Source organism: Muscardinus avellanarius, assembly GCF_963383645.1.
Source record: "Muscardinus avellanarius genome assembly, chromosome: 13".
In the NCBI taxonomy this organism is placed as follows: domain Eukaryota; kingdom Metazoa; phylum Chordata; class Mammalia; order Rodentia; family Gliridae; genus Muscardinus; species Muscardinus avellanarius.
The window spans coordinates 35930197-35998519 of record NC_137799.1 but is presented as its reverse complement, the minus strand read 5'-3'; the positions used below and the strand labels follow the sequence as shown (position 1 = coordinate 35998519).

At 46.6% G+C, this 68323-nt stretch overlaps 1 protein-coding gene across 1 annotated transcript; it reads left to right on the top strand.

Moving 5' to 3' along the window:
* Positions 1-12928: 12928 nt before the first annotated feature.
* Positions 12929-49886, top strand: GALNT12 (polypeptide N-acetylgalactosaminyltransferase 12; the record flags this gene model as incomplete). Its single annotated transcript, XM_080709555.1, has 10 exons — positions 12929-13293; positions 28370-28539; positions 32768-32957; positions 35408-35593; positions 36669-36786; positions 38057-38233; positions 41547-41678; positions 46073-46186; positions 47263-47409; positions 49746-49886. The coding sequence occupies 10 exons, from the start codon at positions 12929-12931 to the stop codon at positions 49884-49886; spliced, it is 1740 nt and encodes a 579-aa protein (XP_080565681.1).
* Between the last annotated feature and the right edge of the window lie 18437 nt (positions 49887-68323).

Genomic DNA, 68323 nt, shown 5'->3' with positions numbered 1-68323 from the left:
ATAACAGAGCAACACTTGACGAGGGCATAAGGACGGGATGAGTCCAGGCTTTGGCATGACATAGAAGATGAGATGGGATGCCATGAAGATCTGGGCTGGCAGGGCTGGGAGAAGAATCTTCTAGGCAAAGCATAGAGGTGAACAGAAGTCTTGAACCAACCGTGGGGTTTGTTCTGTGAACTGTAGGGAGCTGTGGGAAATGTTCTAGCAAGGAGTCACAGGGCCAGCACTGCCCGCCCAGGCTGAGCGCCAGGGCAGGTACAACACACCTCCACTCCTGGCCCCACTCAGCCCAGTGGTGCCAGGTCAGCTGCCTTTGGAAGGTCTAATGAAGCCAGCTGTTTTGAGGGAAATCCTCAAGTAAACTGCACCTCTGTCTTATTCTCTTTATTCAAACGTCTTTTTTATATTTTTACTAATTGTTTCACTTATAAAATATAAAAATAAGTCTGGTGTGGTGGCACACACCTGTAATCCCAGTACTTGGGAGGCTGAGTCAGGAAGATTGCAAGTTCGAGGCTACCCTCAGCAACTTAGCGAGACCCTGTTTCAAAAAATAAATATGGGCTGGGGGATCAGCTCAGAGGTAGAACTCTCCTCTCCCACATTCAACTCCCAGCATCAAGAAAGAAAGAAAGAAAGAAAGAAAGAAAGAAAGAAAGAAAGAAGAGTTCCAACAGTACAAAAGGGTATAAGACAAAAGTAAAATAAAACAGTTCTCTCCTCTTCTACTCTCCTAGTCCTACTCCCCATATATAATCAGGATTCACATTTATTTTATATTCTCAAAAATATTTCCTGCCTATATGACTATATATATATATGTGTGTGTGTGTATATATATATATGCATTAATCTGGCCTCCTGACTGCAAGCAGCAAAAGTCACCCCTCTGGATAATTTATGCATAAAAATTTTTTTTGTGTGGATCTGGGGATGGAACCCAGAGGCATTTGACCTCCGAGTTACACCCCTTGCCCTATTTTTTATTCTTTATTTTGAAATAGGGTCTCACTAAGTTGCAGAGGGCCTCACTAAGTAGCTGAGGCTGTCCAGGAACCACGATCTTCTGGTCTCAGCCTCCCGAATGCTGGGATTACAAGGGTGTACCATGACACCCGGCTACATAAAAATAATTTAATACAAGACTCTTTCATAGCTTACAGATCTCAGGAGGGGCCAAGTTTTGTAGGCCAGACCCACAAGCTATACCCTAATCATGTAACAGCAGGATACTATACAGGGATGGAGTAGGCTCTGACTCTCTTTGATGTCTCTGGCTTCAGATTCAGAGCCTGAAGTGGAAGTGTCTGGCCCAGCCTGGGTCACCCATTGGGCCTGACTGAAGAGGGGCTGGGAAAGCACGTTTCTGGCATTTTAGGCCTCTATAGTGAGAAGTGGGCTCTGCCCTAGAAGGTGGGGCACTCTCCACTGTAGAAAGGAGTTCAGATGCACAACAGCCAAAAATGATAACAGTGTCTACTGCAAAAGATTCCTTCTAGGACACTGTATCTCCTGTGGAGGCTTCCTCCCCAACAGTGGTTAGCACCTGCAAGCCCCTGCTGATTGGCCTCAGGGCAGGGTTTTTGCTGAAGGGACTGGGAAGAAAGCCTCTCTGCTGAGGTGGTCAGCTGTGAGGATGTCAAGATCTTATAAGCCAAACCTGCTATTGCTCTGCCCCTATTTGAACACAACCTGCTGGCCAGTGGGCCCACCCTAAAGGAAAGCAGACCCAAGAGACAGAAGCCACCGAGTCAGGAGTCCCTCACCCCCAGGCTGTCTGCTTAGGTTTATTTTGAGCAGTATTGTTGAAACTTGCAATCTAAGACTTAACAAATGCATGATTTGCTTTTTTTTAAATTAGTGGGTTCATATTTCCTTTTCCCATGAATAGGGGTGTGTGTGTGTGTGTGTGTGTGTGTGTGTGTGTGTGTGTTTGTGTGTGATCTTTTCCATTTAGCAAGTGTCCTGGACATCTTTCCAAGTAGTTGACTGTAGACTGACTATATTCTTTTCAGTGGTGGCATGTAACAGCAGCAAATGTGCCATCATTTATTTAATTATTTTCAAGAGATGCACAACTATTTTTTTTCCAGTTGAGAGAGAGAGAAAGTGTGTGTGTGTGTGTGTGTGTGTGTGTGTGTGTGTGTTTCATTGAACAGTGTTTGAGGCTGTCAGGATCCCAGCAGGAGACTGAGGGCCATTTACTGAAGTGTAAACAGGGTTTCTTGGGAGCCACAGGGATCATACACAGTCCAGGGCTGGCATCACTAAGGAACAGTCACCACCCTCAGGCCTGAAAGAGTAGAAGGGGAAAGTAGTTACTGGAATTCCACAAGAGAGAAAACTACAGAGCACCAACTGATCAGATCTAGGGCATTTGGTAAAGGGACACAGCCAACCCACAGCTACTCTGTAGGAGGTAATCCCCACAGGAGTAAAATCCCTGGCCTTCCTCTTCTCCTGCCCTCCAATCACCTTCCAGTGCTGCTCACTGGAAACCCAACCAGAAGCCAGAGGCTGGGAGTCTGCTGTGGTCCCCATAGCCAGCCTCCCAAGGCAAAGAATGGAGTGGGAGACACAGAAGGGGGAAATGGGAGATTGTCCAGCTCCTCACCGCTCACCCTGAGCTCTTGGACCAGCTACCACCCGGGAGCCTGAGAAGTACAGCCTCCTGGGCCCGCCCGGTCTTACCGCATCACAGTCTGCAGTTCAACACAACCCCAGGTGATTCAGGCACACGTACAAGTTTGTGAACCAGGAATGCAGAACAGATTGTACAGGCATCTCTTATGTAAAATAGTCTTAATATTAATGAACTCTCTTCCAACATGTTTTTTTCACTGATACCTGTATTGGTTTGGGTCCTCTGAAAATCAGATGCTTAGCTGCTTGTCTGTGCATTGGCTTGTTTTCTGGGAAAAATGCCTGCAAAGATTAAAGAGGGGAGGTGGAGGAGAAGGGAAGGGGACCTTCTTCTGGATGCAGGGCTCAGGCTGAGGAAGGAGAAGCAGAAGCAGGAGCTTCCTCTTGTGCATTTCTGGGAGAGCCTCCACCAGGCTGATGGGGAGGCCTCAAGCAAAGGCTGCCTGCCCAGGTGCCCTGCACCAGGCAGGAATAGCCACGTCCTGGTACGCCCTCCATGCTAGTCACTGACTGGGAGGAGTGAAGGGCCCGAAGGCACGGCAGCGGGAAGCGCTGTCACCGTGCCCCAGCCGGTGCTCTGGAAGGGCATTCTGGGCAGTTCACCTGTATCGCCAACACCATTGCCATTCAGTCCACATGTATGACTACTTTGTGCCTGCCAGGCATTATGTGTGTAGGATGCCAGGCACATAGACCATAGAACAGGCTGGTCTGTGAGCTTCCCTCACCAATGCAGAGGGAGGGGTCACAATCTGGGTAGATGCTGCTGATAGCTGCAAGCTAGAACTCAGCCTCAAGGAAGGCAGAAAGAATGGGTAGGGTCTAGGTTGTTGTGAGGAAAGAGAGAAAACAGATTGGATGGGTGAAGCAGACAGGGAGACCAGAGACTGGTGGAGGTCCAGGGGGCTCAGAATCAAAATAATCCCTAAAGAGTATCTACTTTTTGTGTGTGTGTGGTACTGGGGGTGGAACCTAGGGGTTTTTCTACCTCTGGGCTGTATTCCCAGACCTATTTTATACTTCATTTGGAAACAAGGGCTCACTAAGTTGCTGAGAGCCTAAGTAGCTGAGGTTGGCTTTGAACCTGTGCAATCCTCCTGTCTCAGCCTCCCAAGCGCTGGGATGACAAGTGTGCGCCACCACGCCCGCCTAGGAGTATCTACTTTTAAAATGTCTTCTTCCCTAATAAGGAAATGATGTTGTAAATAATTCAGATGTTGTAGAAATATAGAATGCAAGCTCCTTGTGATCAATGGCTTTGGGGGTTGTTACTACTACATCTCTAGAATCTAGCACTCTGTCTGCCAAATGATAGGTAGTTAATAAAAAATGGGTGAAAAAAATGAATAAACTCAATAAAAGTGAAAAGACTACAGAATCTCCCTCACCAGAAATAAATACAATACAGTAATGGTTTAGCGAATACTCCTTTATATTGTTTTCCTTTTGCATGTGAACATGTATGGATCATACTATCCATAAAGCTCAAATTCACTTTCCTTGACTTAACAATGCATCCTAAACAAGTTTAGGTGTAAACACCTAAAAGTAGCCAATTCATGTCTGTTAATGATACTGCGATGTAGTATGGTATGGTATAATGTGCACTCCTTCATTTTATAATCTCCTATTCATGGACATCTGGGTTTCCAACTGTTGGCTCGTTTTGGAGGGAGGGTATGGGGAATTAAACCCAGGGGTACTCCACCAGTGAGCTACATCTCTGTGCTTTTTTAGTTTTTATTTTCAGACAGGGTCTCACTAAGTTGCCCAGGTTGGCTTTGAACTTGTGATCTTTCTGCCTCAGCTTCCCAAGTATCTGGAATTTACAGGTATGTGCCATTGTACCTGGCTCCAGTTGTTGGCTTTTATTTACAATACCACAAGTTTCCCTGTAGGCATCTTTTAAACACTTGTGAGTCTATTTTTATTAGATACATTCCTTGATGTGGAGTTGCAGCATCAAAAGGATGTTAGCATTAACATTTCTCATAAATGTTGCCTAATTGCTTTTCTAAAAGATTGAACTGAAAGGTTGGAGCCGCCCCTGCCCCGCAGGGGGCAGGGCCGGAAGCTAGGAGGTGGAGCCCAGCGATTCTGAGAGGGAAGATGCGAGTTCAGAGAGGAGGCCGAGAGAGACAGAGGGACAGGCTCTCCCCCACCAGCCCCCTTGGGTACGCGGGGGCTGGCGGCCGACTTCCCATGAATAAAGGCATCCATATGATCTATAATGGATCTCCGCGTGTATCTGTGCGCAGAGGGACCCGCAATATCTTTCATGTACTAGTTTGCATTCCTACCTACAGTGTTTGAGGAGGTGTTTATTTGTGTTCCTGGCCAACAGTGGAATGAATTACCATTTTAATCTTTGCCAATCTGATAGATGAAACATTATTTCAGAGTAAGCTTAATGTGCATACATTTTAAGTAGAGAAGCTGAGAATATTTTCATTGTGTGTGTGTGTGACGAGAGATTGAACCAAGGGGCATTGTACCTCTGAACTACACCCCCAGATCTTTTATTTTTTATTAGGAAATAGAGTCCCCTAGGTTGCCGAGAGTCTCACTATGTTGCAAAAGTTGTCCATGAACCTGCAATCCTCCTGTCTTGGCTTCCCAAGTACTAGGATTATAGCGTGTGCCACCATGCCTGGTATTTTCAAACTTTTATAGACCATTTATATCCTTTTAGGGAGGAACTGTCTGTTTGAATCATTAACTTTTTATTTCTGTTTGCTTTCTTTATTTCCTATTGATCCTAATATGTGAATCAAATATATATTTGATATATTAGCAAATATATCACCAGCAAATATATTTTTCTGATTTTTCTTTTGACTTGGTATTATTTTAAGAAGCCTTGAAGAATTTTTAAAAAATTAATAGTCAAATTTATAAATCACCTCCATAATGAACTCTGGGGTTTTTTCATCCAATACTTTTATTGTTGGAGTTCTAGCCCTCTCTTTGTTTCTCTTGCTTTAACTTTTCTTTCATTTCACTTCTTGGAGCCTAAGTTTCCTCATCTGTGTACCTTTTTTTTTTTTTTTTTTTTGGTGGTCCTGGGGTTTCTGGAAGCCCTTCTACCTCCGGGCTACACTCCCAGACCTATTTTTACATTTTTATTTGGAAACAGGGTCTCTTAAGCCAGCGCACGCGGCTGGCTTCGAACCTGCTCGATCCTCCTGTCTCCGCCTCCCAAGCGCGGGGATTACAAGCGTGCGCCACCACGCCCGGCTCATCTGTGTACCTTGAAAGGTTGTCACGGAGGTGAGATAAGACAGTGTGGGAAAAATTCAGTTTAGCAGTTTACAGCATGTAGAGTGTGCTCAATCAACAACACCTTTTATCTGTTCCTTGGGAGTTAACCTGTGTCTTCTAATGCCTAATTCCATTGCTGTTTGCTCTGCAACTGAACCACATTGTGAAGAACTCCAATTTGGCAAACCAACCTAAGGCATTATGAATTGTAATCTTTGTCTGTCTTCTAATCTGACCACAGATCTTAAGTGTGTTTGGTGTCTGGACAGAGGCCCACAGCACCGCTCCCAGCCCTTCCTAACACACCTGCCTGGCAGGGCCACCCAGCAGACTAGTTCCTGAGCTCTGTGGGAGGAGCTGCTGCCCAGGAAGTTGTCTTGGTGGGAGCTGCTCTGCATGGTTTATCCCAAATCTCTGCCCCTCCTGGAGCCTGGGGAAGGCCCCGGTGAGGCCAATACCCAGGGTCTCCATGTGAGTCAGTGAGATGTTGAAGACCCCTCCCTGCAAAACAAGAGAATTAGACCAGATATGTACTACTTGAACTTTTTTAGCCTTGAATAAAAATATCTTTTGATATTTGATATATTAGCAAATATATCACCAGCAAATATCTTTTTCTGATTTTTCTTTTGACTTGGTACTATTTTAGGAGCCTTGCAGGATTTTTAAAAATTAATAGTCAAATTTATAAAATTTCCATAATGAACTCTGGGGTTTTTTATCCAATACTTTTATTGGCGTTCTAGCCCTCTCTTTGTTTCTCTTGCTTTAACTCTTCTTTAATTTCACTTCTCTGAGCCTACATTTTCTCATCTGTGTACCTTGAAAGGTTGTCATGGGGGTGAGAACTATTAATCCTTTGAGAATAATTAATAAAAAAAACATTGGACCTGTTTTCCTTGGTAAAAGAAATAAAAATAGAGCCTATAGCATCTTCCCACAGGAGACACCAGCAGAGGGAGTTCCAAACTAACCTAAGATAGTATTTCAGATCTTACACTGCTTAGCATTCAGGTTCCCTGTGAACATTACTTTCTCCCAGAAATTTCCCCAAACCCTGAAACTAGGTAAAGGTTTATAATTATAAACCCTATTAACACACTCTAACATTTACCACAATTCTAGCAAGTTATCTTCTTAATATCTCTCTGCTTTATTAGACTCTTAGCACCATAATGTCAGAAATGTCTTGTGACAAAGATTCTCGCCCTGACCTGACTCTAGCCAGTCTCTTCTGAGCTCCCTTCTCCACTAGGCCTTAACCACAGCCTATCAGCACAAACCATCCTCCTTCCCTAATGTTAAAAGACTTAAACCCTAGCTCATGGCTTCTATTAATTAGCAGAAGGCCACACCCTTAGAATCACCCTAGCCCTGTGAAGCATGAGCCTAACCGGATTAAACCCACGCACATTCTACTTCTGTGCATTACCCCCCCACACACCCTATTTTATTTTTATTTGAAACAGGGTCTCACTAAGTTGCTGAGACTGGCCAGGAACCTGTGATCCTCCTGTCTCTGCCTTCCTAGCACTGGGATTAGCAGTGTGCACCATCGTACCTGGCTTCTGGCTTCCCTTTCTCAGAGTATCATTTAAAAGGGGTTACAACTGTGAATCCTTCCTCTGTCCCTTTGGGGTGTACATGGGTCTCCTACAACTCAGGAGCGTCTTTCTCAAGGACCTGGAAGCCATTCATCTGAGGTATTGTGAGGGAGGACCAGGCCTCTGCCCCCCACCCCAGTCTCTGGGAGGATGGAATCTTAACCTTGATAATTGCTAGCTGGCAGACACAGCTGACTTAATGAGCATTCGCATGGACCAACTCTTTGTAGTTTTTTCACTTTCCTGACTACTGAGTCCCTGCCCACCTCCTCCCTACAGCTTCATCCTCCTTTAAAACACGGATCCATCTCTGTTCAAACTGAAGCTGAGTTTAGTTCTCACTGGCTCCTCTGCCCATACCTATTGACCAAATTGCCCACACCTATTGACCAAATTGCCCACACCTATTCACCAAATCTGTCCTTCCCATTTTAACTAGGGTCTAACTTTGTTTTTCTTAGAAGCTTGTTTCTTTTCTTTCTTTCTTTCTTTTGTCTGGTACTGGAGATAGAATCCAGAGGCATTCTACCACTGAGCTACACCCCCAGCCCTATTTTTTATTCTTTATTTTGAAACAGGGTCTCACTGAGTTGCAAAGGGCCTCACTAAGTAGCTGAGGCTGTTCTCGAACCGCGATCCTCCTGTCTCAGCCTCTCAAATGCTGGGATTACAAGTGTGCGCCACCATGCCCAGCTGGAAGCTTGTTTCTTACAGTGTGCCTGACCCCCACGGTAGATGTTCGGTAAGTATTTCCTGACATTTGGCTAAAATCCCTCATCGGCTCCAGTTCCCTCTTGCAAAATAACAAACAGTACCCCAACACCATGCAACCACCATTCTGTGATGTTTATGGACTCTGTGGGCCAGGAATCGGTAAAGGGCATTTTCTTCTCTGCTTTGTGCTATCTTGGGCCACAGCTGAGATGACCTGAAAACTCAAGAGGGGGAGTAGTTAAGGGGGAGCCATGTCTAAAATGGCACCTGGGTGGTTGGGCAGGCTGAAGGCAGGGCTCAGTTCCTCCATGGCACAGGGGAAGCTTCATGGCCTTTTCTGCCTAGCCTCGGGACTCACAGCACTTCGCTTTTACTGTCTTCTATTAATTAAATAGTTATAGGTCTGCCGGAGTCAAAGGGGGGGAGTATTGAAGAATTTGGAGCTTTGTTTTTAAACCACCACACTATCAGAACCAGATCTGGGAGGACTTCCCTTGCTATTAGTCCCTGTATCAGTTAGGACTAACTCTGGCTGTGCAGGAGACAGTCATGACCTGCCCAGCACCCACAGTGTTAGGGACCTGGCCTCCTTCTGCCTGGTCTCTCCATTCTCAGTGGACGACTTTTACCTAATGACCCAAAGTAGTTGTTTGAGCTCCACTCTTCACAGTCACTATCTGGCCAGCAGAAAGAAGGAACGGTAAAGAAGCTTCCTTTAAGGACACTGAAAGTTGAGTGTGTGGTGGTACATGCTTGTAATCCTAGTACTTGGGAGGCTAAGACAGGAGGATTGCAGGTTCAAGGCCAACCTCAGAAACTTAGTAAGACTCTGTTTAAGATATATATAAAAAAGGTAGGCCTGGAAGTATAGTTAAGAGATAGAATACCCATGGATTCAATCCCTAGTACCCCCCAATAAGAGAAAAGAAATAAAAGGATACTGCAGCCAGCACACTCAAAGTTCTCCAGTAAGTGGATGCCTGAAACTGTGGATAGTACTGAACATCATATAAATTATATCTTCCCTATACATTACCCATTATAGAGTTTAGTTTATAGATTAAATTTATAAATCTATTCAGCAATAAATAATAACTAGTAATATAAAAATCATGACAATATACTATAATAAAAGTTATGTAAATGTTATGCAAATGTGGGCTTTCTCAAAATATTGTACTGTGGATCTTAGCAACCTCAGCATACAATTATTTTCCCTTCCCTGATTCAGTTGAGAACTTGCAACTTTTTGCTTAAAAGAAATGCTATGTAGCATCTCTTTGACACAATGCAAGTACCAGTATTACTACTCTTGCACTTTGGGGCCATTATTAAGTAAAATAAGGGTTACTTGAACGTGATCATTCAACAGTTGCTCTGATAACCAAGACAGCTACTAAGTCGCTCCTAAAAGGCTAAGGGACTGGCAGTGTATACAGTGTGGACATTCTGGTCATAGATGATTCATGGTCCAGGCAGGACAGAGTGGGGGTAGTATTTCATCATACTATTCAGAAGAGCATACAAAGTGAAATTTGAGTTATTTCTGAAATTTTACAGTAAGTATTTTCAGACTGTGGTTGACCACAGAAAGCAAAGCTGAGGATCAGGAGACTACTATACTCAGGAATTCTAAATGATACCACCACTTATAGCCAGTTGGTGGCGCACTAGTCACATGGTTATGCCTAGCTGCAAGGGAAGCTGGAAAACCTAGTCTTTTTTCTACCCAGAGAAACAAACAAACAAACAAAAATTACAGGTTCTAAGCTGGGTACAGTGGTGTATGTCTATAGTCTCAGCTTTTTGGGAGGCTGAGGCAGAACTATTACTTGAGCCACAGAATTTGAGGCCAATCTGAGTAACATAGTGAAAACTTGTCAGAAGAAGAAGAAGGAGAAGGAGGAGGAGGAGGAGGAGGAGGAGGAGGAGGAGGAGGAGGAGGAGGAGGAGAAGAAGAAGAAGAAGAAGAAGAAGAAGAAGAAGAAGAAGAAGAAGAAGAAGAGGAGGAGGAGTTGTTGTAGTAGTAATAGTAGAAGGAGGAGGAGGAGGAGGAGGAGGAGGAGGAGGAGGAGGAGGAGGAGGAGGAGGAAGTGGAGGAGGAGGAAGAGGAATGCCAGCAGATACCCAGTCATTCCTCTATACCTTCCTGCTTGTTTCTTTATTTGGCGGGGAGGGAGGTACAGAGGATTGAACTCAGGGGCATTCTGCTTTTGAATCGTCTTTCCTTCTTTGTTTTGGAAACGCTGAGGGTCTCACTATGTTGCTGAAGTTGGCCTAAAACTTGCACTCCTCCTCTCTCAGCTTCCCAAGTACTAGGATCACAGACGTGTGCCACCATGCCTGGGCCTTCCTGTTCCACTCTATTTCCTGTCCTGCCATTCACACAAGCTGTGGCTCTGGACAGCACACTCACTCTTTTGGCCTATTACCAGTTCCTAGGGAGGAGGGAAACTCAACCTATTAGATACACGTCAACGCTCCAGTTTCAGAGAGAGAGGGACTGCAGCCCTACCCTGTCAGTCTTTATTTTTCTGCATGATCCTCTGGGGTTCTTGGGTGATTCTGAAAACACTCAGATTAGATTCCATAGAAGATCCTCTGGGAACAAGACCCTAGAAACTCATGTTTGTGTTGGAGACCTGTTCCTGCACTTAGGCAGGCTGTGCCCTCCCTCATACCTCCCAGGGAGCTCAAACACACACCCAAGGAAGTGCAGGGCTGGATGGGAGGCGGCCGCTAACTTATCAGGGTGCTTACTATGTTTGATTCAGTGCCCAGCACTGGGATCTTACGTGGCCACAGCTAATACCTTAAGTTCCTTTATTATTTTTGTTACAAGGATAGACTGTGAATTAAACACAGTGACATGACAAAGTGTGATGGTGATAAGGACTGAATTGTCCCCATCACCAAATGATAAAGTCCTAATCCTTGTTACCTGTGAATGTGACCTTATTTGGAATTAGGGTCCTTACAGATATATCAGGTTAAATGAGCTCATTAGAGTGGACTTTAATATGCTTCTTAGAAGAGCAGAAAAGACACCAAGAGAGACACACCCCAGGAGAAGGCTGGGTTATACACCATGGAGGTACAGACTAGGGCCCTGTATCCACAAGCCAAGAAATGCCAAGGCTGCTGTCTGCACTAGAAACTAAGAGAAAGAAATGCCACCATTCCCCTCTGGCGCCTTCGAGGGAGCTTGGCCCTGTTAACACTGAGCTCAGGCGTCCAGCCTCCAAAACTGTGGGAGAAGAGATTTCTGTTGTTTTAAGGAACTGTTTGTGTATGTTGTTATGACAGCTGTGGGAAGCAAACAGGTGTTTGATGTAGGCTTACTATTCAAACACAAATCTTGGTGTGAATGTGAAGGTATCTTGTGGATGTGATTAGCACATATAACCAGTTGGCTTTATTTTTAACTAGTTAATCATTGCTATTATTATTTATTTTGGGTAGTACTGGGGATTATACCCAGGGATGCTCTACCACCAAGCTACATTCCCTGCTCTTTTGTTTATATTTTGAGAAAGGGTCTCACTAAGTTGCTATGGCTGGTCTTGAACTCTCCACCTTCCTGCCTCCAAAGTAGCTGGGATTACAGTTGTGTGCCACCCTGCCTGACCTAGTCTGTTTTAAGTAAAGGAGAAGTGGGCCTGACTCAGTCTGTGGAAAGGCTGTAGAGAAGATCTGAGGCTGGCCTGAAAAATTAAAAAATTCTGCTTGTGGCCTGCAGTTTTAACTGATGCCCAGGAGATCCAGTTTGCCCTTCCCCATGGATTTCAGATTCGACGAACACACAATTGTGCAATTCCTTGTAATACGTCTTTTATCTACCACAAGTTCTGTTTTTTTCGGAGGGACCCTGACAATCTTGGAATATATTTGCCTAAACAGCTGTGGAGGAGGCTAGGGGTTTGTAGGTAGGGAAGGGCATTTTGAGCCGAGGACTCTGCTCAGCTGTGAGAGTGATGAGACCTGTCTTTCTCCTACAGCGGGCTGGAGGGAAATGCTGCAAAAGTGATGATGACGCTTTTGTTGCCATTCCCTTATATTTTGCCCCTAGGAGAAAGCCTTTCATCCCTTATTGTCTTGGCCCTGTTAAGTATATCCAGCACCCTAGCAGCTCCCTTTTCTCACCCTCCCCCCAAAAGAATCCCTCTAACCAAGGTCTAAGGTGCCTGCGGTCTATATTATGTTTTTCTGAAGGGCCAGCCTGCTCCTTTGGTCAGTTTCTTGGAGGTGTCCTTGAATTGAGGGATAAGCATTGCAGGTCTAGACAAACAAGGGAGCCAGTGAGTTTTTGCTGTCCTCGGGCGCCAAGTCTCGCTGGGCCTCCATCTTCTGGTCTGTAAAATGGAGCTGATAATCCCAGTGACTGGACAGTGCAAGGATCAGAGAAGTTCAGGACAGTAAAACTTGTAGGCACCTCCAGGGTGCACTCGGCCACCAGGCGCGGGGCGTCACGGAACAGGCCGAGGGTCTCACTCAGAGCTGGGGAGGCGAGCGCACCCCCGGGGGGCCGCGGGACCCTCAGGTGGGGACGCCGGCGCCGGGGGCGGGGCGGGGCGTCTCTCCGGTGGGCGGGTCACGGGCGGGGCGGTGCACAGGTGGGCGGGCCCGGGGCGGGGCGGGCGGCGCGGGTTCCGGGATCCGGGTCCGGCGCCGCTGACCGACCGCTGGCCGCAGCTGGCGGGCGCATGTGGGGGCGCGCGGCGTGGCGGTGCTGCCCGCGGGGGCTGCGGCGCGGCCGGGCGGCGCTGCTGGCGCTGCTGGCGCTGCTGGCGCTGGCCGGGCTGGGCGCGGTGCTGCGGGCGCGGCGCGGGGCCGGGGCCGCGGAGCCGGGACCCCCGCGCACCCCGCGCCGGGGGCGGCGGGAGCCGGTGCTGGCGCGGCCGCCGGTGCCCGAGGACGCGCTGGGCGTGCGGGGCGAGGCGGTGCGGCTGCAGCTGCAGGGCGAGGAGCTGCGGCTGCAGGAGGAGAGCGTGCGGCGGCACCAGATCAACATCTACCTCAGCGACCGCATCTCGCTGCACCGCCGCCTGCCGGAGCGCTGGAACCCGCTGTGAGTCGGGGGCCGCCTGTGGCGCCCTGCCCAGCCCTCCTCCCGGGACCGGGGCGAGGAGGCGGAAATTAAAAAAAAAAACAAAAAACAAAAAAAAACTGACCATAAGAAAGTCTCAGAAACCTATGCTTCTGTTAACCAGGCGATCCTTTAGTTCTTCCGCCTTGAAAAAGCGGTCGTTCTGCTTTGAAAAGGGTGAAGGTCAGGGCCGAGCAGACAGGTGCAAGGTGAGACCTTCCTTTGAGCTTCTCGCAGCCTCGAAGTGGCCACAGTACAGCCCGGCGCTGCCCGATGGCTGCCCTGGCCGCAGGTAGGGACTCTTGGGCAGAGCGGGCTCTGTCCATACACACCTGTGAGTGCCAACCAAGGGAGGAAGCAGCGGAGAGGGAGCCGGCTGGGGGGGCGGTGAAAGAGGGGTCAGGTCCCAGGGGAAAGCCTCCTTCCTGCTCCCTACACTTTGGGTGGAGGAGGGTGAAAGAGGGCCCCAGTGGGAAGGGCACCTTTGGTCCCCATCCAGCCCAGCTCACTCCTGTGGGTGGTGCGGGACTGCCGCCAGTGCAGAGGCTTAGTTCCTGTTGGAGCTGCTGGCTGAACTGGTTGCTCCCCTGCCCGGGTGAGGGACAGCAGGAAACAGTGCTGCCACCTCTGTCCTTGGACCACCAGGCCTCCGCCCTGCACCTTGAGTTGTCAGGGATCTTCAGCTCCTGCTGAGCTCTGTCTTTGGAGTCCTGGAGGAAAAGAGGGGCAAGGAAGCGGCTCCTGCTGGGGGCCATCTGCTGAGTGCTGCAGATACCTGCTGCCCTCCATGCCGTGTCTGCTTAACAGGTATGGAAACAGGTTCAGAGGCCTAGGCGACTCACCTGCCTGGGAGGTAGTGAAATAGCCTTGGGGAACTTTGCTCCCGGGCCTCCTCAGCGCATGCTGATGAGTTTAGAGTGGCTGAATTTCATGTCCTCCCTGGTTTCCAGGATGTACACATGCCTAGCCATGTGTTTCTGCCCAAGGCGTCTTTCACTGTTAATCTTTTTGAGTACAACTTTCTTGGCATTGATAGCAGTTTTCCACTTTTTTTTTTTCTGTGCTGAAGATCGAACTCAGAGGCATTCTACCTCCTAGCTACACCCCCAGCCCTATTTTATTTTTCATTTTGAAACAGGGTCTCACTAAGTAGCTGAGACTGGCCTTGAACCTGTAATCCTCCTATCTATGCCTCCCAAGTACTGGGGTTATACGCACCACTCCTGGCTAGCAGTTCCCACTTTGGCTGAGCCAGGTCTAGGGGAGGCTTTCAGATCAGTTGTAGAGTTGAAGCCTGATCCTGTAAGATAAAAATCTTGGCTCTTTTGATGATCAGCTTTGTGATGTCAGGTAAGTGATTTGGCCTCTTTCAGCCTCAGTTTCCCCATCTGCAAAATAGTGAACTCATAACAGTCTCCACACACTCTATATAAAAGTGGGTAGAAATAACACAGTTTAGGAATTAATAAGACACTAACACCTGGAAAAACAGTGTATTTGTCCTTTTTTTTTTTTTTTTTTTCTTTTCCTGTTCAAGAGTATACTCAGGAGGTTGCTTTTGAGAGTTATCCAGGGATTGATCATACAGTTTTTCTTTTCCGGACTCAACTTCCTTTATTGTCCAAGGTTGTGAATATCTCTTTGAAATGCTATGGATAACCTGTGGGGGCTTATGGTCTCTCGTCTCCATGGTGATGTAGCAGCCCTGTGTCCTATCAGGATTTGCGAATAGATCCTGCTGCTGCATTGACCCTGGGAAATTAATCCAAACCCAGTATAAAGGGCATGTGAATATCCCTGCCTTTAATTCCCACAGCAGGGCCTGATGCCTTATTCTTTCCCAGCCTTGGAGAAGGGTGGGCTTGAGCTGTTTGAGCCTCAGCAGGGCCAGGTATTGAGACATAGTTTCTGAGTGGTCAGTAGAACCTTTAACAGAGTTTCGCTGTGTGTGTGTGTGTGTGTGTGTGTGTGTGTGTGTGTGTGTGTGGTACTGGGTGTGGAACCCAGAGGCTTCCTACCTCCAGGCTATACTCCCAGACCTATTTCATATTTAATTTGGAAACAGGGTCTCACTAAGTTGCTGAGAGCCTCACTAAGTAGCTGAGGCTGGCTTCAAACCTGTGCCATCCTCCCGTCTCAGCCTCCCAAGCATGGGGATTATAAGCGTGCGCCACCACGCCCGGCTAGAATTTCACTTTTTTTTTTTAATATAATAGTATTTTCTTATCCTTAGGAGATAAGTTCTTAGATCCAGTAAATGCCAGAAACCCAGGATAGTATTAAGCTCTATATACTAAGTAAACACTACCATACCATGACAATCAATCTGATAACCAAGGTAGCTGCTAAGCAAATAGCTGGTGGGTAGTGTATACAGAGTGTATACACTGGACAGAGGAACTACTCAAGACCCAGGTGGAATGATATTTCATCATGGTATTCAGAAGGGCATACAATTTGAAATTTACAAATTGTTTATGTCTGGAATTTTCCATTTAATATGTTTGGATTGTGGTTGGCTGGGTAACTGGAACTATAGAAAGTAAAACCTCAGGAAAGAGTGGACTACAGTTCACACAGGGGTGAGCTAATCACTAGTATTTAGCCTGAACTAATATTTAGCCTGAGAAACTAAAATGGCAGATTATCAGGTGAAATGGTGATCTGATAATCTGCCATTTTAGTTTCTGGGGGTCCCCCAGGAGCCTAATTAATAAGCAGAGGGGTATTCAGGGACCTTGATTGTCTAGGAGGAAGCACCTTGAGGGGACATCAAGTCAAACCAGAGGAAAAACCACCCCCCCACCCCCCACCCCTGGTCACACTGCCGATCTGGGACAGAGCTGGCCTACAATCCATTTAAAAAAAAATCTTTTTTTTTAATTTGGTGACAATTATTTATCTAGTGTAATTATAAAACCTGTATGTATTTGTTCTAGAAATTTTAGCAAATGCAGAGAAGCAAACAAGATACAAACATCATAAAAGAACTTAGTACTTGGGAAGAACGATGGTTAACAGTCTGCTGTGTATCCTTCTTCCAAGTATAGAAATAGGTTTTGAAAAATGTACAAATAGGTGTGTGGGTGAGAACAGGCTCGGACATGTGCATGCTCATAGTCCTGCACACTTTTTCTTTTTGTGGTACTGGGGATTGAATGCAGGGACACTTTACCTCTGCACTACACTTTTAGTCGTGTTTTACTTTTTATTTTGAAATGGTTTCACCAAGTTGTTGAGGCTGGCTTTAAACCTGTGATCCTCCTGTCTCAGCCTCCCAAGTACTGGGATTACAGGCGTGTGCCACCACACCCTGCTGCCGCACACATTTTTTTTTTTTTTTTTTTTTTTTTTTTGCGGGTCTGGGGATGGAACCCAGGGGCATTCGACCTCCAAGCTATACCCCCAGCCCTATTTTTTATTCTTTATTTTGAAACTGGGTCTCACTGAGTTGCAAAGGCCCTCACTACGTAGCTGAGGCTGTCTGCGAACCGCGATCCTCTGGTCTCAGCCTCCCAAATGCTGGGATTTCAAGTGTGCGACATCACGCCTGGCTCCCTCGCACATTTTTTTAATGAAAGTCTTTGCACTACCAAACATAAACCTGTCATGAGAGGCGAGGTGTTGTGCTCAGCCCAGGACCATTGTTTGGCTCTTCCTCGTATCTGCAAGGCTTGGCACTGTGTTCGCCCCTTTGGACAGGGCTAGGCCCATAAAGAGACATTTGAAGTGTTGGCTCTACTTCTGTGAGATCCCTCATAGAATCTAATAATTTGCATGCCATGGAATTAGAGCACAGCTTTATTTCTATGAATCACAGTACTGACTGGAGAAGGGGGATAATTATGATGAGGAATCCTTGAATGGTAGTATAGTAAGCATAGGGTTCACAGTACTTGCACAAATACCCTCTCATTTGATACTAGCAAAGAAGGGGAACTTTTTTTTTTTTTTGGTGGTACTGGGGTTTCTGGAAGCCCTTCTACCTCCGGGCTACACTCCCAGACCCATTTTTTTAAATACTTTTTAAAATTTGGAAACAGGGTCTCCCGCTGGCTTCGAACCTGCGTGATCCTCCTGTCTCCACCTCCCAAGCGTGGGGATTACAAGCGTGCGCCACCACGCCTGGCAGAAGGGGAACTTTTACTCCAAGATGGTAGCAAGCCACAGTGGGTACCAGATAGCTGGGTTTGCAGCTCTGGGGAACTTTTAAAATATATTGACTGCCAGAACAATTAGATCAGAATTTCTGCTGGTGAGGCCTAGGCTGAGTCTAATGTGCAGCCATGGTTGAAAGCTGCTGACCTGGTGCCTATGGATTTTCTGGCTCAGAAGATTCCAGGATAGATGCTTTTGAGAATGTGGGAAAAGTTTAAAGTTGGAGGAGTGGGGATTAATAATAGGTCAAGTGCAGCTGAAATCAGTTGGGAGGTCTGTCACAAATGGTTGCTAATAATGTGCCAAAATTATGAGAAAAAAATTCAGTTCTCATAGAACATAGGGTCATTGAGATGATCACTATAATAGCATTATTGCCTTTTACATTCTGACTTGGTAGCAAGAGAAAAGAAAGTGGAGCGACAGTGCCCTCCAGGGCTGTGCATTTCCCCGGGCACAACTGTGGGGTGCTGTGCTTGAGGACACCAGTCTTCTCTACTGTGCACCGCTGACCAGGAACGCGTGTGATTAATACACAGGTGTTTGTGTTTCTTGACTGCCTGCTTTGGTTTTCGCCTTGTTAGTGCTACAACTACAGATGTGTGTTTGAGTTTGGGAGTCAGGATTTGGGATGGCAAAGAGTCTCAAAGTAGGGCCACATAAGTAATTCGAGAAAACTAAATGTGTCTTGCTGGCGTTGTCAGAAGGGAGTTGGTCTGAATTTCTGTTTTTGCAGAGATAGCCTACTTGTCTTGTCTCATAGCAAAGTTATCTTTGTAAAACATCACACATGAGGTAGACATTAGGCTGATGTTTTTTTTTTTCTTCTCTGATAACGTTGTAAACTGCAGGATATTTTACGAATTCTTATTAGACCCATGCAGTATTGCCGCGCCTTCTTCCCTAGTCTAAAACTGAGCAAGGCTCGTTTTAGCAGGAATGATGCACGGCAGACATTCCCTGGAACGGGCACATGGCATCTCCTTCTGGGGAATAGTATTAGGCATGGGGATTTGGGGGTATTTTGGAATTGGCCTTGTTACCAAAAAGATACTTGAGACTTGTTATTAATGGTCCCAAATTGTTTAAAACAATTCAAGATTTGCTCCCTGAAGCTGTAACATTTATGTATGAGTTGCACCTAAATTTCCAAATGACCGATCTAACAAGAATTCTATAAAGACTCAGACAATAACAAGCAGAACAAGCCTTAAAGGCAACCAATCCTCCCTAGGTTTTTCCCAAGCAAATATTAACAATACACCCAAAACAGAGCCAAGACAAATTGTTCCCACCATCATGAATTCTAAAGAGCCAGCATATGTTATCAGAGGTAGGCTGTGGTAGAGTGCCTACTGACCCCCAGTAACCCTACCCCTTTTGGTTGTACAGTGGGTACATGGACAGCAGCAGAATAGATGGGTACCAGGCACAGCCTTGGGACATGGGAAAGTATGAAACGTTCCTCTCCTTAGTAGTGCCTATTGATTAAAAAACAATGTGTATCAATCAGAGAGTATAATGCTAAGTATAGGATATGATTTTGATATTATATTAGTAGTTAATAATAAACTTCTGATCTTTTCTGTGGTTGCACTCTTCATTTTTGTCAGTGTCTTCATGTTACCTTTCCCTTCTTTTTTCTTTCATTCATTCATTGTCTACTCATATTTTTAGACGTGTTTTTGAATAACAGATTGCTCCATTTTGTGTTGTCTTAATGACAACACACAAATTTCTGACTGGTAGCCTTTGACTTTTAACTATATATTTATAACCATTTACATTTATTATGTTTACTGATATCTTTGGATTTGATTGTGCCATTTTATTTTCTGCTTTCTATTTGCTATGTTCTCCCACCCCCCCATTTGGTGGGACTGGGGATTGAACCCAGGGTTATTATACTGCTGAGTTACACCTCCAGCCCTTTATATATATATATATATATGTGTGTGTGTGTGTGTGTGTGTGTGTGTGTGTGTGTATTTATTTTTTTATTTTTTTATTTTTTTTACTTTGAAACAGGATCTCATTAAGTTGCTCTGTGCTGGCCTTGAACCTGCTGTTGTCCTATCCTAGCCTCCCAAGTACTGGGATTACAGACATTTGCTACCATACCTGGCTCGTTATCCTCTTTTTTTTTTTTTTGCGAATCTGGGGGTGGAACCCAGGGGCATTTGACCTCTGAGCTACACCTCCTGCCCTATTTTTTTATTCTTTATTTTGAAACAGGGTCTCACTGAGTTGCAGAGGGCCTCACTAAGTAGCTGAGGCTGTCTGCGAACTGTGATCCTCTGGTCTCAGCCTCCCGAATGCTGGGATTACAAGTGTGCGCCACCATGCCCAGCTCCTCTTTTTTTTTTTTTTTTTTTTTTTTTTGGTGGTACTGGGTGTGGAACCCAGAGGCTTTCTATCTCCGGGCTATGCTCCCAGACCTATTTTTTTAATATTTTATTTGGAAACAGGGTCTCACTAAGTTGCTTGAGAGTCTCACTCAGTAGATGAGGCTGGCTTCGAACCTGTGCGATCCTCCTGTCTCAGCCTCCCAAGCACGGGGATTAAAGCGTGCGTCACCACGCCCGGCCTGGCTCCTCTTCTTAATGTAACTTTCCCTGCTGGTTTTTTTTTTTGTTTTTTTGTTTTTTTTTGTTAACAGTCCCGTCCCCCATCTTATTCCATTTTTCTCCCAACTAATTTAGCATTTATATTATCTGTTTTTGATCTTTTGCCAGAAGTCCTGTGTTCACTTTTAGAAATATTTAGACTCTATATTAGTCAGGATTCTTTTTGGTCGACAGTAGCTAAAAACCCAATGTAGACTGATTTAAGTATAAAGAAAATATAATAGCTTCTAGCCCAGAGAAGTCTGGGATTCAAAGTTTAGGTCATGCTGTACCCTGGATTTAGGGATGCAGATGTCAGCTAGGAAATATTGACTGGGCAGGCTGGAGGCATGTAACCCTAAAAGAGGCAGAGGTGCATGTGTCTGTGTGTGTATGTCTGTGTTTGTGCCTGTCCAGCCCTGCAGAAACCACATAGACTGAATCAGGGAGGCATGATTCCTAAAAGGAAATCAAGGTGAGGTGTCATAAAGAAAGGAGAAAGGGTTTTGAGCTGGTAAAACACACACCTGCACCTTATATCTCCCTGGCCTGTTCTACAGAGGATGTGAGTTTTTGTTATTTTTCTAAGAGACACTTATGCGATAACCTTAATATAAAGATTAAGCGATCAGGAGCAATTTCCCATATGCATTCATTCATATCCATCTGATACGCAGGCTTGTATTACACTAGTGGAGATTATTGTAGCTCCTATTTAGTTATGAAGATGAAGTGAAATAAAGCCCAAGAAACGTTTAGCACACTGCCTGTCGTGTAACTTGATAAACATGATTGAATTTCCAGCCACAGTACGAGGCATGCTGAAGTAGACAAACTCAGCTGGCCCTCGCCCGCACAAAGCCCATGGAATCTGCTGGAAACTTAGTGATATGCTGGCTTACTGTGATTTGGCATTAACTCTGAGGTTCCTTTTGTTCCTCAAGGCAGAAGTGGAACCCCATAGTGATACAGAACCGTTCTTGCCAGTCTTTTAATCCATAAGGAAAAAAAAGTGCTTTTTCTGGAAACTAACTTATAGACATTTGGTAGGATGTGTTGCACTTCATAAAGGGATGGGATTTTTTTTTTTTGGTGATACTGGGGTTCCTGGAAGCCCCTTCTACCTCCGGGCTACACTCCCAGACCTATTTTATATATTTTTTATTTGGAAGCAGGGTCTCTTAAGCCAGCGAGGCTGGCTCCAAACCAGCGCGATCCTCCTGTCTCTGCCTCCCAAGCGCAGAATTACAAGTGTGCGCCACAACGCCTGGCTTAAGGGATGTTTTAAAGAAAGACTCAGAAACTGTGCCAGGCCCAGGAAAAAGAAGAGGGCAGAATATTAAATTACTGCTCCATAAAGGTATTTGAAGAAAAATGACTCAGCTTTTAAAAAATAATCTTTTTTATTGTTATAAAAATTGTGCACATTCATTATAGAACAAAGTTAGAATGTAGAAAAATATAAAGCATTGCATAAGAATCAGCGACAACCCTACCACTTTTCAGAAATCACCATTTATAACATTTTTGGCATAGTTCTTTCTATTGTTTATTGTTGATATGTGAGCATACACACACGCACACACACACACACACACATTGTTTATAGAGTGGGATATTTACAAATTTGTACCCTGCTGTTTGACCATTCTCTATTATTAGATATTCTCTGAAAATGTCATTTGATGGCCATGTAGCATTTCTTCTTGTAGCTTTTCTATACTTTAACTTTCGCTTCCTTGTTGAACACTGAAACTGCGTATAGCTTTTGCTATTACAATCATATGTTACAAAGAAAAAAATTATAATAAGCCTTGGCCAGGGTACCAGATTATTTCCTTAAGCAAAAAAAACTCTTAGAGTGATATGAGATCAAGGAGAAAAAGAATATTTTAAAGCTCTGGATAAGTTTTGCCAGGTTGTCACCCCGCTTGGTGACACAAAGTTCCTACCTAGACAACTATAGGATGGTGACTTTGCGCCTCTTATTTTTCAGAGAGCAGTGAAAACACATATACAAACAAAGTTGAAGAGGGGCTAATGTATGTTCCAACTCTATTTGTCCAGGCAGAGAAGAAATAAATTTAATCCCAAGGAATAAGGATGTGATTTCAGATTAAAGGACAGTTCTCTCTCTCTCTTTTTCTTTTCTTTTTTTTTTTTTTTTTGTGCTACTGGAGTGGAACCCAGGGGCATTCTACCTCCAAGCGACACCCCAGCCCTATTTTTTCTTCTTTATTTTGAAACAGGGTTTCACTGAGTAGCCAAGGCTGGCTGCGAACCGCAATCCTCCTATCTCAGCCTCCCAAATGCTGGGCTTACAAGCATGCGCCACCATGCCTGGCTTAAAGGACAGTTCTTTATGTTGAATAAACTTTAAGAATTCCACTTCTGGCCAGATGTGGTGGCGCACGCTTGTAATCCCAGCATTTGGGAGGCTGAGACAGGAGTGTCACAATTTGTGGATAGCCTTAGCTATTTAGTGAGGCCCTTTGCAACTCAGGAAGACCCTGTTTCAAAATAAAGAATAGCCAGGCGTGGTGGCGCATGCTTGTAATCCCCACACTTGGGAGGCGGAGACAGGAGGATCGTGCAGATTCAAAGCCAGCTGTGCGCGCTGGCTTAGGAGACCCTGTTTCTAACTAAATATATAAAATAGGTCTGGGAGTGTAGCCTGGAGGTAGAAGGGCTTCCAGGAACCCCAGTACCACCAAAAAACAAACAAACAAACAAACAAACAAAACAGGGCTAGGGGTGTATCTCAGAGGTAGAATGCCCCTGGGTTCCAACCCCAGTACTGCAAAATCATCATCTTCATCTTCATCATCATCAAAAAATTGGGCTAGAGGCCAGTGTGGTGATACATGTTTGTAATCCCAGAACTTGGGAGGCTGAGACAGGAAGATTGCAGGTTTAAGGTCAGCCTCAGCTACTCAACTACTTAGTGACGCCCTCTGTAACTTAGTGAGATCCTCTTTCAAAATGAATAATAATAAAGAAAGGGTGGGGGTGTAGCTCAGAGGTAGAATGTCCCTGGATTCCATTTCCAGTACTGAAAAAAAAATCCCACTTCACCATTCTTCTTTGTACTCATTTGCCTTTGAGCCTAGTTATGTTCAAAACTTAAGTTTTAGCTGTATATTTTTTTAAGGTTAAAAACCAACCACCATATTTTTAGTTTTCACAGAACACTTTTTTTTTTGGTGGTACTGGGGTTCCTGGAAACCCTTCTCCGGGCTATACTCCCAGACCCATTTTATATTTTTATTTGGAAACAGGGCCTCTTAAGCCAGTGAGGCTGGCTTCGAACCTATGCGATCCTCCTGTCTCCACCTCCCAAGCATGGGGATTACAAGTGTGCGCCACCACCCCTGGCCACAGAACACTTTTTGTGTGTGTAATGTGTTAGTTAGCTTTCTATTACTGTAATGAAGTTGAGAGAAGTCAACTTATAAAGAGAATAGATTCATTTCAGTTCACAGGTTTGGAGGTTTCAGCCCGTGACCTAGGCTCTGCTCCTTTAGGCTGGCAACGGCATATCATGGCGGAAGCACATGATAGAGCATTCCTCGCACTTCATAGCTGGGAATGAAAGCTAGAGGAAGAGGCAAGGTCCCATAGCCTCTTTTGAAGGTATGTCCCCTATGACCTAAACCTCCTACTAGGTCCCAGCTCAAAGGCTTCACCATCTCCCATTAGTGCCAAGCTGAGGATCAAGCCTTGAGCACATGGGCCTTTGGGGACATCTAGAGGTAACCTGTAGCAGTAAGCAGTTAATCCTTTCTGAGGCTCTTAGTGGGCTACAGCTCAGCACTGTATAGCTTTTCCGTGTATCTTGTCTAGTACATGGGAGCTTAATAATACACGGGTGCTTGTTAGTATGTTTATGATATACACATGTGTTTTCTATTTGCTACCACATGTATTTGGAGGAAGGGGGCTGTTTTGGTAGAAGAGGGAACTAATGAGATTGAGGACATTTGTAGAGGACACTAAGATTGAACCACATATTTATAGATCAGAATTGGCTTGTTGTTTGGGTATACCCTTTGCAATGTTAAAACCCTTTTTTGGTATTCAACTTTTAATTTTGGAAAATTCAAACCTAGAGAAAATTTGCAAGAGTAGCACAATGAAGTCTTCATCTAGAGCTATGACTTATTAGTTTGCGCCAATCTCCTTGATTTTCCTCTTTCTAGATGTCCACTAACATACACATTTGAAAGTGAGCTGCCGAGATGATAACCTTCATCTGTCATTTCTCCGTCTTTTTCAGGAACAAGGGAAATCTCTCATGATACTTTGGCATAGCTGTCAAAGTCAGGAAAGTTATATGATATCAGATATCTCCAGAGGTTCCAACTTTTTTTTTTGGGGGGGGCAGCTTGTGGACTGAATCCATGTTCTCCTTTATGCTAGGCAAGCATTCTTCCACTAAGCTATACCCTTAGTCCTTTTAACTCTTTATTTTGAGACAGGCTCTTGCTAAGTTCCTAAGGCTTGCCTCAAACCCATGATATTTCTGCCTCAGCTTCTTAAGCAGCTAGGATTACCAGCTTGTGCTACCATCTGTGGTCCAGAGGCGCCAACTTTTCCTATGTGTGTGGTATTGGGGAGGGAACCCAGGGGCATTCTACCTCCGAGCAACACCCCCAGCCCTATTTTTCATTCTTTATTTTGAAACAGGGTCTCACTGAATTGCAAAGGGCCTCACTAAATAACTGAGGCTGTCCTCAAACCACGATCTTCCTGTCTCCGCCTCCTAAATGCTGGGATCATAAGCATGCGCCACCATACCTGGCTTGGCTCCAACTATTACAGCATTGCTTTTCCAAGCAAGTGTTAGGTGTGGCACTGATATGTTCTGTTTCTTTAGTCTCCTTCGTCCTTCTTAACTTTTCATTGGATCTAATAGTCTAATTGTGATTTACTTCAAGATAGGTATGACCATAAAACTTAATGGCTTAAAGCATCAGTAAGCAGTTATTACCGTACATAGTCTCTGTGCTCTGAGAATTGGCTGGGTTGGTCTGGCTTATACTCTCTCAGGGAGTCACTGCCAGAATGGTGCCTGGATGGTGCTCTTCTCATCTGAAGGCTTGACTGGCCCCGGGGTTCTGCTCACATCTAGAGCTGGCATGTGTATACTGTCTGTCGGCAGGAAGTTTCAGTTTCTCATCAGTAGACTCCTCTGCTGGGCTGCTTGAGCAGCCTCACAACATGGCAGCTGGCTTACTGCAGAATGAGTGGTACATTCCACTGAGAAATATCTGTCAAATGACCTCACCTTGGAAGTCATACGACTCTTCTGCTCTTAAAATATGTCTATAAATGCCTGGATCTTCTCTCCTTGAGTGTGATCAGATTCTCCAGTGCAGACGGAAGGCTTTTCTCTGGGTCAGTGCTAAGTAATTATTTCCATCAATGAAAACCCATGGCATCCGAGGAGACAACTGCCGGCTGTCTAGGTGCCGGCAGGGGAGCTCTGGAGTTTTCATGCATCCAGCTTGGCTTGACTTCTCCTTGAGTGCGGGATATAGCCAGAACGCAAACATAGATGGCTAGAGGAGCCAGCTCCTATCAGAGACTAAGACAATAAGTCTGTGGTTATGAAGGGGTCACCTGGTGATAGCAGAGCCAGGTTGCTGCTCGGGGGTCTTGGAACTTACCTTGGAAGCTATCCTGGCATTTAGGCAAAGAGTCTTGGGATTTGTTAGATGAACCTGAGAGAGTAGAGAAGAGAAATTGTCCATCTCTTAGAGATGCTGGATGGGGAAGTGTAGTCCAGAAGCCTTTATCTTTAGATTCAGGGGGATCTGCCCCCATTTGGTGGAAGGAACAAGTGAGACCTTGTAGCAAGATCCTGGGACTCCGATATTTCAGCCCAGTATACACAGAGCCCCCTGCTCAGTGAGCTGATCAAGTGACTCCAGCTCTCTGAGCTTCGTCTTTAAAATGAGAGCAAGAAATGCTAACACAGGAAGTGGTTTTGAAGGTTAAAAAAGTGCATTTCATTGATTCCAAGGAACATTTTTTTTTCTTTTTGGTACTGAGGATGAACCCAGGGCCATTCTAACTCTGAAACTCTGAGCTACATCCCCCACCCTATTTTTTCATTATTCTTTATTTTTATTTATTTATTTATTTTGTTTTTGTTTTTGATTTTTTTTTTTTTTTGGTGATACTGGGGGAAGAACCCAGGGGCTTTCTACCTCTGGGATATACTCCCAGACCTTTTTTATATTTTATTTGAAAACAGGGTCTCACTAAGTTGCTGAGAGCCTCACTAAGTAGCTGAGGTTGGCTTTGAACCCGTGTGATCCTCCTGTCTCAGCCTCCCAAGCGTGGGGATTACAAGCATGCGCCACCACGCCTGGCTCCAAGGAACATTTTTTGTCTCCATTTCAGCATTTCCGAAATTAGTATTGCCTTAAAAATATATGTGTATTATACCCTTATGATTGGCCCCATTTCCACTTCTTATTGGTTCATTAGAAAATGTATCTTCCAATGTGCTTAGCTTTGATTAAACACTGGAGCTATAATAGGACTAAAGAACTGCATATTTTTCTAAGGTATGGCAAAGGTAATATGTTTCTTATAAGAAAAAGTCCTTGCCTTTTAGATATACATATTGAAATAGTTACGGCTGCTACAATATGCTGGATTTTCTTTAAAAATGGCCTGAGGCAGGGCAGTGGGTAATGACATAGATTAATTGAGATTGACCACGTGTTGACAATTGTTGCCGCTGAGCAAAGGGTCCCCCAGGAAGCTCTTGTTTACTTTTAATAGGGTTGAAAATTTTCATAGTAAAACAAAGGGAGGGGGACAGTTGTGCATGCAAAGGACCCTTCTTGACTTTTCATGGGTCAGTCCCTCCTCCTTCGGGCCTCACCCTAAATGCTACCTTCCCTGAGGGGCCTCCCAGCTCACCCACTCTGCAGTTGCCCCCCTCTGTCACCTTCTTGTACTTCCTTCTCCTGCTGTCACTGATTTGCTTTCTTGGTCGCTATCCTCCTGAGTGTAGGCTCCACGGGAGCCTGGACCTTGCCAATTTGACACACAGTCAGTGATAGAGAAGCATTTGGTGACTGGCTGATAAAGGGTCTCCTGGTACCATGCTGAGCGTGTGGCAGACAGTCCATGGATGTTGGTTTCACCCCGGTCCTTTTAGTTCTGCGTCTCCTCTCCTGTTCGATCCATCTCTCAGCCTGCCCAGTAAGGCCTTGCCTTCACTGCCCAAGTAACCTGGCTCAGCATTTATATTTATCTCTTTCTTTAATATCTAGCTGTTCCCTTGGTCAGCCCCCAGCATTGTAGAACTCTGGTCCTTCTGGTGTCCCTGAAGTGTTGCCCCCATCTTGCTATCAGCCGCTTCCTGCTGATAATTCCCAGCACTGCTCCTAGGTCGGTCCTGTGACACTGGGAGATTATTATCAGTCATTTTGAGGATAGATTTTTCTATGTGGACCAGGAAACCTTCAGTGCAAAGTGACAGCAAAGTCTCCTCAACAAAGAAGGAGCTTATTGGTTCCCATGAGGACCGTTCAGCGCCTATCCTGACCTCACCCCCCCCCACACGCGGCTCCGCAGGGGGGTTCGGTACTGGGGGGAGGGAAGGTGGCGCCCTTTGCAGAGCCCTTCCCAGGATGCTCCTGTGTCCCAGCCTTGATTCTGATTCTGATTGAGGCATCAGCACACTGCTGTGTGAAACATAGTCACTGCCGGGTATGGGGAGAAGTAGGGAGGAGCACAGCATGTGAGTAATAGGAATACTCATGGCACACGCTGAGTGCAGGTCCAGGGGTTCCTGTAGGAGCAGGCTGAGCTGCTCTTGGAGGGAGTTTGCTGAGTAGAGAAGACAGCATCCTAGGCCCAGGGAACATTCTGAGCAAGGGCCTGACAACAGGGTTGTAGTGGACAGGTAGGAGAGCTGCGAGGTGGGAGGGAAGTGACAGGCTCCTTCCCTTCTGATTCTGCCTAGTTTGTATGTTGCTCAAATCTGCAAACAATATCCCACGGCCAAAGGTCAGGGTGTCATGAGAACCTTTCTTAGAGACTGTAGCTCCTTGCGGCACATGGAGTGTGTGTATGTGTGTGTGTGTGTATGTGTGTGTGTGTGTATGTGTGTGTGTGTGTGTGTGGGGGGTCCTGTGGGAGATCCTTGGCAGATTATCTCTTCTTCTCCAGGAGCTAGTCCCGAGATCGTGACCTAGGCCCCCTTCCTCACTGCATCCTCAGCACCAACCTGGGCTAGGTTCTAGATTCCTAACATTGTGCTGTATTTGCAGGTGCAAAGAGAAGAAATACGATTATGATAATTTGCCCAAGACATCTGTTGTCATAGCGTTTTATAATGAAGCCTGGTCAACGCTCCTTCGGACAGTTTACAGTGTCCTTGAGACATCCCCAGACATCCTGCTGGAAGAAGTTATTCTGGTGGATGACTACAGTGATAGAGGTAAGCCCCTGCCTGGGCTCCGGGAGGGTCCTGGCCTCGGATGGCTGTGGCAGAAGGTGAGAAAGTGACTAAGGAGGGTAGAATATACATTATTTTTTTTTTTTGGCGGGTCTAGGAATGGAACCCAGGGGCATTTGACATCCGAGCTATAACCCTTGCCCTATTTTTTATTCTTTATTTTGAAACTGGGTCTCACTGAGTTGCAGAGGGCCTCACTAAGTAGCTGAGGCTGTCCGCGAACTGCGATCCTCCGGTCTCAGCCTCCCGAATGCTGGGATTACAAGTGTGCGCCACCACGCCTGGCTAGAATATGTATTCTGTATCCCCTATGCCTAATAGAGACCACGGAGAGAGCTGGCCAGCCCAGAAGCAGCAAGCACAGGCTCTGGAATGGGCATAGGAAGATGAGGGTGCAGGGTGGGCAGGGCCAGGTCAGGGAGGGCCTTAGAGGCCGCTATGACATATTGATGCCTAACAGTGACTCCAGTGGGGAACCACTAGTGGGCTTTAGAGGGTCAGTCTGTAGAACCCACTGATCAATTGGAGAATGGCCAATGGCAGGGCTTGGGGCCAGATGATGATGGCCATCAGGAGGTTGTAGGGGCTTCTTGGGAGCCCACACACAGCGACAGCCTTCGCTTAGCCAGGATTAGCAGTATCCATGGTGTGACCTTGGCCAGTGACACTTAGGTGACTATTTGAAGCAAAGGTAGCAGGGTATAACTGAGGGAAAATATCACAGCTGTACTAAAGGTAGAGCTGTGGGCTGGGCTGCTAGAGCCTTTTTCCAACCAAACCACCATCCTGGGCCACCCAGGAGGTAGCAGCTCTTGCTGGTTGGGCAAATGCTCTGGCAGGTGTCTGACTTCAGAGCTGGCGTACGTGTGTTCTAATTGGCATGTGCATTGGGCTGTTCATGCTGAGACTCAAAAATAACAGTGATTCACACAAACTAGAAATAGCTGTCTCTCACATTTCAGATCTAGTGATTGATAGTCTATGATGGTGTTGGGCTTTGTTCTGGCTCAGCTGCAACCTTGCTTATTCTGCTTGGTTAGGCTGGCTCTTCTCCCACTCACTCTACTCAGCCACAGGCTCTAAGGGGAAGGGGGGGGAAGGGGAGGGCATGGCCTTTCTCTCTTGAGTGTGCTATCTGGAAGTTCCCCCTCATCCCATGGAGCAGACTTGGCCTGGCTACACATAGCTGCAAGAGAGGCTGGGAAATATAGCCTGGTCATAGGCTAAGCTAAAAATCATGGGAGAGTGGGTATCGGGGGCAAGCGTCAGCATCCATGACGAGCAGCAGTGTCCATGACAGCCAGGCTGGGGTTTGATGCCAAGTAAAGCCCAGTAGGCACTGAGCTCTGGGCTCGGGTCTCCTGGGACGGAAGCGAGCTTTGCAGGATTTGGTTGTGGCTCCTTGGGGGAGTCACTTTTCTCCTCTGAGCCTCAGCCTTACCTGTAAATAGGTTAATCCACATCTGACAGAGTTGTAGTGAGGAATAAATGGAGTCATGTACAGGACAGAACCTCATGTGGCAGCCAGCACATGGTAGGTGCTAAGGTGGCAGCCTGCACTTAGTAGGTGCTCATCTGTGTTTCCTTTTTATCTTTCTCTGGGATTGTTTTAAATCTATCTGTGTACATAGCAATTCCAAGATACACTACTTGGGCTTGAATCTCCACTCCAACACCTAGTGACTATGCTTTTTTTTTGTACTGGGGATTGAATCCAGGGGCATTCTACCTCTGGGCTGTCCCCCATCCATTTTTTACTTTTATGTCAAAATAGAATCTTGTTAAGTTGCTGAAGCTGATCTTGAACCTGTGATCCTCTTGCCTCAGCTTCTCAAGTACAGGCTTGTGCCACCGCACCCCGTATGACCATACTACAAATTTGAGCAATGATCTTAACCAGTTGCCACATTGACTTCAGCCCCTAGAAAATGGGAATATGACTACTTCCTACCCTGTAGAATCATTGTGAGGATTATATGAGGTAAGATATTGGGTTAGTGCCTGGCAGATGTTTAGCTCTATCTAACTATCAAGTACTATAAAAAAACCATAAAGTATAAAAAGTTACCATTTCACCAATATATTGATCTAATAGCAAATATTAGAGTGTTTATTTTTTCTTTATGGGCTTGAACAGCTCCTTGGCGCAGGAGAACTGTGTGGTGTGCACTCTTTCGTATAGCTCAGTTCTCCTGCGTGTGGAGAGCAGTGTGGCTCAGCCTTCTCTCCTCCTGCAGCCACGGTGACCTGCAGAGCATGGAGGGGCTGCTGACCTGGAGCAGGTGCATCAGCAGTGCTGCTTCTGCAGGATCAGGATGAGCCGGATGAAGTCGCAGAGCCTCTGGATGCAGGAAATGCTCAGGGCTGACGGGAAGTCAGTGCCGATGGCTGATCAGCTTTGCTTTCTCCTTGCCCTCAACTTATTTTCAGTTGTATTGAGGATCTAACAAGAAAATCAGCCAATGAATCAGTGTCAAGGATATTTAGAAAAACATTTTCATGAACTATGAAGCAACTGGAATACTTGATACAGTTTTCCCCTTTGCCGATGGTAGAGGACTTTGAGCCCACACTGATAGGACTCTCATTTTTGTCTGGTCTGAGTGGGTTCCCGCCTGCCTCCACTTGACCCACTGGGGGGTGTGACTTATCATCCAGTCTCACAGTCCTGTCCATGGGGGTCAAGAGACTTGGGGGTCAGTGCTAAATGGGGATATGTCCTCTCCGCTCATTGCTTTTTTGTAGATTGCCTTCTGGCAAGTTTTTTATTTGTTTTATTCTTGTGTTGTAGTGGTGGTGGAGGTACTGAGGATTGAACCCAGGGCCATTCTACCTCTGAACTACACCCTAGCCCTATTTTATTTTTATTTTGAAGTTTTGCCAGGTTGATGAGTGTCTCACTACTTGCTGTCCTGGAACCTGTTGTTCTCCTGTTTCAGCCTCCCAAGTGTTGGGATTACAGGCATGCACCACCATGCCTGGCTTGATTTGTTTAATAAGGACGAAAAATTACAGAAGAAAAAACTCTGTAAATCAGTGTTAAGTCTGTGACCTGTGGAACCAGACTGCCAGGGTTCAAATCATGGCTCCTAATCTTCCTTGCTCTGTGACTTTGTGCACGTCACTTGGTGACTGTGGCCCCAGTTCTCTGTGGAATGGGAATAGTACTAGTACTTACCCCAGACTCGTTAGGGGGATCCGATGGGTTATTGATAAATTACTTAGACAGTATTTAGCACAGCAGACAGACTTTAATGTTTGCTGTATTATTACTGCTGCTACTATATACACTGTAAAGTTAGTAGAGAAAATTTATACTAACGTAATTAGTTTTAATAAAAAGTATTAGTGTTTAGTCACTATAACAAACTATTTGATACAGGCACAGGTTGGGAGGTTCAAGGGCATGGGGCAGCATCCATTTTGCTTTGTCACATCATGGTAGATGGCAGTAGAAGGACCATATTCAGGGACATGTGGTTGTATCTACAGCTGGGAGCAGAGAGAATGGGGTCCCACAGTCCCCTGTGAGGGCACACCCCAATGACTTAGGGACCTCCCGTTAGGCACCACCTCCCAAACGCAGTGCCCTGGGGACCAGGCTTTAATCACAGTGCACCCTTGGGGGATACAGACCATATTCAAACCACAGCATTGTGGTTGGAGGGTTTTGTGTTTTTTTTTTTATTTTTATGTTTTGGTACTGGGGATTAAACTCAGGAACATTCTACCTCTGAACCATACCCCAACCATTTTTTTATTTTTATTTTGAAACAGGGTCTTGTTAAGTTGCTGGGAGTCTTCCTTAGTTGCTGCGGCTAGCCTCAAACCTGGGCTCTTCCTGTCTCAGCCTCCCAATTGCTGTAATTATAAGCATGTGCTACTGTGCCCGGCTTTACTTTTTAATGTTCACAAATCAAGCTCTGAAGTCATTTTTTTGGTAATGACTTTATTGAGATATATTCAGGTACCATATCATCCACCCCTTTAAAATATAGGTTCAATATGCATGTGTTTTGTCAGGAGCAAATGGTGGCTCTGGAATTCCACCACCCAGGCGAGGTAAAGGCATCCTAGGTGGCAAAGTAAAGTGGGCTCATGTCTAGTTCTTCTTTCTTTGGGGAGAGGAAGACTTCAAGGACCCAGCTTGGTTGGGGCACCCTACCAGGAGCATGCCACAGCTACCTTGTTGCTCTGCTTGCTTCCCCAGAGCACCTGAAGGAGCGCTTGGTCACCGAGCTGTCAGGCTTGCCCAAGGTACGCCTGATCCGTGCCACCAAGAGGGAGGGCCTGGTGCGGGCCCGGCTGCTGGGGGCATCTGTGGCCAGGGGCGATGTGCTTACCTTCCTGGACTGCCACTGTGAGTGCCACGAGGGGTGGCTGGAGCCGCTGTTACAGAGGTGCGTGAGCTGCCCATTGGGGGAGGGGGGTGGCACTGTTGAATGATGAGAACACACCAGCCCGTATCAGGAGGCCCTGTACCAGTTTGCTCTTACTGTTACTTTTTAATCTAAGCTTGCGGTAGAAGACCTAGGAAGCACCACCAGAAATTTTAAAACATTGTCATCATATAGAATCACATTTCTACAGAATATATGTGTCAGTGATTTATCTCAGGCAAAGCTCACTTATCCATTACCCGCAGGAAGCTCAATGCCTGGACCCTTGAGACTCAGAGGAACCCACAAAAACTTTCTTTCTTTGTTTTTTTTGGTGGTACTGGGGTTCCTGGAAGCCCTTCTACCTCTGGGCTACACTCCCAAACCTATTTTATATTTTTATTTGGAAACAGGGTCTTTTAAGCCAGCGCGGCTGGCTTTGAACCTGCCTGATCCTCCTGTCTCTGCCTCCCAAGCGCGGGGATTACAAGCATGTGCCACCACGCCCGGCCCCACAAAAGCTTTCTGACTAATTTTTGCAGTGCTAGGGGTGGAACAGGGCCTTTCATATTCTAGGCAAGCACTCTACCACTGAGCTGTGGTCTCAGCCCTGTCCGTGGGGCTAGTTGGTAATAAAACTAACACATTTTATGTTAGTTTTATTAAAAATCAGAAGGAAATAATGAATATCATAACATTTTATATATATGAGTGTATAATAATGAATCTAGCCTGGATTTTATCTGTCTTTATGCCAGTATTGTCACAAAATACACAATTTTTTTTTTTTTTGAGGCAGTCTCACTTAGTTGCTCAGGCTGTCCTTGAGCCCATGATCCTCCTACCTCAACCTCCCAAGTAGCTGGGATTACAGGCATATGCTACTGTGCCAGGCTCTAAAGTGTGTGTGTGTGTGTGTGTGTGTGTGTGTGTGTGTGTGTGTGTTAGTGGAGGAAGAGGCCCATGCAAACCATCATGTGGCTATCTAAGGCCATATCCCCTGCTGCCCCATAGCCCCTGACTGTACCTTTTCTAACCAGAGGCCCTGCTTCATTTTCCTCTGTTGGCCCCTCCTCTCCCAGCCTCCAGTCTCTCTCTTCCCCTTCTCCTGATTCTGCATTAATGCAAGGCAGGAGCCCTTGGAAGGAGAAGCAGGTGTAGGTGGTCTCTGGCCTTCCTTCTGTGGAGCCGGAAAGCCCTGCAGTTGGGGAACTGTTTCCCCATGGCCTCTGACACTTGGTTGCCAGCATCTGTCTGGAAGAGCTGTGTAACACTTAACCTCCCTTGCTGGGTGAGACCGAGCTGCCCCTGCTCTGCTGCTTCCTGCTGTCCCTGCTCCATGTCCCCCATGGGCATCATCGCTGCCTCTCTCCTCCTCACCTCGCCGGTGAAAACTCAGGACTTCCCAGGACTGTGATGGAAGGTTATTCAGAATGTAATGATGTCTGGAACCTGGACCAGTGGGTTCTTCCTGCACTCCTCCCCACACAGTGCGCATAGATGGCCAGTAAGGTCTGAAGAGGTCCCTCTTCCTCTTAGCTGATGTGCATTTAGAATCCTACTGCAGCTCCCCCTCATTGTAACCAAGACCTTGCTCTACACCTGCAGATGGAGAGGAGGGTGAAGAATCCTGGCTATCCACTGGAAATATCTGGAGAACTTTTTAAACACACTGCCACCTGGGCCTGCAGTTGACCATTTGAGCTGACTCTTAGAAGCAGGGCCCATGTTTCTGGGTATTTCCGTAGTTCCTCTAGGACTGGTGTGCAGTAGGGCTGAGGCATATTGGGACTGCGTCCCAGGCAGTTCTGGCCAGGTATAGTGCCCTTCTCTCCAGGGGCTTTGGGAAATGTCAGAAGGGTTCTAGTTGTTAGGACTTGGTTAATGTCACACAGCAAATAGGAGTAGGATTTGTATGTAATCTAATTGTAAAGCTGACCCTTTGATCTGAGTGCATCTCTGGTCTTAGAGAAATAATTATTTCTTGACATTGAGATGTTTCATTTTGATGAAACCTCTTATACTCCTGAGAAATGGAAAATTGCTTTCTGTTTTAAAAATCACCTTTGAGCATTTAAAAAAAAAAAAGATACCTGGAGGCAAGATCCACAAGTGAAATAAAACTAGACAAATGAGATAACAGAAAAAAAATCACCTTTGATCTTTATCATCTTGAGTTTCATTAGAGGGAGTCAAGTTTAATCAAAGTGTCTATTGAGAGCATCAGAGAATATTGAGGTGGTGGGACTTTTACTATTAAAGCCTCCACCCGGCCTCCCCAGTGCCCCCCGAGGTGGTCCCCTGCCACGACTGCTGCAGGGCTGCAGACTCCTGAATAAGGGAAGCCAGCCCGCCTCACACAGGTGTTCCTCCTTCCTCCTGGATGGATGGTGAGGGTTCATTCACACATCCTAGTTGTCCCCCAGCCACTTATCCGCTGAGGAGAGATGGGATGTCTTGGGTGTTTGCAGGATCCACGAAAAGGAGTCAGCAGTGGTGTGTCCGGTGATTGACGTGATCGACTGGAACACCTTTGAGTACCTGGGCAACGCCGGGGAGCCCCAGATTGGCGGCTTCGACTGGCGGCTGGTGTTCACGTGGCATGTGGTTCCTGAGAGGGAGAGGATGCGGATGCGGTCCCCGATTGATGTCATCAGGTCAGGGGGCGCCTGCTGGGGAACTTGGTTTTTGAGTGTGCCTCGTAGCACTTGGCTAACATGCCAGTCCCGGCCCTCAGGAGGGGGTTAGCTGTCTGTTTCCCTCCTGCCCCCACTTAGTTCTAGAGCAGGCGTTTATTTTTTATTAAATATTTTTGCTATATAATTAGATTTTATATTGGCATATTTTAATTAATTTAAATTTTACATTGGGGATAAAATATGTATACATTAAATTTTACCCTTTTTTTTTTCTAGTGCTGGCAACTGAACCCAGGGCTTTATATATCTAAGCAAGCACTTCTTTCTCAGCGCTTGTTCTTTATAATTCTATATTTTTTTTGTAGTATTGGGGATTGAACCCATGAGCATTCTATCTGTGAAGCACACCCCCAGCTCTATATTTTTTAATTCTTTATTTTGAAATGGGGTCTCACTAAGTTGCAGAGGGCCTCATTAAGTAGCTGAGGCTGGCCGTAAACCCGATCCTCCTGTCTCAGCCTCCTGAGTACTGGGGTTACAAGCGTGCACCACCATGCCCGGCTTGTTCTTTATGATTCTAAGAGCACAAGAGGGCCAGGGGTGTGGCTCAGTGATAGAGTGCTTGCCTAGCCTGTGTGAGGCCCTGGGTCTGATCCCCAGCACCACATTTAAATAAAGTTCAATAAATAAAGGCACAGGTTTTTCTTTTGCTATTGGGCCTTTGCCTGTGCTGGGTGCCATTCATCCCTCTTTGTTCCCAGACCTCACCTCCCCCAGGAAACTTGGCCCTCCCCTCCAAGCCCCCTTCCCTCTTCTGTGTTTCTATGGGGCCCTGGCTGACCTTAGCTAACACAGGTGTCACACACGAAGGGCTTGGCTGTTGAGATGTCTGTTAGGTTCCTGGAGGCAGGGCCCATGGGAACGTCTGTGCCTCTCGGCACAGCTTGGTGCAGGGCACAGAGCACAGAGCACAGAGCATGAACTCAGGTTCTACTTAGAGATGGATGAAAGGACTTGAGGCGTAAAGGTAGTTCAGGCAGCTGTGATGGTGTCCTGCCGCTTACACTGAAATATGGATATCATTCTTTTCTAGGTCTCCAACAATGGCTGGGGGGCTGTTTGCTGTGAGTAAGAAATATTTTGAATATCTGGGGTCTTATGATACTGGAATGGAAGTCTGGGGAGGAGAAAACCTGGAATTCTCCTTTAGGGTAAGTATTCCAGTCTTTTCCCATTCTTAACCTGGTCTCCCCATCCTCTGCCCTGGGGATGATGAGTGTTCTAGGAGAGCCTGGTGGACTTTTCCTCCACGTTGTCCCTTTATCAGTGATCTGGAACACTGATAGTGATGTGTTCATGGTGTAAATACGCCTACCTTCCTTTCAACTTTTAAAAATGTGCTTTTAGAGGTCTGAGGCTGGAAAGGGCTTTGCAAATCATCTGGTTCTTTTCCTTCTCTCTGCAGAGGGGAGGACCAAGGAGAGGGTAGATGACTTGCTCAGGTTCCTTCCGAATTATACTAAAACACAGATTCCTTGCCTCCCGGTCCTATCTCCTGGAGCTTTTGACTCACCACTTAGGAAATAGCCTGTTTATTTAGAACAGTGGCTTTCAAATGTGGACATGCGTGAGAACTGCTGGCAAGTTGGGTTAAGAAGGCAGATTTACAGGCACGGTCTATGGAAAGTCAGACTTGATAGATGTGGCTGGGACCAGAATCTGTTTTCTGTAACAAGCTTACCTACTGAATCTGTTGGACGTGCCACATACGAACCCTTTGAAAAACCCTTAGCATCACAGTGGATTTTCCAGTTAACAGAGTCTATGTTTTTAAGTGTTAAAAAGTAGTATTTTTATTGTATTTTATCTGGTGACCTGGCCTCATAAAAAGAGTTAATAAAGAATTTGGTCTCATTGAGGCCATGCCCGAGGACTCATGCCTTCATTATAAATACCAAATGCTATGCTGTGTGTGTACTCTACTTGGGAAAATGAGGTGTCCTGGCTCCAGAGGACTCTTCCATTGAGTTTGGGGTAGGCTTTTAATGGTCTTTCTGCCTCTTCCCCAGGTGTCGGGCTGCTCTGCCTGCTTCTAGAAGTTCTTCCCTCTCCCTTCCGCACCTCTCTTCTTTCCTATCTTCTGGCTAGGCGATCAGGTAACCCAGCCTTGCTTTACATAATGAGTAAAAGGGGATGCTCGTGCCCCCCTCCCATGAGCTGAGGCTGCGAGGTATCAGTGCATGGATTTCAGGGTCTTGGTTCCCGTGGCTTGTGTGTCTTTTGGGGTGCCTTCTTGCTCTTTGCCTGCATTCGGTGTCAGTGAGCATGCTAGCTAGACAAGTGGCCTCCTGCCTAGGAAGCTGAGCAGCTTGGCATTGTCCATCAAGATTCTGTGTGCCCAGCCTCCTAGCTATACAGACCTTGCAGATGGGCAGCTCATTCCTTGCTCACTTCCTGGCCTCTGCTCTGCTGTCTCTGCAGATTTGGCAGTGTGGTGGGACCCTGGAGACACACCCGTGTTCCCACGTTGGCCACGTTTTCCCCAAGCAAGCTCCCTACTCTCGCAATAAGGCTCTGGCCAACAGTGTTCGTGCAGCCGAAGTGTGGATGGATGACTTTAAAGAGCTCTACTACCATCGCAACCCCCGCGCCCGCTTGGTGAGTCCCTGCCTGCTTACACCCCGCCGGGCCTCATCTGACTGAACAGTTCATTCTGGCTTCCTCAACATAGTAGATCTGGCTCCAGAAGTAGGGAAAAGTTGGACCCTCATGACACACATATGGGAAAACTTTATTCCTCTATTTATAGCAGTAGCATACAGTCAGTTCTCACTTGCAGTAGACACGTTTCATAGAGCCATTGCAGACACTGAATTAATGAATAGAAGTCATTGCTCCTGGGGGACATACAAGCTTGGGCTTCCATGAGACTCAGGTCACGTGGTTTTGTTAGCCAGTCAGTACAGAATCTTGTTTTTATATGTGTTTCTGTTTAAAGACCTTATTTAACCTACATTGTCTTTATTACCATGGAACTCAAGGCAAGAGCACTCTACCTCATGCCGGAGAATGAAACTTACTTAATCCAGATTTTCTCCCTGAAGCACATCACAGCCTTCTTGCACTTAGGAACTCTAGGTAGTGCTTCAGCTTGGGGGCCAGTTTAAGAGGAGCTGGTGAAGTCACCAACCCAGTGTAGAAAAAAGGTGGAAAATGTATAGCTGGGGTCTGTAGAGGTTCAAGGTCTCAGCAGTGTGTGGCTGAGGTCCATGGGGAGCAAACCAAGAGCTGAAACTTCAGCACCTGCAAGTATACCCCTGCCCAACAGATCACAGCAGAGGCTGTCTTTGATGATAGGAGAGGGTGCTGCCTTGTTCTGCCTTCCTGGGAACATGAGTGTTGGACAACCTATTTTTTTTTTTTTGTCTGTGAAATGCAAAATCAAGTATTGGTTTGGGGTTTATAAATAAAGGTTAGCAAGTAGGTGAATTTTCAAATGCAGAATCAATGAATACAGAGGTTTGACCACACATGTGTAGCAGGTCAGGGATGTGTAGTATCATGTGTCGGCTTTAGTGGCCTTATGATTTGTGGCCAGTACGATAGAGTCCACATGCCCAGGGTACGTATTAAGGCACGGTTCTTTATCTGGAAGTTATTGCTCAGGGACACACCACCCTCTTAGCTAGAGGGCTTTTTATCTTTCTCAAGGCATCTTCCTAGACCCTTGGTATTGTTCAAGAACCCCAGAGGCTTATTCTTCCACTTCCATTTGCAAACACAGGCCTAGAGAGTGGCCAGACTGCCCCTGCCTTCCTTCCTCGACATACACTGTGGCTACTGAAGACAGGCCCCTGCAGCCTGACAGTGCTCGCCCACCTCCCTCTCAGGCCGCGCTGAGCCATATGTCTGCCTGCTGGCAGAGGTCCACCTGTGGGCACTGAGGTCTCCGCTCTCTCAGTTTGCTCCCCATAGATCTTGACCACACATTTCTGAGACCCTGAGCTGCCATGAATCCTGGCCACTCACAGCTGAGATGAACCCATGAAGCCCACACTGAGGCCCTGTGAGAGCCTAGGTCTTGACAGGCCATCCCTCCTTAGGTGACATGCCTCAGGGACTTACTGTCTGACCTAGACAGACCTTGTCCTGCCCCTGCCTCTAGGGCCTGTGGAGGAGGGACCTGTTCCTTCTTTTCACAGGGTCTTAGGCTTTAGAAGCAATGCCATCAACTGCCTCTACATAGACCAGCACTGTGGGTCAGAGCCCAACTTCGGACACCCTGAGCCAGGGTGCTTCTTGTCCTGTTAGCATAATGAGGGCCACTTGGCAACACAAGAAGGTCTGGTTCTAAGATTTCTCCCCTGGTACTTGATGTAAATCTCTTCTGAGTCCTTGCGGTAGTCCTGTAGGCTAGTAGTAAAATTCCCACTTGATAGATGAGAAAACTGAAGCTCTGAGAACAGAGACTTAAGGAATTGTCCCCGGCCACATGGCCAATGGGATGTGCTAGGCCTGGGCCCGTGCACTCCAGTGCACCCCTGGCCCTGCCCTGCAAAGCCCATGGGCTTTCAGCCTGACCCCCGACTTGGCCCTCTCTGCTTCCAGGTCTCCATGGTCATTCTCTTCAGTGTTACCTTGCTTGCCCGATGCTGCAGGGTAAAACATCTGCTCCTCACCTTGCCCAGTCATAGTTCCTGTTCCTGAGGGATCCCAAAGAATACACTTGAGGGAGGGCCTTGAATGTACCTTTAGGCAGAATGCCCCATGGGTTAATTGTTACAGTGGATTTGTGGTGGAAATAGGGTGGGCACAGGGACTTTCATCAAAGAAAGAACTTCTGGGATATAGCAGAAATCTGAGATTTTATTTAGACATTTACATTTTACTGCCATTTTTATGTACATTATTTGTTCATTTGTAGTAGCTTAACCTGATCGTGTGGGGAGAGTCATGTCTCAGCGCTCAGCATTGTTCCTGTGGCTGAACGCGTGCATGCTAAATGCCGGTTGCTCTACTTAATTATTCAAAAGTTCTTCTTGATTTTGTCTGGAAAACCAAGTCTCAACAATCATGTCTCACTGAAGTATTTTGCTCTGACTGTTAAACATATATACTTACACTTGAATATATTGAACACATAGGTTCTTTTGTTTGTTTTTGAAACAGGGTCTCCATTGGTTACTAGGTTACGCACGCTGTCCTTCAACCTACAGTCCTCTTGTCTTGGCCTCTCAAATGCTGATTACCTAGCTGCACATAAAACCCAGCTGCACATAGAGTTTTCACTCATGATCATGTCTGGGATACCTACCCACCCACCCACCTGCTTACCTGTGTTTGAAGGTGAATGTTCAGAGCCGGGCGTGCTGGTGCACACTTGTAATCCCAGCATTTGGGAGGCTGACAGGAGGATCTGGGTTTGCAGACAGCTTCAGCTACTACTTAGTGAGGCCCTGTTTCAAAATAAAGACTAGAAAATAGGGCTGGAGATTTATCTCGAAGGTAGAATGGTCTTGGGTTCCATCCCCAGTACTGCAAAAAGAAAAGAAAAAAGTGAATGTTCAGATATTAATCTGAAGTCAGGGCCTAAATCATGGTGAGACTGGCATTCTGTGGTCAGATATGAGGATACCTCTGGTCACGGGCTCCACGGTGATGCACAGGTTCAGTAATGCCAGTGTGGCTTCAGGGTTTGGCTCCCAGGCTCTATCAGCAGGTGCATTGTCTCCTACCCTCCTGCACCTGGTCACACCCACCCCGTAGCCAGAGCACTTGGGAATGGAGTTGTCTGTGCAGCAGTCTCTCCTACCAAGTGCTGGACAAGGATAAAGTCTGTCCAGTGTCCGGCACATAGTAGATGCCCAGTAAAATCGGTGGGTTGTCAGCCAGTGAGCCTCAGTGAAGACGGGCTTTGATAGGAAGCCCCAGGAAGGACCTGCAGGGACTCACCATGTTGTTGTCTTTTCAGGAGCCCTTTGGGGATGTGACAGAGAGGCGGCAGCTCCGGGCCAAGCTCCAGTGTAATGACTTCAGGTGGTTCCTGGAGACTGTGTATCCAGAGCTGCACATCCCTGAGGACAGGCCTGGCTTCTTTGGGATGGTAAGCAGGGCAGCTGGGGTGGGCTGGAAGTTTCCTGGCCCCAGGGCCAGTTCTGGGAAAGAAAAGCCCCCTCTCAGGCCACTCTTACCCCCATCTCACCTTGTAACCCCCTGCCATTCCCTCTCCCCATAGTATGTAGACCTTGCATCCAGTGTCAGAGCCGAAAGCCATCTGGAAATTAGAAGCATTAACCTCCCATTTTACAGAGGAGGAAACCGAGGCCTACTTGGTTTCCATGTGCTAGTTTTTTAAATTAATTAATTAATTTATTTATTTATTTATTTATTTGCAGTACTGGGGATAGAACCCAAGGGCATTGTATCTCTGAGCTACACTCCCAGTCCTATTTTTTAAGTCTTTTTATTTTTGAAACAGGGTCTCACTTCATCATGAAGGGCCTCGCTAAGTAGCTGAGGCTGTCTGCAAACCAGGATCCTCTGGTCTTAGCCTCCCGAACGCTGGGATCACAAGCGTGCACCACCACGCCCGGCTCCTGTGCTAGTTCTTACTAATAATCTAGTCTCAACGGCCTGGCCAGTTAAAAACAAAGGCAAGAGTGAGGGTGGGAGAGGCACTTTTAGTCTTTCGTAAAACCTACAAGAACTGTCTTCAGGAGGAGGCCAGCAAGACGTCCAGTGTCTGGCTTTTGCTAGGAACTGCACCATCTCAGTGTGGCCGCTTCTGCTGGTGTGTTATCAGAAGCGCTGGCCTTCTGCCCTGGACATCTTGGGTAGATACAAAGCAGGATATGAATGTTAAGTTTGTTTGCATTAGGAAAATATTCAAACGTACAGAAATGTGAGAGAATGGCATAAGCATCCCGTCCCTGTGGCTTCTGCCCCTCTTTCTCTCTTTCCCTCTCCTCTGTTCCACACTCCAATGTTTTTCTGTTTTAAGCAAACCTCAGCATTGTGGCATGCCAGCTCTACGCACTTCTGTATGCACCTTACAAAACTGCAGACTGCTATCATACCCCATTGAGTAAACACTAATTTCTTCGTATCATTTACTATCCAGTTCTAATTCCTGTGCCCTAATTTTTCACATTTCTCCAGTTCCAGTGAGAATCTGAACAAGGTCCACGCATTGCCTGTGGCTGTTGTATGTTCTTTCCTTGGTCTCTTTTAATCTAGGTCCTCTTCCCTTTTTCTTCTTTCATTAATACTTTTAACTTGTTAAAAAAAATAGAATTAGTTGTCTGTGGATTGTCTCACTTTTAGAACTACTCTTGGTTTCTTTATGCTGTCATTAAGTTGTACCTCTTGCCCCATATTTCTTAATAGTGGAAGTGAGGTCAATTTTTTGACCAGGTATTTTTATGGGTGGTGGTTTGTACTCCTGTTGGGTTGTGTCCAGAGCCCATGAGGTCTGGTCATGTAGCTTTTGGTGATGAGATGCAGCAGTGGGTTCATGGGGTAACCATCACTTTGATGATCAGATCCATGATGCAGCTCCTGGTCAGCCTTCTGCCAAATAGTTCTAGTAGCCATTGATAACCCTTGCCTACATTTGTTATTTCAGAGTGAGTCTCCAGATGCTGATTTTTCTTATTCTTTCACATAATGTTCCCTCATTAACAAAGGCAGGTTGGTATCTGCATCATTTAGACTTCGTACAGAAGAGGCACAGCAAATGCTTAAAGCTTCCTCTTAATTGGTCTATTTTCAGAAGATTTGGTACGTTAGATTCCTGGAGTTCTTCTATCTTGTAGTTTGTTTTGTTGGTTGGTTGGTTCATTTGTTTTCTGCTTTTTCTTTTCTTTATATTTATTTTCTTTTCTTTTCTTTCTTTCTTTCTTTCTTTCTTTCTTTCTTTCTTTGGATGGAACCCAGGGGCATTTGACCTCCAAGTTACACCCCTTGTACTATTTTTTTTCCTTTATTTTAAAACAGGGTCTCACTAAGTTACAGAGGGCCTCACTAAGTAGCTGAGGCTGTCCTCGAACCACGATCCTCCCAGTCTGAGCCTCCCAAACACTGAGATTACAAGCCTGCGCCACCACGCTCAGCTTTCTTTTCCTGAATATTGTTGTAAGTGAATGGGTGTTTTTGTGATCTAAATGCAGCCGCTCCCCCCCATTCATGTGTTGGAAACTTGATCCTCAGGGCAAAAGTGTTGGGAGGTGGGCCTTTGAGAGGTGCTTAGGGCAGAGCCCTCATGAGAGTATTAATGCTTCTATAAAACGAGATTGATGCAGCTTTAGGCCTTGGCTGTGTGAGCGCACCATGGCAAGGTCCTCATCAGAGAGCGGTGCCTTGACCTGGGACTTTGCAGTCCCAGAACTGTGAGGAAATGCATTTATAGCCTTTATAAGTTTCCCAGCCTAAGGTATTCTGCAGTGCAAAACTTAGTAAGACTGTGTCTATATTGCCAGTGCATTTCAACAAATTCAGTCTTTTTGTTAATACTCAAAATTTCCCATCTTTAATGGCAGCTTCTTTATTTAGGCTTCTATGATCTCTGACTCCATCACATTGACTTTGGTAACTTGGTTAATTGTGACTAAGCTGTCCCATGGTCATCTTCAATACTTCCTTTCATTTCTTCTGGAAACCCTATCCTTTTGGTGGCAACGGTATTCCAAGTCCACCGTATGGGGGCATTGATTCCGTGGGTCATTACCTCTCGACGATGCCGTCCCACAGAAGTGTAATGCCAGCTGCATAAGTCATGTAAAAAAATTAAAAAAGGACTGGTGGTGTAGCTTGGAGGTAGAACATCCCTGAGTTTAATCTAAAGAAAGAAAGAAAGAAAGAAAGAAAGAAAGAAAGAAAGAACATTTAACAATCATTAAATAAGCAAGTAAAGTTAATAATATATTTAAAACAGTATGTCTAAAATATTAACATTTCAATGTATAGTTAATATTATTGAGATATTTTGATTCTTTTTAAATATTAACTCTTAATATTAAATCATATAGTTTACAATTATGACACATCTCAGTTTGGATTTGTTCCATTCCAGGTATGCAGTAGCCGCATGGGTCCAGGGGCTGCCATGCAGATAATACAGCTCTGAATTTTTTCAGTGAGCACAGGAAAGGACACACAAAAAAATCATGAAAAAATTATTTTTGCAGTACTGGGGATAGAACCCAGGGACATTCTACCTTCGAGCTACACCTCCAGCCCTATTTTTTATTCTTTATTTTGAAGCAGGTCTCAGTTGCAAAGGGCCTCACTAAGTAGCTGAGGCTGTCCTCGAACTGCAATCCTCCTGTCTCATCCTACCAAATGTTGAGATTATAAGCATGCACCATCATGTCAGGCATCATGAGCTTATATTGACATCATGAGTTCATGTTACCTTATATTTCTTCTTTAATATCATATTTTTATTCCTTTTTGTTTCTAATAATAGTCACATAAATAATTTCTTTGTCCTCAAATATTTTTAAAAATAATTTTCAGACAACAATATAGTATTACAACAGATAGTGTTATACTGAATGAGGTCTAAGATTTCTTTGCAGCTCTGTGTATCGAATCTATTTCACTAAGGAAGTGTCAAACCTGCTGTTCTCTGAAGCTATTTTAAAAATCCTTTTCAGCTTGCACAGTGGCACATGCTTGTAATCTCAGTGACTGGAGGAGGCTGAGACACGAGGATCTCACGTTCCAGGTTAGCTTGGGAAACCTAGCAAAACCCTGTCTCAATAAAAATAAAAAGGGCTGAGGATGTAGCTCAGTGGTAGAGCACCCCTGAGTTTAATCCTTAGTACTGTGAGATTTTATATATGTGTGTATATATATGTAAGCATATATATATGCATATATGGAACCCAGGGGCATTCTACCTTCAGGCTACACCTCCAGCCCTATATTTTATTCTTTATTTTGAAGATTATTATTTGATTACATACATATATATATAATATATACATATACATAATACACACATTTTTCTCTGTGATAGGTGCTTTTTCTTTTTCTTTTTCTTTTTTTTTTTGTGGTACTGGGGGTGAAACCCAGGGGCCTTCTACCTCCGGGCTACACTCCCAGACCTATTTTATATTTTTATTTGGAAACAGGGTCTCTTAAGCCAGCGAGGCTAGCTTCGAACCTGCGCGATCCTCCTGTCTCTGCCTCCCAAGCGCAGGGATTACAAGCGTGCGCTACCACATCTGGCAGATAGGTGCTTCTTTAGGCCTGAGAAAGTTAATTCCTCAGGTTTACCATCTTAAGGTAGGGAAAAGATTCCTATGATAGTTTGGAAAGGGGAGACGCTGTAAAGACTAGACCGTGCTGCAGGCAGCACTCTAAGGGGCTCTTCTCACAGTCGGGCCCTGAGGCCAGCTCCCCCTTGTTCCATTTACTTTGCCTCTGAGACTTGTGTGGAAAGTGTAGGTGTGTCTAATTCTACACCAAGACACCACTTTGTGTTTTGTTTAGCTCCAGAACAAAGGACTAAAAGAATACTGCTTTGACTATAACCCTCCTGATGACCACAAAATCATAGGACGCCAGGTCCTTCTGTACCTCTGTCACGGGATGGGCCAGAACCAGGTACGTGTGGGCCTTGAGAGAGGGAAATGAGGGAAGAACAGCACTGACTCCAGAAAGATCCCCAGAGCCTCTGCCTTCTCATGGTCAGCAGCAAATTCAGCTTCGACTGTCGCCCTCACGTTGCCTGGGCTCTTCACCACTTCTTAGGACAGTGTTTCTCAGCCCTCGTGCTATCTGAGCCAAACCAGAAGCTTCACCAGGATCTTAGAACTGCAAACCCTCGGCTCCGTCTGTCCAGTGGGTCCCAGTGTGCTTTACCAGCTCTCCTGGACACATGTCTGGGAAGCTCTGTTCTGCAGGCCTCAAAACAGCCGCATTTCCTCCGTAGTGGAGTTGGTGGGTGTCATATCAAAAATGCCAAAAATATAGCTCCCTAGGCCCCATCTGAGACAGAAGGGATGTTTCTTTCCTCCATAGGGTGGGGCCAAGGGTGAGCATCTTTCCCAAGTCCTGCTGGGCACTCCTAGTCACACTGGAGTAGGGGAACCATTGTCTTCCTTGAAGGCAAAGTCTCCCATAGCAGCTTGCTGCCTGCTGCACCTGGAACTTCCTAGTTTCCAGGCCCCTTTGAATCTGCTGTAGTGAGTAGGAGGAAGAGACTGAGGAAGAGGAGAGGGCATAGTTTGTGGGGGCTGCAGAGAGGTCCCCGTGCTCTCTCCCTAGTACTGGGATTACAGGCGTGCACCACCATGCCTGGCTTCCTTTTTATTTTCTAATCTCAAATACATTGAACAGAGAGGTCCCCGTGTCCCCCCAGGACAGTAGGTCTTTCTGCCCTTCAACAACTACTTGGGACCAGTACAGCAGACAAGAGGCAAACGAGTACCAGCCCCCTCCTTAGCATCTTACAGGCAAAACGGGCATGAGCAAAAGCCTCTTTATTTCCATTTGCTAAGTGCTGCTGTGGAGGTCAGTGAGCCGGGGCACACGCAGGAGTCTGATCTGACAGATGCTGGTGGTGGCGAGGGAAGAGGGCCTGACCTCGGCGGTGCCCCTGCAGCCCCAGGTTCTTGCCTATTTTCCCCCTCTTTCTATATTAGAGGGTAACTGACACGTGTTACTCACCCTCTCTTTAGTTCTTTGAGTACACATCCCAGAAAGAAATTCGCTACAACACCTGCCAGCCAGAGGGCTGCATCGCCGTGGAAGAGGGAGCCGACATCCTCATCATGCACCTGTGCCAAGAGACCGCCCCGGAGGAGCAGAAGTTCCTGCTGCAGGAGGTCAGTGCTCTCGGCCCTTTCCTGCCTCCGCCCTGGCGTCCGGGGAGTGTGGGAGTTGCACGTTCGCTCCGGCTGTTCCAGCGGGGGCCCAGGACCTTCGCTGTGAACCCAAGGAGGACGTGGGAGCATGAAGAGCCTGTGGCATCTGGTGTCCGTAGCTGTCCTTCTTCCCTCAGTGTTTTTCATTATACCATGAGCTACGGTAGCTATAGTTGGAAGTGGAGCTCTCACACATGTGCTTAGAGATGCAAGGGCTTTAAACAAGTGCAGCAGCCAAAGTGGAAGGCTACGGGCTTAGGTCCAGGCATTACTCACTGCACTTTTGGAACCTCATTTTTCCCAGCTCTTGAGTGGATATACACTAGCAGACTTGTCTCTCACCCTCATGAAGATGAGATGGGTACCCAAAATATTCTTCAGAAGCAGTGAGGCTCTGTAGAGGTCGGTGTTCCTTGTGGTATTACAACCAAGAAAACACTCCAGGAAGGGGCTGTCGCTCATCATACACATACACATACACACACACATACACGTCATTTCAGGCCCAAAGAGGGCCAGCCCCACTGCTCATGTAGGAAGCTTGACTCGGGACTTTAAAGGGCACTTGAAGAAGTAATCCAAAGAAAATGATCCAATAGAAAAGTGAGTTATCTTTTACTTACCTGGGAAGCTTTTATTCCCAGGCTGGCCATGGGTAATTCTAAGTATGATTACTTTTTTTTTTTTTTTTTTGTAGGTCTGGGGGTGGAACCCAGAGGCAGTCGACCTCCAAACTACACCCTCTGCCATATATTTTATTCTTTATTTTGAAACCAGGTCTTACTGAGTTGCAGAGTGCCTCACTAGGTAACTGAGGCTGTCTGCGATCCTCCGTCTCAGCCTCCCAAATACTGGGATTACAAGTGTGCGCCACCACGCCCAGGTTAATTCTAAGTATGATTAAAAGTAAGAATATGTTTTCCTGTAGAAAAATGTTATAATTATCTGTGGATATGCAGTCTGCTCAGAAAATCCAGGCACCATGGTGCTGTTTGACATTAGAAAATGAAAAGGAAGCCAGGTGTGATGGTGCACGCTTAGAATCCCAGTACTTGGGAGACTGAGACAGGAGGATCCGGTTCTCAGCCAGCCTCAGCCACTTAGGGAGGCCCTCTGCAACTTAGGGAGACCCTATTTCAAAATAAAGAATAAAAATTAGGACTGGGAGTATAGCTCAGAGGTAGAATGCCCCTGGATTCAATTCCCAGTATTGCAAAAAAAAAAAAAAAAAAAAAAGAAGGAAGGAAGATAGATACTTAGATACTTGGGCATGCTCCAGAAGTCTGTGATCCTCTTAGTGCCCGTCCCTCCACATCTTTCTTCCAACTCTAAGCCATGGTGAGCCCCCAAGAAATAGCAGTGCAAGCTAGAAACAATATAGTCAGTTTGACATATTAAATACTTAATCTTAAATTCCAGTGACTATTCAAGAAGTAAGTAAGTGGGCAGAGGGAGACTTTATTTCATTATTTACTTTTAAGTCACTCTAAAGGCAGTAACTTAGGAGCTCTTGGAAGGGTTCTGCAGACAGGTAGCATCAAGGTTCAGCTGCAGCTAGTTTCATTCCCAAGACCTGGCTTCCCTTAGAGCAGGTAGTTACTCGTTCTGTCTTTTTGCAGCTCTGCCACGATTAAGTGCATCATGGCGGGCGTAAAGCTTATTATGCCAGAGGTGGCAGCACAAGGTACACCCAGGACTGGAGAGAGATTGTCCAGTGTCTCAGCGGGGAAGAGCGGGCGGGGAGTCACCTAAAGAAGATCACTGTGCTCTGGGGTGTGGGAACTGGGAACAGCATAGACCCCACTCCTGGTACCCACACAGGTAATAGGTAGCCAGGGGACGCGCTCCCTCACTTGTCGGAGCTGTGGCCAAGCTTGGACTAAGGCCAAGTTCTCTCACTCTGTTTAAAAAGAAAGAGACCACCAGGAATGGTATTAGTTGATCTAAGAGAAGTGAACTAATTAAGAAAGGATTTTTGTTATTTCCCTAAAGCAAGTGAAAAAGATTAGGGCCAAGATGTAGAGTCTGACTCTCCCCAGAGCAGCCAGCAGGTGGCGCCATCAGCCCCCTGCAGGCCAGGGTGTTGCAGCCTAGTGCCTGCCGCCTGGCACTATCCAAGGGTAAGGTGGTCCAGTGTTGCCATTTTGCACACAGCACAGTGACCCTGCAATAAATATTTTTGAAATGATAGAAAATCACACCCTGAGCTCTTCAGGACTCGTTTCAAGGGAAAAGAGATTTTTCTGAGAAGTCACGTGTCATCATCTTGAACATTCAATGTCTGTTATCATTTGTAGGATGGTTCTTTATTTCACGAGCAGTCTAAGAAGTGTGTCCAGGCCATGAAGAAGGAGTTCAGCAACACTTTTGTGCCTCTCTTACGAGACTGCACCAATGAGGATAATCAGAAGTGGTTATTCAAGGAGCACATGTCTTAAGTGTCACTGATCCAAGGGGCCCTTTGGAAGCCCCTTTGTGACCCACAGAGGCCTAGCAATGGCAGAGACTAGAGCCCACCATAAACTTGACAACTCTACTTTTAAAAGGAAATCATTCTGCCTTTTGTGAACGTGTTAGCCAAAAATGTGAGTAAGCTTTGTATTGATTTTGAGAACTTTAAAATACCCCAGAATACTCTATTTTCAAGAGTAATCATCTAATACTCTTGGTATTTGAGGAATTAAAACCTTTTAATATTTTTCTATTCAGATATATATTCTATAGTTATGCCTTTTATTCTCACTAACAAAAAAAGTCATTACTTTATTTTGGTACTTACAAGGATTCCCAGGTGTGAAGATGTTCGCATTGTACTTTGCACAAACTGATGATACCTCAAATATTGGGTTAGAGTTTTCTCAATGTGAAACATTGTATTGATTCCTTCGGGTCATCGAGATGCTCAAGTAGATTTATTTAATAAAGAATGCTTTTTGGTTATGTGTTGTTTTCACAATCACAACTCCATAATGAGCTGGGCGTGGCGGTGCATGCTTGTAACCCTAGTACTTGGAGGGCTGAGACAGGAGGATAGCAGGTTTGCAGCCAGCCTCAGCCACTTAGTGAGGCCTTTCACAGCTAAGTGAGACTGTTTCAAAGTAAACAATAAAATAGGGCTGGAGCTGTAGCTCAGAGGGAGAATGCCCCTGGGTTCAATCTCCAGTACCACACACACAGACAAACAAACCTCCATAATTTTCATGTTGGCCAAAGGGGGCTAACCAAACCAAAGCCGAAATCTCAAAGAAACAATTTGATTTATAATATAATAATATAATAAGATAATATAAACTTGAGAGTGGACTTTGAACAGTGCTTAGCAGGAGGTTGGCTGGTTGCTTCTAGTAATCACCACTGTGACTTCTAACATGTGCTTAGACCAGGCTCTTTTTCATGCACATTGTCCCGGCTGAGTGATTCTGGCAGGAATCGGATTAACAGCGACTCAGAGACAACTCCAGTTGGCCTGGCTGGGATCCACCAGAAGCATCTTAACCACTCTGCACTTTGCTTTCTTATCAGTACAATGGGGATCATGAAATCAAGTTTGGGGTGGTTGTGAGGATTAAAAACCACTGGGCAGGGGAGAGCTCAGGTGGGTCCTGGCGCACAGGTATGGGCTCATTAGAGGTTTGCCACTTGTTTTCATAAGTGCCCTGTATAAAATATGAAGCACAGCTGGGCGTGGTGGCGCACACTGGTAATCCCCGCGCTTGGGAGGCAGAGACAGGAGGATTGCACAGGTTTGAAGCCAGCCTCGGCTACTCAGTGAGGCTCTCAGCAACTTAGTGAGACCCTGTTTCCAAATAAAATATAAAATAGGTCTGGGAGTGTAGCCAGGAGGTAGAAGGCCCCTGGGTTCCATTCCCAGTACCACCAAAAAAAATTGTGAAACAGGAAACATCAGGTATTTATAAATACAAAATAATTGAATTATTATATCTTTATGGGATTGAACAGCTCCTCCGTGGCAGGAGCATGGCACAGTGTAAATTCTTGAACAGCTCAGTTTTCAAAATTCCTCCTTCCTCCTGCATTGTAGGTATTTGAAACAACTGCATCTTACTTCCAGGTACCAAAATATGTATTTATTTTCTATCACTATGTAACAAAAGACCAGACATGCAGCAGCTGAAAGTAAGACCGGCTTATTTCCTCTAGTTCCAAGGTCATGCCCTCGAAGGGCCGGCATGGCCCCGCTGGGTTCTCAGCTCAGGCTCTCATGGCCTGAAACCAACATGTCAGCTTACTGCTATCTTGTCTGAGACTTGGCACCTTCTGCCCAGCTCACTGTTTATTGGCAAAACACAGTTCCTTGCAGTTGTAGGATTGAGAAGCTCAGTTCCTGGAGGTTGCCTGCCAAGAGAGTGTGCTATGGCTTTGAAGACGTTAGCTGCCATGTTGTGATAGGAACCACGTGGCTAGGACCTGGACGTGGCCCTTCAGAGCTCAGAGTAGAAGGTTCAGGTTGGATTTCTGGAATCAGAAAATAATAGAAGCATAGACAATGCAAGTGTAGTAGAAACTTGAGCTCAGGGATGGCTGCCCCCAACATCCCTACCTACCATTCAAGAAGAGGCCAATTTGAAGACTTATATACATTCCCAGTGTTCTTTCCTCTTAGTTGGGAAGGATTTGTTTTATTTACACAAGTCAATTTTGGATTTCTTTATGGGCTGAATATCTGCTAAGCTGAAATATACTGTGCTAACTTGCTCCCCTCTCTCCTATTAAAGTAGTGCCTCTCATTTGGGGATTGTGTTGTTTGCTTTAGTATAATGTTGGAGGTGTAGTCTCCACTGTTAAGATCATTGACCTTACTGGAGATTGACCCCAGGAACATTCTTTCATCGAGCTATACCCCAACCCTTTTTATTTTGAAACAGGATCTCTTTAACTTGCTGAGGCTACCCTTGAACCTGTGATCCTGCTTCTGGCTTCTCATGCTTTCATGTGAACTGCAGGAATTGCCTGGCATCTTGTTAAAAGAAAGGTTTAGATTTAGTAGGTCTATGATAAAGCGTTTCCCACAGCTCTTAGGGGATGCCATTGTTTCTGTTTTGTGGACTGTGCTTTGAGTAGCAAGATCTTAAAAGTGAGGATAAGAGGGAGAGAGGAGAGCTCCTGGTTGGCCCAGCAGGCATGTCTTTCTTACATGGCACACTAGGTGGTGGTGTCGGCTCAGGATATGTGACAGTACTTTTGTGGAGGCCAAGTTTGTTGGTCCCACAAATCCCTCAAGTCAGATCTGTGGGATGAGAGGATGGAAGGCACCCAGAGCTCATGTGGTACCAGTGTGGATGTGTCTGGGGGGACCTCAGGCTGGTAAGGGGAGGACTCTGCGTGAGGTTGCACAGCAAGTGAGGGACAATGTTCTTTCTGCTTGTCAGTACCTATCATTCTATGTAGTAATCAGTGTTCTGAATTTGGTCCGGGTTTGTAGTTTTTCTTGAAAGTCTTATGATGGCACTCCTTTTGAACTGTACCTTCGAAGATTGGCTTTGCTCTATTATATCGTTATAAGTCAAATTAGTTCCCTTTCTTGATAAAAAGTTGTTAAGACTTTGCCACATGGCTTGGTGTATTGTAGCAATATCTTTTTGATAAGCAGAATTGGAAATAATGATCTTTCACTGTCTCCCAATGTTTTTGAAATTTAACATGCTATGCCCCAAATTTCTCACCTTTGTACATACAAGTTTAGATTTTTTTTTTTTTTTTTTTGGTACTGGGGATTGAACCCAGAGGCATTCTATCTCTGAGCTAGACCCCCAGCCCTATTTATTTTTTATTTTGAAACAAGGTCTCACTAAGTTGCTGGGGCCTCACTAAATTGTTGAGGATGGCTGTGAACCTGCAATCTTCCTGTCTCAACCTCCCAAGTGCTGGGATTACAGGCCTGTGCCACTATGCCCTGCTAGATACTTTTTTTTTTACAGCTGTTAGTTTGTCTGATCTTGTGAGTTGAGTTGATTGTGGCCTCCTGTCTGTAGCACTTGCTGCTGATAATAATAATAATAATAATAATAATAATAATAATAATAATGATAAATAACAGTACTGTGAACTGGGCACTGTTGTATGCAATTCACACAAATGAGCCAACTTAATTTTCAAATCACCTAGTGATACAATTGAGCCCGCGCAAACCCAGCCCTTGGTTTTAGAGGTGAAGGCGCGGGGGCTCAGGAAGGTGGGGAACTAGCCTCAGGTTGCACAGTTAGTTCTGGCAGTGCTGGGGTTTGCCTCGGCCTTACTCGAGAGCTCAGGACTCACTGCTCTGTCTGTATCATAGGAGGAGAGGTGACTCGCGAGTCCTGCGGCTCCGTCGCCCTGACCGAGGGCCATCTCCTCACTCTTAGCCCACTTACGCCACACCGCCAGCCATGGTGTGATGGTTAATGATGAGTCTGTCCTGCTTGGATCGGAAGGGAAGTTATGGCAGATTCCTACCTCTGGGCAAGCACATGTCTTTCGAAAGTGTTGAGTCAGGGAGACCAGGGCCAGTGGGTCATATGCAGAGCTGCTCAGCGCCCAGACCTGTTCCTCTGTGTGCAGATATCTGGGTAGAACTCTGTTTTTGCCTGTGCCTGGCTTCCATCCTCTTTCTCTTTAAAATGGAGCAGGGGTAGGAGGCATTTCTTCAGTTTCCCCTTTTGAGATTCTTGCTGCAGCACCAGAGAGGCTCACAGTCAGTAGGCGAATCAGCTGCGGTTGCTTCATGCAGCCCTCATCCATCCTCGGAGTGCTTAACACCCGTGGGACGCAGGGTTCCATCCCAATTGCCAGGTCATGAGTCCTCTGTGAATCATCTCGTTTACAAGGCAGGGGTCAGTGGAAGAGCTTGCACATGCAAATGTTAAGACAGTTATTTCAGCATCCCATAAAGAAATTGCCAGATAGTTGTGCCCATTGGACAGCTCTAGTTTTAACTTCAGGGTGATTGCAAAGTACCACTGCGTTCTAATCACCAGCTGTTATAAAAGAAAACAAATGACTGGGTCGTAGACGTTGCAGGAACGTCAAGAAGTCACATGCTTCCCTCCCTCCTAATGTAGGACTCCTTCCCCCCTGCCCTGGCTTACAGCCGGTCGACCCTGGCTCATCTGCTGCCAGTGAGGGGAAGTCTTGACTTGACACGCCATCCCAGCTGTTTCTGGGTGGCTTCCTGGTGGAGCGGAGATGGTCTCACTGTTGCTTCCCTCATTTCTCTGGATCCCTTCAGAGGCCACCCAGATTGTTTGCTTGCTCTGCCCCAGGACAGCCCCTCAGAGTGGAGGTGTCCCCAAACCTCCCCTGCTCCCAGCTAGCCAGCCCTAACTTCTTCAAACCATCCTTGTAGGGTGTGGTTTTCATGAGGTTCTGGGCGAGAGTGAAGACAGATGTTTGCATCAAATCTGCTGCATGCTTGCAGAGAGCTCCAGGCCAGCTTGGGGTGACCCTGGATACTCTTGCAGTGAGGAAGCCACATTGGTAGGATGTAGGGTAGGGAGGGGCCGAGTGTGTGTGTGTGTGTGTGTGTGTGTGTGTGTGTGTGTGAGAGAGAGAGAGAGAGAGAGAGAGAGAGAGAGAGAGAGAGAGAGAAGGAGGAACAAAACCCTTTATTCTTCATGGTAGGAAGTTAGAAAATGACCTAAAATTGAAAAAAATTATGAGGAAGTAGAGGTAATATGTCATTTGAAATACAGAGGCAAATCTACCAAGAAATAGCTGGAAGAGATAAGAGTGAGGGTCTCTCAGGAACCCTGTCAGGGGGGGTGAGGAGAGATGGGACAGGTCGCTGCAGATTTTTATTATAAACCTTGAGAACTGTTTTGGCTTTTAAAGCTAAATACACATACTCTTTGAATATAAGTTATCTTTAAAAATTCTTCCAAGTAGAGTCCGAATCTAAATTTGTATTAGTAGTAGGATAGTCAGTTTTCTGTTGCTGTGACAGAATACCTGAGGAGAACAACTGAAAGAAGAAAATAGTGTTTTGGCTTAGTTTCAGGTTTCAGTCCATGGTGGGCTGGTTTCAATGTTTCTGGGCTTGAGACAGAGCAGAGTATCTTGCAGGAAGGCCCTGGTGGAACAAAGCTGCTTACCTCATGGCAGCCAGGAAGGAGGGAAAGAGAGAAGAGAAGAAGAAGAAGAAGAAGAAGAAGAAGAAGAAGAAGAAGAAGAAGAAGAAGAAGAAGAAGAGGAGGAGGAGGAGGAGGAGGAGGAGGAGGAGGAGGAGGAGGAGGAGGAGGAGGAGGAGGAGACGACACGTAGGGGCAGAGGTACTCAAAGGCACCATCACAATGGCCTCCTCTACCTAGGCCCCACCTCTTAGAATTTCTACCACCTCCCAATAGCACCATCAGCTGGGAACCGAGCTTAACTATATATATATATGCTTTGGAGGGACATTTAAGAGCCAAACCATAACAAGTAGGGAAAACAATCAAGGACTGAGATTTGGCTGTTTTTATTTGTTTTTTGTTTTTGTTTTTTTGTTTTGCAGTATTGGGGATGAAACCCCGGGGCATTCAACCTCCAAGCAACATCCCAGCCCTACTTTTTATTCTTTGAAACAGAGTCTCACTGAGTTGCAAAGGGCCTCACTAAGTATCCGAGGCTGTCCGTGGACCACGAACCTCCTGTCTCAGCCTCCCAAATGCTGGGATTACACGTGTGCGCCACCACACCCAGCTATGACATTTTTTGGAATGATAGATCAGAAAGAAGCCAGAACTTGCAGTAGTTCAGACCCGGATATAATTCTGTTGCTTGGACCTTGGGCAAGTCACTTAGCCCTCTGAGCTACTCCTTCCTCTTCTGTCAGGCCGTGCTAGGGCTTGCTTTCAAGGAGGTCATGAGCATTATATGGGGCAAATTGGGCCATGCTGGAGCACAGCACCCAGACAAAATCTAGAGCTGGGGGACCACCCCCTGAGGCTGCTCAGACAAGGACTCCAAGTTGCACAGTTTCAGGGATAGCCTGGGGACTTGAGCAATGTCAGAAGCCACAAGGACCATCTTAGTTGCTCTTCACAAAAGCCCTGTGCTGTTTGCCACCGCAGAGCAGAGGACAGAAGTCTCCCAGAACTACCAGTCCTCCTTCCCTCTCCCTCTGCTGGGAAGCTGAGTGTTTAACTTTTGTGATCATTTGCTCAGGTCTCTTGGGAAAGCTTTGAATCCAAGAGCTGCAGGGAGTTTAGGGGTCATTTCAGTCCAATGTATTCGCTGTAAAGTTGGGGACGCTGCTTCCTTAGAGGGGACAGGAAAGGGGCTGTCTGATCCTTTGTGCCTGGAGACAGGAGCGTGAACCTTAGCCACCGTATGAATCCTCTGCAAGACTCCTTGGAACCAGGAGCTGAAAGGAAATAAAATGGCCTTTTCTGTGTAAGATTCTGGACAATTCTGGGAACTTGTCCGCAGAGCCAACTGATTTATGGAGACCCAGCTGTGAGGAGCTCTACCAAACAGGGATCAGAGGAGATATACTCCAGATGTGGCCTCATTACAACAGGGGTGGAACAATTGGGTCCAAAGGCCTCTCTCAGTTCCACTGGGCCATGGAGACTTCAAGGCCAATGAGGAAGGACGGCCAAGGACCAGTGCATCCAAATGCTGACTCCAAGCTGGAAAGAGCTCGCTCTGTCCAACCTCCAGCAACTACAGCTGGGGACTTTGGAGGCTCAGAGAGGCAAAAGCTTGAGCTAGCATCACACAGCAAGGGAATCCTACATTCTGCTGCTGGGTCTAATGTCTCCCCCCTAGGATCCAGCTCAAGACTGCTTTTAATTAAAATCCAGGGAGGCTTCAGTACACCACAGTCTAATGGTGAGATTGGCCCTACTTGGAAGAGCAGGGGCAGGCTGTGCTGCTGTGGGCACAGAGGGAGCCTTGGGATCCTGCCACACGGGATCCCAAGACCTTCCCCAGGCCCTCGTGCTCCTGGAGAGGACTCCGAGGTACTTGTCAGGGTGTCTGCTCTCTATCCCCTGGGGTGAAGGTGGGGCGGCCTGGCGAAGGGGCACTGGAAGCTCTCCTAATGTGCTGTGTCTCTTGGGAGTGGATTTTATCCAGGGGCATTCTACCTCCGAGCTATACTCCAGTCCTATTTTATATTTCAGTTCTGAAATAGGGTCTTGCTAAATTACCATACACTGACCTCTAACCTGCAGTCCTGCTGTAGTTCTGTTCATAAGGGGGAAATACAATTGTAGTCTCTTCCATAGTAAGGGCTCAGATGCATGGTTTCAACATACTTGCCAGATACCCCCTCACCTGGGGAGAAATTTGACTTTACTTTAAAAGCCAAAGTTTATAACAACGATCATGATTATTACCATCACCAAGAATGTACTACAGTAGACTCACAAAAGAGGTCTTTTTCCTTCCTTCCTTCCTTCCTTCCTTCTTTTCTTTTCTCTTCTTTTCTTTCTTCTTTTTCTTTTTCTGTGGTACTAGGAATTAAACCCAGGGGCGCTCTACCTCCAACCTACACTGCAGCCTTATTTTTTATTTGGAAACAGGGTCTCCATTAGTTGCCAAGAGCCTTGCTAAATTGCTGAGAGCCTTTCTGTGCTGCTGAGGCTGGCTTCAGACTGCGATTCTCCTGTCTCAGCCTCCCAAGTACTGGGATAGCAGGCATGTGACACCATGCCCAACTTGAAAGAGGTACATTCTAGCTCTAATTTTCAGGCAGAGAGAATAGTTCCCATTTGAGCTGCTGGGAACCGAGTTGAATGAGATTGTGGCCTCCTTTGAACTCCTTTGAACTGGCTGCTTTATCTCAGCCAGAGGACACAGTTGCTTTTGTGACCACCTTATCACAACTGCCTCTTGAATGCCACACTTGGCAAGCAAGCCTTTACATCGGTGCCTGGCACATCCATCTCATTCATCTGACTCACAAAGACCTTCGTTCCCTTAGGAAAATCTCTCCAAGAGAGCACACGACTCCCATTGAATTCCTGGCAATATTTTTAAAGCTTCCTCCTAGGATAGCACCCAACACATAATACACACCCAATACCTGGTGGCCATTGTTATATAAGGTGGGTGACACTGTTTGGTTCCCTGGGTTTCCCTCTGCTCCTCACAAAGCACAGTAGAACAATGTTCTAAAAGTAGCATCTCACTGAGGAGGAGCGTGTCCATTGTGGTTGGTATCTGAGGTGGCTTCCAGGAGCATCCTTCCTCCTCAGCTATTGGCAGGAACAAGAGGATGCTTCCTTGGATTCAGGCTCGCCTGGCCCTGCTCTCCTTGGGCCGCATCGTCCCCTCACTGATGGGGCAGGTTCCTCTGTCTCTGGTGAGAACACCCCGCCCCTTTCCCGGTCCCCAAATCCATGACATGGCAGCCAGCCTTGCCGTTTCTCCTGCTGCTGATTTCTTGCTCGCTTGGCTGAGAAGAGACCTGCCCTTTAGTGGGGTGGAGCTGTTGAAATGGATTTTAAAATATGGGTTATATTTTCATTTTTGGCCGTTTGCTAAATTCGGTCACAATCGTGTCCTCTGCTTCTAAAAGGAGAGAGAGGAAGCAGCAGCTCTAGCCCACATACTTCTCTGCCCATCTCGGGCTTCCTTCCTGAGCTCTCCCAAGTGGCTCTGTAAGAGTGGGAGGGATGGGTGTGGCACTGAAGATGCCCCCACAGTTGCCATGGCCTGGGAACCTGGACCGGTGCAGTATGCTGCCCCACGGGAACACTCAGCACAGATGCCATCTCCACCCCAGGAAGCGAGATTCCACTTGGGCTGGGGTTAGTTATGATTCCAGATGGACACAGGTAGGAGGAGGAGCTGGAGAAGCTGGTGACCTCACCTGCACCACGGGAACAGCATCTGTGCCATCGGACAGGCCGAGGTGGCTGTGGGGAGGCCGTGGTGGAGGGTGGCAGTGGGAGGCTGGGCCAGAAGCGCTGTTCCTGGAATGGGGGAGGCAGGAGGTGAGGCCAGGTCCCAAAGGGGGTTCTGGTTTTGTCCTGGAGGTGCAGCTGGAGGGTAGCACTTCCTCCCATTGCATCAAGCTTCCTCGAGCGACCGTCTCCCCCCGGGCGGCTGCAGAAGGCTGGGCCGCTATCACACTGTGTGGTTTGGCTGCTGTCCCCAGCCTGAAACCGAAGCTCTGCTGCCAAGGTCAAGGACCTCTCGTTTGCTGAATCCCATGAAAAGTTTTCTTTCTCGTTTTCCTTTACCTCCCCACTGCATCAGGCTGGTCATCTGTTCAAATGCTCTCCTCTCATGGCCACCACGTCTCTGGGTCCCTGTCTACATCCAGAACATTCCTTCTCAATCACTTCTGTGGTCCTTCCAACACTCTTTCCAGGTGTCCAGCACCAGGGACACTCTTGTGACGTGACCATCACGATCTTGCTGGGGGATCTCAAAGGCAGGTGCAGCTCTGACACAGTTACCTGTGTCTATCAGGTAGGGACTGCAGGTAGCAGAGAGAAAGCTGAAAAGCAGTGGCTGCATCAAATTGGAGGTTTGGTTTTTCTTGAATAAGATGAACTTACCAAGTTCATGCCCAACATGGGTAGGTAATAGTGTAGAGGAGGCAGAGGTATATTTGTTGTGGGCTAGCTATGTTAACACGATCTCGGCCATGGGTCTTGCTGCTGCTGGACTGCAAAGGAGCCTGAGGTGACTTTTCAAGCTGGCACCTTGTCTTCCTAAATAAAGATATCAATGGTAAGGAAGAAGGGCAGAGTGGGTATTGGGGAGGTCACTGGCAGGACTTTTCAGTAGTCATGGATCCAGAGTTTCCAGGTAAAAGATAATGAAGAAGCTGAGCGTGGTGGCACACACTTGTAATCCCAGTACTTGGGACGCTGAGATCGCAGGTTCACAGCCAGCCTCAGCTACTTAGTGAGGTCCTCTGCAACTTAGTGAGACTCTGTTTCAAAATAAACAACAAAATAGGTATGGGGTGTAGCTCTAAGGTAGAATGCCCCTGGGTCCATTCCCCAGGAACCTACATACAACATAATAAATCTGGGAAGGTGGCACAGACCTGCAGTTCTAGTACTTGGGAGGCTGAGACAAGGGGGATCACAGGTTAGAGACCAGCCTCAGCAACTTAGTGCAACCCTGTTTCAAAATAAAGAACAAAATAAGGGTGGTGATGTAGCTTGGAAGTAGAATGTCCCTGGGATCAATCCCCAGTATCTACCTCAAACACACACAAAAAAGAAAAGAAACAAAGAAAGAAGAAAGAAAAAAAGGAAGAAAGGAAGGAAGGAAGGAAGGAAGGAAGGAAGGAAGGAAGGAAGTGAAGAGAGAGCCAACCATGGTTTACAGTAACACTGGAAATGCTTGTCGTCCTCGTGAAGCCCCCAGGACACAGCACAGGCAATGCCACATTTCAGGCATATTCCAGACTGACATTGACCACCTAGTCCTGATCTCCCATTGCAACATGTCACAGGCCTTCTTTCGTGCCCATTCCTCTCCCTTCGCCTCTGCAATGGTCCTCAGGAACTGTGATCAAGTCACTGGTCCTGACTTCTCAAGAATGGTGGGTTGGGGGGGGGGGCAGAAATCTCTGTGAAAAAGAAAAAATAAAACAACAGTAAAGAAACACACAGACATCGGTTGTCATGGCCCAGACATGTTTCTGTTTCTCTGTGTTCCCTTTAGAGGTGGAACACAGCTCCCCAGCTGCAGTCTAGCTGGCCCGGGGCAAGCAAGCCCTCACCCCATTTGTCCTGGACCCCAGCCTCCTGCAGCATAATGCTGGGGCAGATGTGTAACGTGGCAGATTCCCTGAGCCTGAGTCAGCTTAGAACCCCAGGGCTTCTCCTTATCAGCAGTTGCTTGGTCATGTCCCCCTGTTCCTCTCTCTAGAATTTGTGATGTTACAAATTGAAACCCCAGGTCAGATCCAACATTGGGGTTTCTAGCACATTCTTTTACTGCTTGTGGCACCCACTGCTGAAGGCATTTCTCCTCTAAGCCTCAGTTTCTACACAGGTCTGTTAAGGATGGTCAAAAATATAATACACAGTGACTTTGAAATATGCAAAAAATTGTTTCTGTTTGTTGTTATTTTGGAAAATATTTTTTTTCAAAGTTTACCTCCCTTTTGATATTGAGGATTGAACCCAGGGGCATTCTATTTCCTGCCTATACACCTAGCCCTTTTATAAATTTTTGTTTATTTTGAAACAAGGTTTCACTAAGTTGATGGGGTTGCCTGTTAACCTGTGATGCTCCTGTATTAGCTTCCAAGGACTGGATTTCAAGTGTGCACAATTATGCCTCGATCACTTTCCCTCTTTTACATAAAAATTAGGCTTTCCCCTTGGCATAGATGCTAATCACAAGAGGGTAAGCCCCAGCCTGCCCTGTACCAGAGGTGGATGCGGGAGGGGAGGGAGGAGAGGGGAGGGGCGAAGCTCCAGGTGCTCCTTAACCAGCAATGCTGTTGCATCCCCATAAACAGTTGCAAGTTGAAAACATTGTTAAGTTGTTACTGCATTTAATAGTCTAACCTGTCAAGCAAATATCCCAGCTTACCCCAGCTGCCTTCAACATGCTGGACACACATTCACCTGCACTTGGGCAAAACTATCTGACTGACGCAAAGCCCATCACAAAGTGTTGACTGTCTCTTGTAGTCTGTTGAATACTGTCCTAAGAGTGCACAGTGGAATGGTTGTATAGATACACTTTCTTCCTGTTAGAAAGTCAGCCTGTCAGATGCTGGGGTCCTTCTATATTTGTTCAAGTTCCAGTTGTGCCTTTGGAGGGAGCGAGGTGCCCTCCTCTGCGTTCTGCTCCTCCTAGCTGGTGTATAGACGTGGTGTGTCCCCTTGGGCCACCTGGATGAGTATAGCTTCCCTGGCCCCTTGTGACTTCAAGAGCAGCCTTGCCCTCCTCAGCCTGAATTTCCTGTGAATTAGAAATAAACCCCTACCATGTTTAAGCCACAGTTATTTGGGTTGTTCTGCTCAGCCCTATTATAACCTAATTAATGAACTTCCTTGAGGCAGTTTAATTCAAAGAGCTGGGTACAGGTGACAATAAAATAGGAAAGCAGAGAAGGACTTGAATGCTCTGAAGAAATAAAAATTTTCCCATCTTTCCTTTTTGCTTCTTCCTTTCCTTTCTTCCATTTCTTTCCTCTCCTTCGATCTAATCCTTAATCATATATTGGCTTCAGCCGGGCTTGGCGATGCACGCTTGTAATCCCAGTACTTGGGAGGCTGAGACAGGAGGATTGTAGGTTCAAGATCATCCTCAGTAATTTAGCAAGACTCTCAGCAACCTAGCGCAATCCTATTTCAAAAATAAAAATAAAAATAAAAAGCGCTGAGGGTGTAGCTCAGAATTCAATCCCTAGCACAACAAAACAAAAACCCAAACCACACAAACACATTGGCTTTTGCCTTCTGTGCCAAGATACTGGGACGATGGAGGCAGAGCATCTGCTATGAGCTAGAGAGGATCCGCCAGCCAGGTCCAAGTCACAGGTCACCTGGGAGGTGTGGATGCAAAGGCAGCTGGGAGGGTGGGTGTGCCTGTTTGAGTTGATACAGTAGGGTTGGGCAGAAGTTTCCAGAAGGGACGTAGGAAAGGCAGCCCAAGGAGAGGAAACAGTGCAGAGGCTGAGCTGTGTGCAGGAGTCTGGGGTGTGGGAGCAGGCGGGGAGGAGCAGAGAGAGGACTGGTGGGGGACTTGCTTTGCGCAGTGCCTTGCCAGCCTTCTGCGTCCTTCTGCAGAGGGCTGAGCGAGGCAGAAACAAGTGCTCTGTTTCCTCTGTGATCCTCACGTCTCTTGTCCTCTGCACTGAACGGGACGCCGCCTGGTTTCACTTAGTTTCCACAGGAAGCTGGAAAGAGCAGTATCCGTCTAAATTCCCCCTAAGTTGCTCCAGATTTCCAGGGTCAGTGTGGTCCTCAAGAGGCCCAGTCTCGGTGGGAGCAGAGAATGCCTTGCTCAGGGGTTCTAGGACGCAGGGTGCTGGGACTCAGCATCTGCCCCATCGTGACCACAGAGGTGGTGGGCTTGGGCTCAGACCTCCTGGGTGGCAGCAGGGTCCCCACACCAGCTCCCTACGCAATACAGATGTTGAGCAAGAATTTTTCTGGGAGCGTAATGGGCGGCGCGGGCGGCCCCTGGAGAGGGGAACGAGGGCCTCGTTCCCACGGGCTCCTGCCCAGCCCTCCAGCCGTCCTGAGTCTCATGTTCTCGGGAGAGGGGGTGGCCTAGCCAGAGCTCCAAGTCCCAGCAGCTGCTTCGGGGGAAGGCCATCGCTCTCCTCACATGGCCTTGGGACAGGCCTCCCAGCTAGAAGACCTTGTTTTGTCCACAGCTGCACAATCCGGTCATTGGTTGAGGGGACATTTTCTCTTCTGTGGCCCATAGGAAAGAGCTTGGAGCTAATCCGGGGATCTGGCTCCAGTCCTCGGGAAAGTGGCTCCCTCTCTCTGCGCTTCGGTTTCCTAGTCTGTAGGGTGACCCGAGTGGCTCTGCCGTGGTGTCTCGGCTGCGTGTGGACTGCGGGTGGTCCTGGGAAGGTCCCTAATGTTCCTGGCCACCATGAGGACATGGGGTCCAGTCACCTCAGATTTTGAGGGCTTAGTGATGGCAGAAACACCTTCTCCACGAGGATGCTGAGGAGAGCGGCTTGTTTCCCACCCGTGGCAGCATAATCTTCGGTCTGCCTGTGGGAGTTAAGCAGGATTGGTGCAAAAGAACTGGTGTTCGCCCTCTGCCAGGCCCCGCCCCAAGTCTCCATGGGCAACACAGTATTCTTCTAAAGCATAACTGGACGGCTCCTGGTGTCCTCCTGGGGGATGCTGACAGCTCCTTCTGCCATGCTCTGTCCTGTCTCTCCCTCTGGACCCTTCCAGACCCTAAGCAGTCCAAGCCTGGCCTCCTGGGACCCTTCCTGAGGGGCAGGAGTGGGGCGGAGCCTAGCTCTCCCCAGTCCTCCATTCAGGGTAAAGCAAGCACTATGGGTATGTGAACTCCTTCCCGCCTTTGTGCCCGGGCATCCCTGTCACTCTCTTGGAGTGGCTGGTCTATCCTCCATTCTCATCTCTCTGGGCACTGGCTCTTTCTCTTCAGAGACTCTATGTTTGTAAACATAGGGATCCTGCACTCACTCTTCGGTCACCTGAATTTTTTTTTTTTCTTTTGCCCTACTGGGGATGGAACCCAGGGGCATTCTACCTCTGAGCTACACCCCCCAGCCCTATTTTATATTCTTTATTTTGAAACAGGGTCTCACTGAGTTGCAAAAGGCCTAAGTAGTAGCTGAGGCTGTCCGCAAACTGCGATCCTCCTGTCTCAGCCCCCCAAATGCTGGGATTCCAGGCGTGCGCCACCACAGCCGGCTTACAATGAGTTATAAAGGCGAGGAAGGGACAGGCTGCACTGGCCTCGCTATGGCTCCCGTTGTCTGTACAGTGCCTGGTAAACAGTTGGTTCTCCACAAATAATTGTCCCACGTGTGTGAGAATGGCTCACCCAGAGAATCTAGAATTTGTCAGGGAGCGATCACAATAGGTGACAAGTTGTCACAAAACTCATGTGGCCGGGGTAGACATGGCGCGGATATTGTGGAAACAGAGCCTATCCTGAGGCTGGACTCCGGGAAGAACAGGCCACTTTCCCGGAGGCAGGAAAGAGCATGACCATTGGGCACTGAAACTACCATATCCCAGGAGGGAGGAAGAACGGGACTGAGGAGTCTGCTGGACTTAGCCAGGGGAGGCCATGGTGATCTGGAGGAGGGGGAGCCAGAAGCCAGGCTGCAGGGGGTGGACAGGAGTCCAGGAAGCGGACATTGTGAGCCTCATAACTATTTCTGGACACCAGACCAGGAATGGGAGGAGAGTTGACATTAGCTGTTTCTGATCAAGCAGGATCTCATCAAAATTAGTTTGGAAAAGTTTTCAAATAATAAAAATGATTCATCTATGAGAAAGCAAAATATGATGCCTCAATTCCTTGTTTCACCAAAAGTAGGGTTGTCAGAGTTGAGGGACCTCCGAGGCCGGATTCCAACACAGCCCTCCCATTCAGTCAATGAGGGGCCTGAGGCCCTCCGAGGGGCAGGGACGTGCCCAAGGTCACACAGCAGATCAGGGACAGAGCCATGCTTCAGCTCAGGCTCCCGCATGCCTAGCTTGGGGCTCTTTTTCCATTTCCCATGTCTTTGTTTCCTCTGTCTTTTTAACACAGTCTTTGCTGGCTCCAGGAAGTGGAAAGGATAGTTATTTTTAGTTTATTCAAAATGAGTAAAGTGGGTAACGGGTTTTTCAAATCCTATATCCATATATCAAATCCTACGTATGTCTTATGTAAGAGCTAAATGAACGAGAAAAGGCTTCACAGAGGGAACAAAGATTCCTTTGAATATTAAAAGCTCCAGGGTGAACCCCAAATTGGTCCAAATGACTGGGCTCAGCTCTCCTTGCCTAGCTGATGGAGTGCTGGGCAGAGGAGTGTGTGTGTGTGTGTGTGTGTGTGTGTGTGTGTGTGTGTGTGCCGCCCGTGAGCACATGTCTGTATATAGCAGGCTCCCTCTGTGGAGTGATTCCCGAACCTGAACCTCCTCAGTACTGATTGTGATAATATTTAATTGTGGTGATACATTTAACACAGAATTTACCATCTTTATCATTTCCAAGTACACAGGGCGATAGTGTTAAACACATTCACATTGCTGTGAATGTGGTGGTTGTGCAACCCACCCATCTCCAGAACTCTTTTCATCTTGCAAAAGGGAAACTCTGAAATCCATTAAATCACTTCTCATTCCCTCCTCCCCTACCCCCGCCACCTAGAGGCCCTGTGAGTGGAACTGGCCACACTTGTCCTCTGGGACCGGCCTGCCTCACTTTTCCCACTACTGGGAGCCTCTGCTGAAGACAGGCCAACACTTGGGGAAGAGGGCACTTGGTGACTTATTGTCACTTTTTTTTGTTAATGCCAATCAGTGGATGCTTTCTTGAGAGCAGGTTTGATGGTGTCGGGGTGACCTGACTGATTAAGGACAGGAAGAGGGAGAAGCATTAATGGCAGCAAAAAAAAAAAAAAAAAAAAAAAAAAAAGATCCTGCCCTAAAAGTATTGCTGAGGTCATTCTAAGTGAATCTGTGGGGCAGCAATTAATTGTGTGATATTACCATCTCCTACATCTGTGCCGCTGGGTCTATTGACCTCATGTCCTGCTCTGAGTCGATCCCTGGGGAGTTATGACTGAGGTGTCCCATAATGAGTGCTAGTGAGACACAGCGTAATTCTCTCCTACTGGGGTTGCAGTCTATAATTCAGGACCTTCTCTCACTTTTATTATTTTACTCGATGAAAATGAAAATGATGTGTGGAATCTAGAAAATGATGTGTGAAATCATCTCCATTTTGCAGAGGGGGAAATTGAGTCACACTGGGCTGAAAGGACCTGCGCAGGATTATAGAATCACTAGTTGGCAGCACTAGATGGAGAATCCAAGTCTTTAGTCCAGGGCTCTCCTCTCAGCTCCACATTTTGCTGACATCGATTAGCTTAAAAATATCTAAGTGTAGCATCTATTTGCACATGCCCGATTCTCTCCCACCGCCTCCCACTTGACCTCAGACCGGTTATTCTCCAAGAATGATGCGTCATCATCATGATGCTCAAATGAGAAAGCTGGGAGTCATCCTTGACATCTCCCGCTCTCCTGTCCTATGGGCGATCTTCAAGTAAATCCTGTGGTCTAAAATTCCTACATGTGTTTTCAATAGAACCACTTCTCTGTGATTCTGGACAAGCAGAGTCCAGGCCTCTATCTCTCATCTGGACAAGACCTTTACTATTCCTGTGCTGATTTCCCCCCCTGTTTCTCCTGTGGTTTCTGGATTTGAACCAGGTTAAACAGTTTCTGCATGGTAGGATTTCTCAGAGCTTTTCACATGCTGATAATGGTCAGGGTGACTTGCCAACGAGGAGAGCGTGCATTTGGCATGCCTTGACCATTCCTTGACCGTTCCTGTGCTCTTGTACTTTCCCTAGCTCCTCTCTCCCCAGCTGTTCTCCACATGGAAGCCACACAGACCGCGCCAACGTCCAAGTTCATCATGTGGTCCCCCGCCTTCCTTCCACCCTTACCTTTAGGTTTCTGACATGTCCTGAGATGCCCCACTGATGCCCCATACCTTTGCCAGGCTGCCCCACTTACTCCCGGCCACAGCGGAGTCAGCTCTAGCCGTTCATAGCTGCCACTTCTGGGGCACCACCTCCCAGGGAGGCCATGGTTCCTCACACTCTAGAAGCATGTCATAGCCAATGTCTGACTTACTGGACATGTTCAAACATGCACATAAACACATGTACAGGTGGAGAGGTTCCCTAAATCTTCCAGAAAGTTTATCAAAAGCAGCAAATTGAAGCAATAATGAAAGAGCTTTTTTTGTACTATTAAGTTGCCAAAGGTTTATTTTTTACATAAGCCCATCATGCTGGAGTGAAAGTGAGGAGCTAGAGGTTCTCATACATGGATTTGGGGGAGGTAAGTTGATCTTTAGAATAAGATTCCCCAGGACAGAGTTGGTCCCTTTGTTCATCCCTGTACCTTAGAGGCCAGAACTCCATGCACTTGGACACATTTCTCCTACAGATGAAAGGCAACTTGGCAGTATAGTTCATGAACCTTAAGTTTTTTATATTCTATCATTTAGTATTTCTACCTCCAGAGGGAACCCTTAGCGATCAGGACAAAGAGAGTTGTGTAGGGATGTTCCCTACATTAATTTACAAACTCAGAAAACTAGAAACAACATAGTCTGCAGGCTGGTCACTACCTAAATTATGGCACATTCATCCTGAGAAATCAGATATAACTGACAAAAATGACATATTTGAAGAATATTGGGAATATAGAATTATGTGATTTAATAAATACTGA